Source organism: Quercus suber, unplaced genomic scaffold, assembly GCF_002906115.3.
Source record: "Quercus suber isolate HL8 unplaced genomic scaffold, Cork oak 2.0 scaffold_1182, whole genome shotgun sequence".
Classification (NCBI taxonomy): Eukaryota; Viridiplantae; Streptophyta; class Magnoliopsida; order Fagales; family Fagaceae; genus Quercus; species Quercus suber.
Genome location: NW_027070581.1, coordinates 1 through 69,492, shown reverse-complemented (window position 1 = coordinate 69,492; position 69,492 = coordinate 1). Strand labels below are relative to the sequence as shown.

Below are 69,492 nucleotides of genomic sequence, written 5' to 3'. Positions count from 1 at the left end.
GTGTCAAAGTAACTTTTTGTTTTTGTTTTTTTTTTTTTTTTTTTCGACACATCTTATGCCACCCCTCCTCTAATGACTTCCAGATGGCATGCACCCCAACAGAAGTGGTATCAATCAATACATTCATATTGTAATTTACCAAATTTTCTCCTAAAAAAAAAAGGAAAGTAATTTCTCAACTAAAATAAACTAGCGTAAAGGGGGAAATAAAATATAAAAATAATAACATAAAACCGAGAGGGACACAAAAACAAATTAAAATTTTGAGAATAAAAAATGAATGAGTTGATTATATCCAAAGAGTAATGGGGGTATTTACAAAGCATTGGACGGTGGTCTCCAATGTCAGATGAGATGCAGAGAGAGAAATGAGAAAAATGAAAAATGAAAAATCTCACTTCTTCTTCTAACTTCTAAAACCCACGTTTTGCTTTCACAGGTGAATGCTCGAAAATGTGTTAAAAATACAAGAGCTGTTTAGACTCCCAAATTAAAGTTACGGCTCGATAGATTTTACTCTAACTTAATACTAAGTGCGGAATAGAGTAACTGCGAGCGGATAAACAAATAAGCTACTCTAACCCATAATCATTATAACACAGCAGTAAAATGAAAGGTAAAAGAGTAGAGAAGAAGAATGCAAACACAAGATAACACGCTGATGTGTTATCGAAGAGGAAACCAAAGAACTCGGTGAAAAACCTCTCCACCGCCCTCCAAGCGGTAATCGATCCACTAGACAATTAGTTGGTATACATGAGTTAGCAAGAGACACTCCAAGCCTAATCTACCAGATGTACCTAAGCCCTCCAAGCTTCTACTCCAACAAGGTTTCTCGGAACCGTGTCTTGTCTAACTTTCCGGATTCCGCAATACACCAGATTGCATCCGCCAAAGCCTGGCTTCTTCCAATATTTCCTAGCAGCACCAAAACCTCACTTGACACTCTAAAAGAATGCGGTAAGTGTTTGAACTATCAACCTCTAAATGGTATGGAAATTGAGAGGTAGAAGTTGAGGAAAATCCACAAGCAATTATGTAGAGAAATGTGGGTATAACAATCTCTAACTCTCAAGATTTGTGGTTAGGGTTTTCTCTCAAAAACACTCCTCAACATCTGTGGGTAATAATGATATATAGATAGTGTAGGTACAAAAAGTGTGTATTAGATAGGACAATCTAGCAAAACAGAATGTTTTACAGGTGTCTTGCTAGAAGGCCTTACCCGTGAGTTACTTGCGAAACACAGCTGTCTCCATCTTGTTTTAACTCTTCGCATTCTAGCATGTACAAGTCATATGCATTACTTCGCGGGATGCTTAGTCACGAGTTATTCGTAAAAACTCTTTAGTCTTCAATTTGCTTGAGTCTTCACATTCTCTCTCTCTTACACACAACCCTTACAATGAAATCCCACAACAAATATAGGGTACAAAAATTGAACATAATTACAATAAAATTTAACACGGAATAAAAGCCAACAAAACATATAGTTGTAAATTACAACTTTACAACAGACAAACAAGGCACATGGCGTTATCTCTGTCGATTATGGAGAGTATACACAACTTCTCTCCCTTTTTTATTTATTTTTTTTCTAAATTCTCCTTCTTACTATTACTAATACTCTAATACTATAGTACATGCACTAAGGTTTACTATAATGTCTATGTTGAAACGAAATAAATATATTATTATTATTATTATTTATAATATGCGAAAAAGATAAAATTTCTTCTGCGGGTCGGGTCTACGTTACAATCAAGAATATTGCAACATATCTGAAGCAAATGCAGATCTGGATGAATATGGAACTATTAGTGGATTAAATACATTCACAATTTCACATAGTAAAGAAATAATAATCATCTTTATTTTAGTATTTCTTTTTCTGCTTTCCCATACCTAGCTCAGAAGAAGAATCAAGAAAGTATTTACTGACCAGAAACCACAAAAGCTACTATCTGCATTAAGATAAAGGATAAGATGGAGTTATATTATATATTCCCAATTATTAAAGTATATCTATGATTTAGATTGTACCACATTATTTAAAATTTAATTGTGGACTTTCTCGTCTTCAAAAAAAAAATTGTGGACTTTCTCCCTGTTCCACTACAAAATACTATAAATCTTAATCTTATCTCATAAACTTTCATAAGTCCTAAACTTGAAGATAAAAAGTTTTGACTCTTCCTTGGTCATTTGTAATTGTGGATATTACTAGATAATTTAAATATCTTGACAATTGGATTAAACAAAATAAGAGAAGTCTCTTATTTTCTGCCTTGTTCATAAAAAAAGTCTTGTCTCTCATCAGAAAAGATAAGCTTCATATGTTTGAAATTTCGAGGAAATTAATCATGGATGTCATAAATTTAAGTCTCAAAATAACAAAAGATAATTTTTTTTTTTTAAATTGGGATTAAACTCTAAATCTCTTATTCAAATATAAGAAAATTTATCAATTAAACAAACTAGCAGGCTGAAACCCACATTCTATATGTTAAAATAACAACAAAGATAACAAAATGAACCTTCATATAAAATATTATGTACTATTTTTAAATTTTATTACAACATTACCACGTTTGGTAGTGATTATGGACTGTAAATACAAAGTGTAATGATAAGTCTAAAAATTTCAATAAGAGGAAGAGAATTTGAGTCACAAAATGTATTCGATTGTAGGAATTGATTAGGTCAAACTGTAAACAAAAACAATGTATTGGCGATAATGCTGAAAGTTGAAAGTGCACACACAAACGACAAAACTAAATGTTCCAAAATAGGGGGAGGAGAAGTTAAGGTATTAAGGATAAGACCCATTTCTTAATACGAATCAAAATTTTATATATATATATATATCAAAATTATATATATATATATATAAATGATTGATGTGATTTTTTTTTATTAATGCAAAATAAAAATAGTAGATTCATTATATTAGCTTTTATTTTAGGCAAGACTTAGGTACAGTATTTAGGTACTGTTCTTTAGGTTCTGCTCTTAAGAATATATCATGCGGATTTTTTCTTATAGGATGAAAGTGTATTTTTTAGTTAAGCGGCCACATGATTGAATCTTAAGAGGAAAACTTAAAGAACAACATCTTCCTAAGGTACTATATCTAAATTTTATCCAATGCTTCTAATGCATCAAATCACATACAAAGCTAAAGAAACCGAAGTCCATGCAATCACGCACACCAAAGCGACCAAAAAGAAAGAAAAGAGAAAACAAAGAAAAGAGAATTAAGAAAAGCAAAGGTTTTAAATAGTGGATACCTTTGAGAAGGTCAAGGACGAAGAACAAAAGGAAAAAGGGGAGGAAAGAAAGGAAGCTCCATTGCTTGCCAAAGAACCCAACAGGAACCTCCATTTCCTCTGTACGAAAAGGTTGGATTGCAAAGTGGATGTGGCTGGCTTCTCTCATTACTTTGGCATCCTATCCTCTGTACGAACAAAGTAAAAGTAAAGAAACAAAAGCTAGACTAGTCTACCAAAGTTTAGGGCTGTTAACATTGTTCTACTAAAAACTGAATATATGTGTTAAAACTCCTATATCGGGCCCTTAATTTTTAGTTTTTATTTTTTTGTAGTTTTAAAAAGTTCCCACATTTCGGGTCAATTATTCGTGGATTTTGGTTACATTGCGCTCAAAGTGAGCATCCGATTGGTTCACTTTGAGAACAATATACTTTCCATATTCTTGGACTTACTTTGAGGTGTTCCCGAGATTAATGGCGTGAATGAGGTGTTTTTGGAAATCTTTCAACATCAAGTTTCTTGTTGTGCTTTAACTTGACCATAATCACTTCAATTTCACGGAGGTCCTTTTCCTCGGAGTTTTACTTTTACCTCTTGTTTATCCCATCAAAACCAAATTTATAATTTTGATTTATGGGGTGCAAGCTGCATCCTATTAGTTCTGTAATGTTGTATTTTCTCATGTTCGTAGGAATGACAATAAGTGTGTGTTTGGAAAAATATTTTTGCCAACTTATTTTATTATTTAGCTTATTTTACTACTATTTAGCTTATTTTTGTTACTATTTATGGTCTCATTGCACTTTTTGATACTATTTATGAGTCTTATTGTACTATTTTAGTTAACTTTTACTTTTATTTATAGTACTTTTAGTAAAAAAATTTTGTTTCAACAAAATAAGTGAATCTCAAACAGACCTTAAGTTTGCTTACATGTTAGCTAAACATGCTTAAGGCATTTGTGATTTTTTTTTTTTTTTGCATGGATTGAAGAGAGTCCTTATTTCCTAGAATAGGCTTTTCTCCAAGTAGTAACAGAGCCAAAATTTATCTTTGGGAGGGCTATATATATATTTGTATTAAGTCTAAAGTAGTAATGTACAATCAAAGGAGTTAATTTTGTATATGAGGCTATTTCGATTTAATTAAGGGAACCATATGTTTCAGTACCGGTCAATACTGGTGTACCCTTTTGAAATTATCACTATATATATATATATATTCAATTAGAAAATCATAATAACTTATTAAGAGTTTTTAAAAATGTAAACCCTTCATTACTTTTTTTAATGTGGATAAAACTTAAATACTTCTTCATTAAATCTTAATCATATTTATTTAAAAAAACTGTTTACATTGAGCCATTAGAGCATCCACATTGGTGGTGCTATATAGCTATATTGCTATTTTTAACACTATCAAATACCAAAATGTACCTTATAATGGTGGAGCCAAAGTTATATTTTTTGGCTCCACAACTACAATGCACAACTACTTTTGCTATGCATGATTAGTTGAAAGATATATTTTTTTCTTTTGCACGTTCACACTACTTTTGATGATTTTACTTATTTTTATTCTTTCTTCTTTTATTCTTATTTCTTTTATTCTGCATTTACACTACTATCGTTTGTGTTTACACTTCTCTAACTCATTTTTTTTATAGCGTTCACACTACTATATATTGTTTGTGTTACGCTATTGTTCTTTAATTCTTATATTTTTTTCTTTTCTTATATATTATTTTTTTATTTGTGCGTTAACATTATTATTGTAGTAGATATATTATTTTATTACGTTAAAAGTTAAAATAAATCTACTAATGCTAAATGTTTTGTAAAGTAAATAAATAAAATAGAAAAAATAACTTTTTATAATTTCAAATATCTAAAAAAATAGCTTTATATCGTGAATGCTCTTAATCTAACAAATAAAAATAATAATAATACATATAGTTTAGAAACATCACCAAAACAAACATGCATTAGAGAATAAAATATTACACGTATTGGTGTAACCACCCAAAAAAAAAAAAAAAGGTTAAAAAAAAGAATTTGTACTAAAAAAAAATCTTCACGCCTAGTAATTACTTACACCTATGACCTGACCTACCGTCTTATCTGGTTGACACAAGCAAAAAAAAGATGCAAAGTGGCATAAAAAAAAGTAAGGAATGTCATTCAAAGGTGCTGGAACCAACCCAAGGTTTGGAAGCAAAAGTCTTAAAAGTTAAAGCTTGACAAAAGGAAAATGAAGTAGCAGCAGCAGCACTAGCAGCTCACGAGAAGATGATATGCAGTTAAAGAAGAAAAGGTGGTTGACCAAGAAGACACAGTAAAGGCCAACCAAGAAGAAACAACCATGGTCGACGAATAAGACACAGCAGTGATACACGAGAGAGAATACAATGAGTCAATGAGGTGAGGTGTGTCTTCTTCTTTCTAATCATACTTGACACATAGAAATACAACATTATTTTTTACCACTGTCAATCTTTCCAATACTTCGGAGGGGAAAAAAAGTTTCAAGCTGTGAAATTTTTTCATATATTCGTGATATCCCACTTTGATTTAGACCTAGTCTTTGCAAATGAACACACATTTTAAAGTAAATCGAAGAATCTATGCATTGATCCAACATTTTCTTCGATCGGATGGTTGGAATTTATGGTCAAACTTGTCAAACCTTATATATAGTAATCCAACTTCTAGATCTTGCCTGATTTGATTAATTTTCATCGAGTCGTGAACTTTTAGAATATATTTTCCTGAATATTTAAAATGTGCTGTCACTTTAACTAAAGCTATTAAAAGTATTATTTTTTCACAAAAGGCTTTATCTGTCTAGAAAGCATACCTGACAATACAGTGATAAAAGTGTTAAATTTGTCTTAAAAAAACATTGAATGACATAATTAAGATGCTATAAAATGACCATAATCTTCTATACGAAAAAAGATAAAAGGGAAAAAAAAAAAAAAAAGACTAATAAACTAGTAAAGTCTATTCTCGTTGAATAGAGATCTTAGGATCAAATTTGACGCATACTAAAAAATTAATTGATTATTAATGTCTTAGTCTAATGAGAAGAATAATCATTTTATATGTAAAGAATCATATAAATTCAAATTTTACCATATTTAACAAAATAATAGTAATAAAAACTTTACTTTAAAGGTAGCTTCGTGCAATTCAATCGCTGTAAACCAAGCAATTCAGGAAGGTCCGTACTTGGAGTTGGGGGTTTCCGTAATTCAAGCACTTAAAACTTTATTAAATTGATGCATTGTGTGCCACACAAGTTGTACTTGAACGCTGCTTGTGCTGCTATAACGTAATACACTAACAAAAAATGTTGTGTACAACGCTAATGAGAAATGTTATGTTTACCATATCTTTACAATAAATTTTAAGTTGCTAGGTTGTTACTTGCTATTATTGAGGAAAAAAAGTAATTCGGTGGTAGATGCAAATTTGAACCAATAACAACTAACCACTTATTTGTTGTGAAATTTTTTTGGATAGAACACTTCTTGTACACTAATCCAAGTTCAAATACACCTATGCTCGTTGTGTGGAGTACTGTATTAGTATAGTAGTAATTAATTACTCTCCAATTACTATAATAAATATCAAAATTGAACGTCTAATTGACTCTTCATATTCCATCCTTGATATCTGGTTTTGCACAGGATTCTGTACCATTTTCATCGGTAATGGGCACATACGCATTATCCATGGATTATAAGTATAAGCAAATTTGCAGAGGGAGGGAGAGATTGATATAAGTATACAATGGGTAGGAAAAAAGAGAAAAAGATACAGCACTACTCCAGCTCTCAGAAAGTATTGTTGGTTGGTGAAGGAAACTTTTCATTTTCTGCTTGTTTAGCTAAAGCGTTTGGCTCTGCCACAAACATGGTTGCAACTTGTCTTCATTCTAAAGGTAAAACCGACATTAGTTTTAATTTGAATCCTGAGAAAGCATGTTGATGGATGAAGATTAAGTCCACTTAATCTGCCTCATAGTACTGATCATAAATAATACTAATTTATTTGTTTTAATTTGAATCTTTCAGATGCTTTAAGGAGAAAGCATCAGAGCTCTGGACCACACTTGGCGGAATTGAAGAGAAGAGGGTGTTTGGTGCTGTATGAAATTAATGTATGTGACATGAACCAAAATCCCAGCTTAATGTCCATGAAATTTGATGTGATCATCTTCAACTTTCCTCATGCAGGCCATTGTGGGCTAAATGAAACAGACCGTTTGCTTATAGAGTAAGTGTGAAAATACAACGTACTTTTTTCTATATGCACCCAATTTCTTCTCTTACACATGTTAGTTGTACATCTTCAATTCTTCATCCATCAGGAATTAAATTTGCAATGTACATAATCTTATTAGATGTCACTCTTTTATTCAAGACTTCTTAAATCTGCAAAGTTTTTGAGTTATTGTTCCACTTTATTTCTAACAGATGAACCAAAATGGTGCAGTGGCATTTGGGATTTAATTTAATTTAAATAAATCATTTTCTTATTTTTGTGGTGACCATAGAGTGAAATATTCATATTCTACCATTGATAAATTTGATAAGTTGTCTTTGGGATTTTGGGTTTCGATTGATGTAGAATGCACAGAAATCTGTTACAAGCATTTTTCAACAGCGCCCGTTATATGCTAACCAGAGGTGGGGAAGTGCATGTTGCGCACAGAGATGATTGTCCATATAATAGGTGGAAGCTCGAGGAGCTTGCAGAGAGAGCAGATTTATATTTGAAAGAGAAGGTGGATTTTAATGCGACTGACTACCCGGGCTACGTCAATAAGAGAGGTGGTGCCGTTCGTTGCGACGGAAAATTCCCTCTCAAAAGCTGCTTCACATTCAAGTTCTGTCTCAAGGAAAATACTTCTCAAATGCCTGATAACTTGCTGGAAAAAAAATTTAAGGGCATGACACTTTGGCATGTCGTGAATTCGGGTTTGTAGTTGGGTTTGTCTCTAACATTATTCAACGACAATCAAATAATTGCCTCTCATTGATGATGTGAGGATTTCAAAGGATTTCACACTTGCTAGTTGTTATAAGGTGTCCAACATAATGTATAAGCTATATATATATTTTAAAAAAAAAAAAGTTTATTTCTCTGGTTGCCTGGTAATGATAATCAAACAAGTGACACTGTCATTGATCTCGTGAGAGGTGAAAGGGTTTGAGAGGTGCTAATTGTTTTGAGGTGTCCAAGATAATGTCGGATATATCTATATTATTTACAATAGTTTTCACATATGTTGGTATAACTTGTTATAGTTGGTACATGGGGATGTCCATTAACTTAGGCGGTAGACCAAGGTGAAAGTCCGAATCACAACAGACAATTTAGACATTAGTTTTAATTTGAATCCTGAGAAAGCATGTTGATGGATGAAGATTAAGTCCACTTAATCTGCCTCATAGTACTGATCATAAATAATACTAATTTATTTGTTTTAATTTGAATCTTTCAGATGCTTTAAGGAGAAAGCATCAGAGCTCTGGACCACACTTGGCGGAATTGAAGAGAAGAGGGTGTTTGGTGCTGTATGAAATTAATGTATGTGACATGAACCAAAATCCCAGCTTAATGTCCATGAAATTTGATGTGATCATCTTCAACTTTCCTCATGCAGGCCATTGTGGGCTAAATGAAACAGACCGTTTGCTTATAGAGTAAGTGTGAAAATACAACGTACTTTTTTCTATATGCACCCAATTTCTTCTCTTACACATGTTAGTTGTACATCTTCAATTCTTCATCCATCAGGAATTAAATTTGCAATGTACATAAATCTTATTAGATGTCACTCTTTTATTCAAGACTTCTTAAATCTGCAAAGTTTTTGAGTTATTGTTCCACTTTATTTCTAACAGATGAACCAAAATGGTGCAGTGGCATTTGGGATTTAATTTAATTTAAATAAATCATTTTCTTATTTTTGTGGTGACCATAGAGTGAAATATTCATATTCTACCATTGATAAATTTGATAAGTTGTCTTTGGGATTTTGGGTTTCGATTGATGTAGAATGCACAGAAATCTGTTACAAGCATTTTTCAACAGCGCCCGTTATATGCTAACCAGAGGTGGGGAAGTGCATGTTGCGCACAGAGATGATTGTCCATATAATAGGTGGAAGATCGAGGAGCTTGCAGAGAGAGCAGATTTATATTTGAAAGAGAAGGTGGATTTTAATGCGACTGACTACCCGGGCTACGTCAATAAGAGAGGTGGTGCCGTTCGTTGCGACGGAAAATTCCCTCTCAAAAGCTGCTTCACATTCAAGTTCTGTCTCAAGGAAAATACTTATCAAATGCCTGATAACTTGCTGGAAAAAAAATATAAGGGCATGACACTTCGGCATGTCGTGAATTCGGGTTTGTAGTTGGGTTTGTCTCTAACATTATTCAACGACAATCAAATAATTGCCTCTCATTGATGATGTGAGGATTTCAAAGGATTTCACACTTGCTAGTTGTTATAAGGTGTCCAACATAATGTATAAGCTATATATATATTTAAAAAAAAAAACAAGTTTATTTCTCTGGTTGCCTGGTAATGATAATCAAACAAGTGACACTGTCATTGATCTCGTGAGAGGTGAAAGGGTTTGAGAGGTGCTAATTGTTTTGAGGTGTCCAAGATAATGTCGGATATATCTATATTATTTACAATAGTTTTCACATATGTTGGTATAACTTGTTATAGTTGGTACATGGGGATGTCCATTAACTTAGGCGGTAGACCAAGGTGAAAGTCCGAATCACAACAGACAATTTCAGCAGTTGTGAAAAAAAAGGACATTACTATAGTATTATATGAAGTCTAATGTATATTTTGCTTTCCATATTATTAGGAAATTCAAAATCGTATTACCTCCCTCCCATCCCATAGTATTCGTTATATTTAGAAAATTAAACTTTTTAAAAGAATACCATTTAATGTATTGATTTTTAGTTAGAAAGATACAAGTTTCTCCCATAAAAATAAAGTACAAGTTTCCAAAATTACCCTCATTAATTTCAGAAATTTTGCCGTCCTACTCTTACCTTAAGTGTAAGCAAAATAATTAAAGAATAAGTTAGGAAATTTTGTTGTCCTACTCTCACCATGAATGTAAGCAAAATAAACCTGCAAGTAAAATTATCCTTATTTTACTTGGGAGTACAAGCAGGACAATCTTGATCCTACTTTTAGTTTAAGTATTTTGTTGTATTTAATCTTTAAATTGATGTACTGTAATAAAGCTAGAGTCGAGGAGATTCCACTGTGCACTAGGGATCAAGTTAGTTCTATGTCTTCTCTATTTTAACCATTCTAATATAGTCTCAGGGCTATGTTATATCTTTTCTAATAATACTCGTGTGTGTGTTCGGATATGCATGTTTTAGCAGAGAAGGTTCTTTTGTATATATAATTATGTGGTAATTAATTCTGTTTATTTATATCAGTTACATTTTTTTTTTTTGGAGAGGAAGCGATAGTATACTTTATTAATTGGAAAAAAAAAAAATACAGACAATGGGGAAGAGAAATAGGGACATATGCCCTTCATTTTTCTCTTTTGCATCACTAGCATATGCTAGAGAAACACGGTTACATCGGGGAAAAAAAAAAAATCGAATGCCTAGAAAACCGGAAAAAATGCCAAACGACACCTTCTTGATTTACATGGACCTCAAAATGATAAGTTTTTTTGTTTTTGTTTTTGTTTTTGTTTTGTTTTTGTTTTGTTTTTTTTTTTTTTTGTTTTTGTTTTTGTTTTTTTTTTTCCAGAAGTGTCTTCACACTAGGCATGGTTGCCTTGCAACCTCCATCGATCCCGTGGTTGACACTATACCTTGCTCATTCTCCACAGTTCTATGTTTCTTTTCTCCCTTAAAACCCGTAGCCTCCTTATTCATATTTTTTGCATGCTTCCTTTTATGCCCAAGCTCCATGTCAGCAATTGAAGAATTGATAAAAGTCTGAGGTCTTGTGGTAATCCTCTTCCAATTCATCATTGGGCTATCAATTGTAGACTTCTTCACCGACTCAACTTTTTTTGGGCTAAGCAAGGATTGACTCACACCTTTATCTCTATCTCCATGACCACTTCTTTTGGACCGGCCCTTATTGTTATTCTTGTTTCCTTCCACGTTACCACAACCAACCGTGAAAATTGATGGAGATATTTTGATCCCTCAAAAACTGGTGGAGATATTTTCTCACTTTGTTTCCCCATTAAGTCATGATTAAGGATGATAGTGTCCTCATCCATAACTGCCACCTCAATCAAGCTAGAGGAAATCACGCTATTATCTGGCATACAGCCAATTGAAAACGTTTTTAAATTTGAAAATTGTGAATCGGTTTGGATGGCACGATCAGTCTCCGTAACCACCTTCTCAAAACCTGGGACGGGATTCTTCATAGCCATGTTTGCATCCTTCTCGACTGTGACACCATCATCTGCCGGAGCAACGTCGAGTTTACCTCCTTTAGGTAACTTGTCCGCTTGTGTTGAACCATTTTCACATCCAATTGTTAGATAATCCTGCACATTTTCCTTCCTTTGTGAAGAACTCTGATACCCTTGATCAGCTTGGTCATCCTCATTCCACTACCTCGGGCTACGACGCGCTTTGTTTGTATAACCATAATTTCTATGATGCCCTGCCTTTAACCACTCCCCATAAGGAAGACTCCCTGTTTTCGGTCCCTTTGAACAGAGCAGTCCCTTACCTCATGACCAATCCGACCACACTGATAACAAAGCCCCACTAAAAGTTTGTACTTGAAGCCAATACAACCCTTATCTCCTTTAGGACTTGCGATAACCCTTCCTTGACGTAATGGTTTATCCAACGGCAGCTCCACCCTTACTTTGATAAAGTGAGCTTGGTCAGACGAAAATGCCTTCAAATCGACGTCTAGTACTTCACCCAAGCCACTATCAATATCCCTCCCCACCTCTTCCAATAGTAAATCAAAAGGTAAACCCCATACTTGAACCCACATCACCATTGAAGTGAAACTTACCGACGTGGCTGTCATACCTCTCTCCCATCTTCGTAATGCCAAAGGGTGATCCTCAAAACTCCACGGACCATTTGCTAGCACCCACTTCAATTGACTTTCCATCGAAAATTTGAATTGAAAAAGATCATCCCCCACATCAACAATGCGTAAATCCAAGCCCATCTTCCACATAGACCTTAGCAAATCCTTGGCCACACGGTGGTTAAAAGTTGATGTAGTTAGAAACCTTCCTAACAAACTTAGTGAACATTCTTCCAACACTCTTTCCCTCTATGAGACCCCAACCTTAATGACTTCTCCCTCCTCTTCCATCAAAGTTATCCTTTGCAACTTGTTTATAAAATCCGAATCCACCATGTGAAAAAAAAAAACACTAAAAAGACCCCACTGATCTTGAACCAAGTTGCAGAAAAACACTGAGAAGAACCTAGTCCTCACCCACAGTGTGAGAAGAAAATCTCTCCCTAGAGAGAAGAATACTCACCTAGCGTGAGAAAAAAAAAGTTAATCTGATATTGATTCGTTTATATCTGTTACATTAAAATGATTAAATTCAGCCAAAATCTTTGCAACTTAAATGGTTAGCACCTCCTACTTTTTGCATAGATTACATTTAGGGTTCAAGTCTCCATTTCCCACATTAAATAAATTTAAAAAAAAAAAAGATTAAATTCACATTTTTCTAACACTTTATACCTTTTGAAAAAATTCTCACATTTTTTACCCCACTTAATAAAGGCATTTTTTTTCCCCTAAACCAAACTAGACTACACCTAATCCTACATAGACATACTAGTATAAGCTTCTATTGCATCAGTTCACAACTTCACATACAAAACTATTGGGTATGTGAATTACTACTGAACCAAAGCAACCAAAAAGATAGAGAAATTAAGAAAATCAAAGGTTTTAAATGATAGACACCTTTGCAGAGGCCAAGATGAAGAGCAAAAAGAAAAATGGTAGGAAGGAGACGAAGCTCCATAGCTTGGCCAAGAAGCCAATGGGATCCTCCATGACAAACAAGGAATTTTGAGTAATACTTGAAGGGAAAAAATGGAATGTTAGAGTTATAAACAAATATGAAAATCATGAAAACCACAGAAATCCTTGGGTAGCGGGAACTCATCTTTAGAGCAAGTTTTGTTAAGATCTCTGAAGTCCACACAAATCCTTATCTGCCCACCTTTATTCTTCATAGGAACTATATCGGCTAACCATTTCGGGCATTTGATTTCTTCTATAAACCCTACTTTTAAAAGCTTGCCCACTTCGACCTTGATCTTTTCTTCAAAATCTAAGCGATACTTCCTAGCTGGTTGTTTCACAGGCTTGGCTTTGGGATCAACATTTAGCTCATGTGTTACCAGCTTGGGGTCCAAACTTGGCATTTCTTCATACTTCCAAGCAAAAAAATATTTGTATTCCTTTAACAAAGCTATCAACCTTCTATTTTCTTCCTCTGGTAGAATTTTGCTTATCTTAACCATCCTATCTTCTCCTTCATTGTTGAGACTGACCTCAACGAGTTCTTCTTGAACATTCTTGACAACGTTGTTCATACATTCAGGGGCTTCTCTCAAGGGTTCTTCAACCACATGCACCCTTTCTGGTTGTTGAGTATGGTTAAAGGGGTTAGGCCCACCATTCTCCCAACCCCTTTCCTATAACCTTCATAACTTGTAGACCACCTTGCCATTAGACCTGGTGATCTTTCTTATATTAGAAGGCCTGTCAGGTTCCACTACTTCACCATCATCTTCCTCCTCCCTCTCTAATACAGTGGCATTGAAAGGGAGGATCATGTTCTTTTCCTTATGTTTGAACTCCTGGTACAGGGTTACCTCTGCATGGTGAAGTTTTGCTCTATCATAAGGCATTCTGGTAGCCTCGATGGTCATAGGCCTACCTCTCTAGACAACCTTCACACATTGATGATATGTGGATGCTATAGCTTTATGTGCCTTGAGCCAAGGGCAGCCCAAAATGAGATGGTATGAAGTATCATTATTCATCACATGCATAAGAGTACGTGCCCTGATAGGCTCTACCCTTAAATCTAAGGATGCATGCCCAAAGGTGTGCTGCTGTGATGCTTTTATCCCTGACACCTAGAGCGGCTCTGGGATGATCCTCTCTTGTGGAATACCCAGGGCATCTAGCATTGGGAGGGGCAAAATGTTGGTTGAAGCATTTGTATTCACTAAGGCCATTTTGATTTGGGAGGCTCCTAGAAAGCCAATAACTATAAGGGTTTGTCGCCATTAATAGCTCGGTTGGCAAAGCCCTTTAAGGAGAAAGTCACTGACTTCTTGGTTTCTTGATAAGCTATCTACAATACACTTCCTTCAGAAGCAGCCACTTCCTGGCTTCTCTCTACCACCCCGGGCAAAGTTTGTGTTGCTTCTCTCTTAGCTTATGGTCTGAGGCCTATCCCTTCAAGAAAGGAATGAACTTGATCATTTTGCTAGATTCTCAATGCCATCTCTTCATCCTGCATAGGTGGAGGTGTAGAACTACTATTGGTTGTGCTCACAGCTTCATCTTTCATAAGGTCTTCATAGCCTATGAAAGATTTCATAGTTATCTCAAGTATGTGCATCCTTTGGTCTACACGCTTTCCATTTTTGATGACTAAATCACCTTTAGCCACCTTCTCATGGAATATATTTCTTAGAGTGTAGCAATTCATGGTGTGGTGGTCACTCCTTCTATGATACCTACAGTAAAGCACACCTCGCTTTTCATCCTTTATGGCTCACGTTTGCATTCAAGCAAGACCACTACACCATCCTTCACCCAGGCATCTAGGATGCTATACAGCTCTTCTGTTGAGATAGAAAAAGGAGGAGGAATACCGCTTCTCTCCCTTTTCCTGCCTTTGGTAACCTTCTTTGTCTCTTCTACCACAACTGCCTTTATCTTTTTGCTCTCTTGCTTCCAAGATTGTTTAGGAGCAACTATGGTTTGTGAAGTCGAGCTCTTGGAAAGTTTCTTCACTGACATACTGATTATTCTAGCATCCTTCACTAGTCTTGTGAAGCTAGGGATTTGCAAGTTATCCAAATAAGGGTGGTATTCAAGCGATATACGAGCAATACAAATATCCACCAATCTTTCTTCCTCCATAGGATTATAACATATCAATGAGAGTTCTCTGAATCTACGAATGTTGTCCAGTAACCCCTTGAAGACTTTCTACCTCTCTTGCTGCAGATCTGGTAAAGTAAGCATTTCATCCAAAGCAGAGAACTTTTTCATAAACTGAGTAGCCATATCATTCCAATACTAAGAAATGACCTTGGTAAAAGGTTGGTATACCAAGTAAAACCTCGACCATCCAAGGACTTAAAAAATTCCCTGAGTCTCAACTCTTAGTCATGAGAGTGAGCGGTTAAAGCATCTATATACCTCCTGATATGCTCTTTGGCATTCCCAATCATGCCATCATATTTTGGAAAAATGGGAGGGTATAGTTAATGGGATAAGGCTTTCTAGCCATCTTCTCAGCATAGGGAGATCTCGTATCAAAGTAAGCAGAACTCTTCGCCATCTGGCCTCAAGCAAAACCTGGCTAAGAAGAGAGGTCCAACCGTGGATAGGTGTAACCTTTGGCATGTGATTTATCAATTAAGCCAGGCTATTTGCTGTAACACCCCAACCTAATTGCATAATTAATTTTATGGGTTTATATGCTTATTATTATTATAATTAATTTAAGTGCATAAAGCTTTGATATTGTGATATTATAAAACATATATACTCTTTTTAATGTTATGGAAATGAATTTATAAAGGTAAGGGTTTATATGTAAAGTCATATTGTTGTTTGGGCCTTTCTAGAATATAAGCTTATAAGGGGGTGGGAGGGGGGGGGGGGGGGGGGGGGGGGGGGAATAAATTTTTAAAAGTTAAAGGTTTACTCACCAACCCTTTTCTCTTAGCATTACACGTGCCCCACCACAAAGTCTATTTCTCTTATCTTCTCTTGGCTGCACCAGAAAGTTCATCTCCTTTTCTTCTTTCTCTATTCCTGTTTGTTGTTCTTATTTCTTTCTTCTTCCCTTGTTCTTACACGGCAGCACCATCTCACAACAGCTCTCTTTTTCTTTCACCGAAAATCATAGATATCTCTCTATAAGAAGAAATCAAACTCTTATTAAAGTTCAACTTCAAAAGTTATGGGTAAGTAGATAAAACTACATCTTATTTTGGGTATTTTGGTAGTATAATTGTTTTGTTTATTTTCCCTTCTTTATTCTCTATTTTGATTTTAGAAGCTGAATTTGTGATTCTGTTTTAGTAATTTGAAAGATTGATGATATTATGGTCATTTGGATGCTAATTAATGTATTTTAATATGTATAGTATAGGTATAAAAATACTCAAATGAAATGAAGGCCTAATGCTATTAGTTGATGATTTTGTAAGAACATGTGCTAAAGTTGTCACTGTGACAGATTTGATGTCTACAACAAGAACAATCTATATTAAATCTTTTTCTATGAATTAGGATGCTAGGGGTAGCTTTATGAATTTTAAGACACACATGGTTGTTATGGAAGTGGTCTCACATCATTTGGATGAATACAAAAATAATGGTTTAATTTCTAAGTTGCAAGAAATTCTGTTTGGACAGATTTGAGCATACTGCCTTGTATTCTTTTTAATATATCATAGTTTTATGCTTTGACTCTGAAATTGTTATGGTATATACTAGACATCCAGTGGAGTATTTTCGTAAAATTACATGACATTTGGATGTGTATGGACAGCCCATTTGTATTTTACAAATGGGTTATATGCTGCTGAAATGAACGGTGAACAACATATGATACATCTAACTTTGTGGATTTAATTTTGAAGTTAGGGTGAATGTTTTGAGCTATAATTTAATACGCTTATCTTTTGGTATGTCTAGATCATAGATGAATTTTTATGCCTTGGTTTCTTTATGTTTTGGTATGTAATGTGTTTAATGAATGTACCTTGTTTGTTTAGGGAAACTTTGTGCGATAGGAATTAAGATTTTCTTGAGTTTGAGAGTTAGGTTATGATTTATGTATAAGTTTAAATACTTAGGAAGAGTTTGTCAATAATAAGTTTTGGTCTTTTATTTAGGTGACGAGAACGAGAACATGGACACTTGAGCTCCTCTTGTACAAATCTCCCACGTGTTCCATTTTCAGGTAAGGGATATGTGACATGGGCTGTCACGCCTCAAACCCAAAAGGGTTTAAAGCATGAGAAAAACATCTCAAAGTTGCCTGTAGATTTTGATCCTTTTGGCAATTCAATCCAAATAAAATCTTATCAAGTACTAACATCAAGAATTATCATAATAATTCCATTAAATATACTCCCAAAGTAAGTCAGAGCTCTATGCAATAAATACAATGACCATTAGTCACAAAATAATGGAGGTCTAAATAAATAATTACATATCATCAACTTGTCACAATAGTGGAAATAAAGGCATAACCATTATTAGATACAAAAGAATTGGGTCAAGCCTATTCTAAGTTATACATCATCAATTATCTCTATCACAAAGGTCGGCCTCCATCAGTAGTTAGTCTAACTACTACTAGTCACCAAACAGCTGTCTCAAAACGATAGTTGCCTACTTTGAAAAGTTTGTAAAATAATGGAATGAGACAGCCCAGTAAGTAGCATAATTAATGGGGGTGGGGAAATGCAAGTTTCATGATAATGAACATTTTAAAAACATGCTAAAATTTGGGAATTTCTATTTAAATTCTGCAAAATAAATTTCCTTAACATCATGACAAGAATGATAGGCATATTGGAGCACCAAGCTTTCCAAAGTAACCATGAAACTACATATTATTCATTGTGAGCCATAAAATATTCAATACCATTTCAAATCTAGAAACCCTACCCAAGGCCACATGACAAGGTTTCACAGAGACGGGGTCATCACATAGACGAGTCGTCACACAGATGGGGTAATCACTAATATCATGGCACAATGACAAAACCATGTCAAAAGCTCACAAGTTAATGTATTTGAAATACATAGTTCACTTCCAAATAGTTTCATAAAATATTTCAATAACCAAATAGCCAAAATATTCTCAAAGTCCTCTAAACTATTTCTTGCCATAAATATTTTGTGTAAATTTCCCAAATAATAAAAGCTAAGATAAAGCATCTTTAGAATTTGCAAAAAATGCAATAAATTCATAAAATATATTCCCAAGAATTTTATAAAAGATACTTATCTTTTCCATGCCAACAAATCATGCATTTCTCCATATACATCACCAAATATGATGCTCTTTTCACAACATAAAGCTTTCTAGGAAAATAAAGTTTCCATAAACAATTTCCCAAAATGTGTTTAACCCAAAAACAATGCTTTATGCAACATGGGTATTTTCAAAAATATCCCATTAAAAAGCTACTTACCTTACAACCCTCAAAAAGCTTAACTCTCCAAGCTCCAAAGGAGATTAGTTAGAACCTAAACAATATTAGGCATACCTATCATAATAAGCTTAAAGCTTGAAATTGTATCTAGCTACAAAATAGAAATTGTCAAATAAGCACCTTGATTAGGCAAGCCTAGTATTTAAGCCTCACAAAAATATTTTCCAGCTTCAAAGTTTTTCAACCAATTCATTCACAAGGCATAGACTCCAATTTAAAAAATTAACCCATTCAAGATATTATCTCTAACATCGAAACCTCAACACCTTCTAAATACTTCTCACAAGATTTACACCACATCAACAAGAGACCTATGATACCAAATATCATAATATCCTCCAAGACAAATGATTTGAATAGTTAATTAGCTCCAAATAATCAATAAAAATTTTATTCACCATTTATTTCACATTAAAAATCCAAAACCCCCAAATCTTCACCACTTAGCTAACCACCATTGTAAAAACTATAAACCCACTCATCAAATAAATCTACCGAGACAAAATCCATACATAAAAATGCATAAATATCACTTCTAATGCTTATGAATCGCATGGGTATTATTGTTAAAGCTTAGATAAACTTAACCTCAAGCAAAAGCATATAAACGCACCAAAAATATTATAATTTATTTTTACTCAAATAGTAGAGGTGAGTGAGTCTTACCATTTTCCTATGGAGTTTTCTGGTGATCTAGCTAGAAAAATGGTGGAGGTGATGTGGAGTGTACCGGTGGGAGAGGATGAGAGTGAAAGAAGAGTGTTGTGTGAAAAGAAAATAAAAGAGAGCAAAGTGAGAGGTAGAGTCGGCCAAAGTGTGAGGGAGATATTTGTAAGGATGTGGTGGGGAGCAAATGGTTAGGTGGGGCATGTGTGACCATAAAGTCTGATCCCCTTTTTTTTTTTTTTTTTTTTTTTTTTTTTTTTTTTTTTTTTTTTTTTTTAACCTTGACTGGGATGTTACATTCTCCCCCTTTTATAAAAATTCCGTCCCCAGAATTGTACATAGTAACCTTAGATCTCTTTACATTATGCACCTTATCTATATCAAATAATAGTCACTGCCTTGCAACAATTTAATTTTCTTTACTAGAGTTGGTTGAACTCTCAACTAGCCAAGTAGGCCTCTAAATGGCCTATAACACCTCAATTCTCAACCTTTCTAGATCAATAATATTTTCCTTTAGGTTGTATGCAAAGCAACTAAAAAAAATAACCGGAGACTTTCTACTAAGCACACCAACAATGACATAGCCTTACGAAGGTGACAATTAATAAAGCAATCATAGTCCTTAAACAATTTAAGCCATCTTTGTTGTCCCATATTTAGCTCATTCTGGTTAAAAAGATACTTTAAAATTTTATGATCCATACAAATATCATATCTTTCATACAAATCATGGCTCCAAATTTTGAAACAAACACAACTGCAACTAACTCCAAGTCATGTGGGGAAATCTTTCTCATGATTCTTACATCCCACTAAGATCCAATGTAATTCCATCCTTAGAGATCACATAACTTAACAACACTACTTGATCCAATCAAAATTCACACTTGCTCAATTTAACCAACCACTTACTTTCTCTTAGTATTATTATTTTCGATTAATAATCCTCAAGTGTTCCTCTTCTCTTCTAGACTCTCAGAATAAGTCAAAATATTATCAATGAACACAATGATAAAATTATCCAGTTAATCATGAAATGCCACATTCATCAAATCCTTAGAGGTAGTAGGGGCATTAATTAATCAAAAATAGCACCATTAAGAACTCATAATGACCATACCTAGCCTAAAAGGCTATCTTTGGTATTTCCCAAATTTTTGAATAGCGGTAGCCAAAACAAGATCAATCTTAGAAAATACTTGTGTTCTTTGCAACTAGCCCAACAAGTCATCAACGCAAAGCAAGGGATATGCACTCTTAATGGTAACTCAATTTAGATCACGGTAGTTGGTACATAACCTCATAGACCTATCATTCTCCCTAAATATTCATACAAGCATAACGAGAAGCCAACTGATCCATGCCTAGGATAACATAAAAATCATGATTATCTAGCAACACCATTTAGCTAATAACTCTCTACCCCCGATAAAAGAGACAAGACTTGAGCATGAAACTATTCCATATAATATCACCAATTGGGGTAGAAGCTAATAACTTAAAATCAAGTAGTTCCAAGCTCTTGTCACAACTTTTAGTAAAGCACTAGGAACAAAATAATGCATGGAACCAATATTAAAAGAACTCTAATATCTTTGGAGAACAAAGGAAGTATACCTGTCACCACTGTATTCCTGGCCTGAGCATCTTGAGCAGTCAATGCATACACTCTACCTTGCACCATTTTCCCATTGTTATTACCCTTAATAGTTTGAGGCAAAGAAGAAGAACCCAAGCCCCTAGCAATTGGACATTCTTTAGCAAAGTGACCTGGTTTCTTACAATTGTAGCACAACTTAACTCCACCACAAGCATAACCATTATGAAATCTATCACAACGGGAGCAAGGCTTCTTTCCACTTGACTGAAGAGAGGCACCTTTGTCTTTCCCATTAGAATGATCCCCATTACCCGACTTCTTAAAGAACCCCTTCATGAAATTTTTCCCTTGACCCTCTCCATGTTGAAAACCAGAGGGTTCTTGCTTCTTTTCATCATTCTTGGAGCCAAGGTTGCACTTAAAGTCTTCTTCAAGACTCATTGCTCGCTTCACAATCTTAGTAAAAGTGCCCACTCCAGAAGCTATAATGTGGGGGCGAATCCTATCATTAAGACCTTTATGAAATTTACTTACTTTCTTGGGCTCATCCAGAATCAAGTAAGGAGCAAAGCGAGAAAGCTCAACAAATTTAGTAGCATACTCCTCCATCGTCATAGCCCCCTGAACCAAATCAGAAAACTCTCTTGCCTTACGGTCCCTTACTACATCAGGAAAGTATGTCCTATTGAAAACTTCCTTAAACTTCTCCCAAGTAATGGGAGTGTCCCCTCCCAACTCCATCCTCAACAATTGCTCAGTGCTTGACCACCGTCTCTCAGTAGAACCCTGAAGGGCAAAAGTGGCATACACCACCTTTTGAGCATTAGTGCATTCAAGGGCTCTCAGTAATTTTTCCATCTTTAGCAGCCAATTCTCTGCCCATAGGATCAAGCTCCCCATCAAAATTTGGAGGGTTTTGCTTATGGAACTCCCCAAAAGAGCAACCCTCCTTCAAACATTCACCACCTTGGATTGCTCTAGCAATCCTAGCATATATCTTGTCTGCCATTGCCACCTCATCAATTTCACCACCATCAGAAGTGACAGATCTCTCGCGCTCCATGCTCAGGAGCTGTAACCTCATCCACATGCCTTACTTTACATGCTTTCTTTTTAGGAGGCTTAGTGTACCAAGGTACTTATACCTATACCCAAGAAACAAGCAAGTAAATCACAAGGCAACATAGAAGGTTAGCATAGAGAAGATAGATAAGGAAAAAGGAAAAGCAAGTGGAAGCTGAAACAAAGGTACAAAATAAAGAATTCATTGAACCCCTAACGCGCTGACTTAGATCAAAATCAATTCCTGTTTTCAAAAGTCTACAGAATCATAACCTAAGCTCTAATACCGTAACTGTCACGCCCAAACCCAAAAGGGTCTAAAGCATGAGAAAAATATCTCAAAGGTACCTGTAGATTTTGTTCCCTTTGGCAATTCAATCCAAATAAAATCGTATCAAGTACTAACATTAAGAATTATCATAATAATTCCATTAAATATACTCCCAAAGTAAGTCTAAGCTCTATGCAATAAATACAATGACCATTGGTCACAAAAGAATGGAGGTCTAAATAAATAATTACATATCCTCAACTTGTCCCAATAGTGGAAATAAAGGCATAAACACTATTAGATACAAAAGAATTGGGTCCCTATTCTAAGTTATACATCATCAATTATCTCCATCACAAAAGTCAGCCTCCATCAGTAGTTAGTCTAACTACTGCTAGTCACCAAACATTTTACAAACATACAACAATGATAGGCATATTGGAACACCAAGCTTCCCAAAGTAACCATGAAACTACATATTATTTATTGTGAGCCATAAAATATTCAATACCATTTCAAATATAGAAACCTCACCCAAGGCCACATGACAAGATCGTCACATAGACGGGGTTGTCACACAGACGGGTCATCACACAGACGGGGTCATCACGCAGACGGGTCATCACGCAGACGGGTCATCACTCAGACGAGGTCGTCATGCAGACGGGTCGTTACACAGACGGGGTAATCACCAATATCATGGCACAATGAAAAAACCATGTCAAAAGCTCACAAGTTAATTTATTTGAAATACACAGTTCACTTCCAAGTAGTTTCATAAAATATTTCAATAACCAAATAGCCACAATATTCTTAAAGTCCTCTAAACTATTTCTTGTCATAAATATTTTGCGTAAATTTCCCAAATAATACAAGCTAAGATAAAGCATCTTTAGAATTTGCAAATAATGCAATAAATTCATCAAATCCATTTACAAGAATTTTATAAAAGATGATTATCTTTTCCATGCCAACAAATCATGCATTTCCCCATATACACCACCAAATATGATGCTCTTTTCACAAATAATCACATACATTAAAAATTACAACATAAAGCTTTCTAGGAAAATATAGTTTCCATAAACAATTTCCCAAAATGTGTTTAACCCAAAAACAATGCTTTATGCAACATGGTTGTTTTCAAAAATATCCCATTAAAAAGCTACTTACCTTACATCCCTCAAAAAGTTTAACTCTCCAAGCTCCAAAGGAGATTAGCTAGAACCTAAAAAATATTAGGCAAACCTATCACAATAAGCATAAAGCTTGAAATTGTATCTAGCTACAAAATAGAAATTGTCAAATAAGCACCTTGATTAGGCAAGCCTAGTAATTAGCCTCACAAAAATATTTTACACTTCCAAAGTTTTTCAACCAATTCATTCACGAGGCATAGACTCCAATTTATAAAATTAACCCATTCAAGGTATTATCTCTAACATTGAAACCTCAACACCTACTAAGTACTTCCCACAAGATTTACACCACATCAACAAGAGACCTATGATGCCAAATATCATAATATTCCTCCAAGACAAATGATTTGAATAGTTAATTAGCTCCAAATAATCAATAAAAATTATATTCACCATTTATTTCACATTAAAAATCCAAAACCCCCAAATCTTCACCACTTAGCTAACCACCATTGTAAAAACTATAAACGCACTCATCAAATAAATCTACCGAGACAAAATCCATACATAAAAATGCATAAATATCACTTCTAATGCTTATAAATCGCATGGGTATTATTGTTAAAGCTTAGATAAACTTAACCTCAAGCAAAAGCATATAAACGCACCAAAAATATTATAATTTATTTTTACTCAAATAGTAGAGGTGAGTGAGTCTTACCATTTTCCTATGGAGTTTTCTGGTGATCTAGCTAGAAAAATGGTGGAGGTGATGTGGAATGTACCGGTGGGAGAGGATGAGAGTGAAAGAAGAGTGTTGTGTGAAAAGAAAATAAAAGAGAGTGATAGGCCACAAACTGAATGACCCCTTGTGATTAAACCAATTAATTAATTAGCCAAGTTATTAATTAATCAATTTGTCATGCAATTGCTTGGAAGCACAAACAAATTACCAAATAACTAAATATGCAGCGGAAATTAAATGACACGGTGATTTGTTTACGAATGGGGAAAACCCTTACGGCAAAAACTCCACTGGGTGATTTTCAGGTCACCACTCTTGAAACTCCACTATTATCAAATCAAGTGGTTACAAGTAAAGGAATCCCAAGTACCTTACCAACCTACAGTTGAACCCTTACCCTAATACCCAATTGGACTTGATCTGTAGTGACAATTTATCTTTTGATGCATGGCTCCCAAGTACGTGACTAACCAATGCGCGGATCCCAGTACGTGACTTCAAACACCAACTTAAGAAGGAGATGTTGGCTGCAAAGTTCTTCAGTTCATCCTATACGATGAAGATTAGGAAGATGCTTGGTCACAAAACCCTTTGGTGCAAAATACACAGCAACTTCTTCAAAGAAGATGAGCTAGGTCAAGAACTTCGTCTTTGATCACAATTTGCTTGAACAGAGATTGCTCAATACTTTTGCAACTTGTGTACAACTTGACGGCTCTTAAAACAATCCTTTTATATGTTTAGGGTTAGAAAAAAAGAAGGCCCAAAAGCATATTCACGGATCCTAAGGAAATTAGATCAGAAAATCTGAAATTATAAATCTTGACAGATAGTAGGTGTCAAGGTAGTTATCGAGCAGGTGTCGAGATTTAATGAATTTGTACTTCAGCTTGATTTTTCTTGGACAGACTTGATGACTTCAACACTTGATCTTGAAACCTTGTTTCTTGAAGTATTAAAAACACCTAGAACTACCCAATTACAAGTAGAGTGCGTTTTATCAAAGGATTAGCCAATTTACATAAATAAGTGACATATGTTCTTGACAAGTGAGAACACATATGTTCTAACAATCTCCCCCTTTGGCAATCCGTGAAAAAACCACAAAAAACAAATGAACATATGAGAGAAGTCATAAATCACTCAACTCATACTCACTTGTTGAATACAATAAAATCTATCCTAACACAAACTCTTGAAAAACTTTGCAAGAAGAGAGTTTATGGCAAGTAGACTTTGACAACTTGTATTTCTGAAACACTTTAAACAAAACTCATCAAGACATCTTGTGTGAAACAGAAATAATAGATTGCATACAAGTATAATGAATATGTATATAAAGATAGAAAAGAAACAACACATGAAGAGAGAGGTGAAAGAAACATACATCCACATATAGAGAAAATAAGTACAATGTATGTAAAACTAGTCAAAAGACCTCATATACAAGATCAATGTATCTATAAAGAATAGAAAAGAAAAGATACAACAAAACCTCACTACATCCCTCAAAATATCAACACTCCCCCCATCAAAAATGTCCTATACTAACTTTCCCCCTAAGATGACTACTCTCATAACCCAAAACTACTCCCCCTTTTGTCACGAGTGACAAAGGGTAGAGTGTCATGTAGACATTTCATTAGTAGAGCTAGCATCTCCATCATCATCATCCGAAGCGTCATCATCATCACCATCATCATCATCATCCTCAGAGTCTGAAGCCACTGGAGAAAGTGGTGAAGGAGTAGCCTCTAGAGCAAAACTACCCATGGTCGCTTGCCGTCGTGCAATACGACCAACACGAACATTCACCTGATACAACTCAGAGGAGAGTGAATCAAGGCGAGCATCCATGCGTTGCAGCTGTGCCATGATGTCTCCAAGAGATACATCGCTCATAGAGGAAGAAGGTGCAGATGTAGATGGAGCAAATCTGGATGGAGCTGAAGGGGAGGGAGGAGTGGAATCTATCTGTCGCGACCTAAACTGAGCCTCACTACGTTTTACGGTAGCGGCATCTATGGCACAGATATGTGTGAAGTGGTCGGACACCGGAAAAGGGATAGAAAAATGGCGTAAGATCGTCGTGATAGCGGAAGGAAAGATGAGCTTATCATGGGACGCCGAATCTAGATGAACATCTATGATAGAAAGGATAAAATGATAAGGAAAATCTATAGTAAGATGCTTAAGAAAAGATAACATAAATCGAGCATGAGGCTCTGTGATGGAGTTGTAGTGAGAGAGTGGATGGAGTACAAACGTTATCACCATGTTTAGGAATCTAGGACCTTTAGCAAAAGGTCTACATGATGTGTATTGATGCTCACCCCAATCATCTGGGCGCTGACAAAAAGCGGAAATGAGCTCATTTTTGGACACAGTCCTCAGATGCTTACAGGAAGGATAGTTAGGAAACTCTATCCGAGGAACCTTAAGCACATTCGCAACGAGCTGCGGTGTGACAGGGATGCGCGTATCTCCAATGCGAGTGAAAAAGAGAGGTATTGAATGATCGATCCCGTGCATGTTGGAGTAAAACTCCTGAATAAGCACGAGAGGACATGTGACCGGGATGTCACACAGTGACTCCCATCCCCTGCTGTGAATGACAGAGGGAAGGTCAGTGTCGGTGAAGTCTGCCAAAATGACTTGGCATTCCGAATGAACACCTCGTCTAGAAAAGTTCTTCGAAAATGCCTTGTGGGCATCTCCATCACGGAACCGAAGATTTAGAGGAGCAGAATCAGAAGAAGAGGAAGCTCCAGAACGCAGAAGGTTCCAAGCCAGAGTGGATTTATGTTTGGGTGCCATAGACACTACTAACGTAAACGGAATGAGAAAGAGATAGAGAGGGAGACAATAAAAAAAGTCCCAAAACAGTTCACTTATATCAAATATATTGAACAAAGAGTACATATGCATGGGAATACATGAACATGTGACATGCAAATTGAAAAACATCATGGGCTCAGCCCACTCCAATCCTAACAGCACACAAACATAGAGCACAAATCTAAATGCATGTAAATATCATTCTAATGCACATAGAATGCAATGTATGACATTTTGAATACATTTAAGTGAAAACCCAACCCAAAATTTCAAGAAAAACTTATTAATTTTGAAAAACCCCAAAAATTTTCAAAAGCCCTAAAACCTAAGCTTCAAAACATAAAATGTATGAAAATGGGAGTAAAAAGAGGTCTTACCAAGTGATTAGAACCAAGGAATGGCCGAAAATCAAGTGGGTTTGAAGTTTTGAGTGAGAAAAAGGTGTTTGGGAGAGGAACCGCTATGGACAGATCAAGAGAGATCGAGAAAATGAAGTCTAAATCGTGATTGAAGCTTAAATAGGCACCTCAGTAATTCTCGACAGCTGAGGTGTCGAGAGGTATCGAGGAAGCTGTCGAGGTAGGTGTCGAGAAAAATCACGTCGACAGTTGAAGGTGTTGAGGAATGAACACCAGAACCAAGAACAGAAGCTCGATCAATCGACAAGCTATCGAGAAGGTATCGAGGATGATAGGTCACAATCTGAATGACCCCTAGTGATTAACCCTAATTAATTAATTTAGCCAAGTAATTAATTAATCAATTAATCATGCAATTTTATGGAAGCACAAACAAATCACCAACAACTAAATATGCAGGGGAAAATAAATAACATGGTGATTTGTTTACGAATGGGGAAAACCCTAACGGCAAAAACCCCACTTGGTGATTTTCAGGTCACCACTCCCGAAACTCCACTATTATCAAATCAAGCGGTTACAAGTAAAGGAATCCCAAGTACCTTACCAACCTACAGTTGAACCCTTACCCCAATACCCAATTGGACTTGATCTGTAGTGACAGTCTCCACCTTTGATGCACGGCTCCCAAGTACGTGACTAACCAATGCGCGGATCCAAGTACGCGACTTCAGAACACCAACTAAGGAAGAATGGTTGGCTGCAAAGTTCTTCAGTTCATCCTTTATGATGAATAGCAGGAAGATGCTTGGTTACAAAATTTTTTTTTTTTTTTTTTTTTTTTTTTTTTAATTTTTTTTTAACCTTGACTGGGATGTTACATTCTCCCCCTTTTATAAAAATTCTGTCCCCAGAATTGTACATAGTAACCTTAGATCTCTTTACATTATGCACCTTATCTATATCAAATAATAGTCACTGCCTTGCAACAATTTAATTTTCTTTACTAGAGTTTGTTGAACTCTCAACTAGCCAAGTAGGCCTCTAAACAGCCTATAACACCTCAATTCTCAACCTTTCTAGATCAATAATATTTTCCTTCAGGTTGTATGCAAAGCAACTAAAAAAAATAACCGGAGACTTTCTGCTAAGCACACCAACAATGACATAGCCTTACGAAGGTGACAATTAATTTAAGCCATCTCTATTGTCCCATATTTAGCTCATTCCGGTTAAATAGATACTTTAAAATTTTATGATCCATACAAATATTATATCTTTCATACAAATCATGGCTTCAAATTTTGAAACAAACACAACTGCAACTAACTCCAAGTCATGTGGGGAAATCTTTCTCATGATTCTTACATCCTACTAAGATCCAATGTAATTCCATCCTTAGAGATCACATAACTTAACAACACTACTTGATCCAATCAAAATTCACACTTCCTCAATTTAACCAACCACTTACTTTCTCTTAGTATTATTATTTTCGATTAATAATCCTTAAGTGTTCCTCATCTCTTCTAGACTCTCAGAATAAGTCAAAATATTATCAATGAACACAATGATAAAATTATCCAGTTAATCATGAAATGCCACATTCATCAAATCCTTAGAGGTAGTAGGGGCATTAATTAATCAAAAATAGCATCATTAAGAACTCATAATGACCATACCTAGCCCAAAAGGCTATCTTTGGTATTTCCCAAATTTTTGAATAGCGGTAACCAAAACAAGATCAATCTTAGAAAATACTTGTGTTCTTTGCAACTAGCCCAACAAGTCATCAACGCAAAGCAAAGGATATGTACTCTTAATGGTAACTTAATTTAGATCACGATAGTTGGTACATAACCTCATAGACCCATCATTCTCCCTAAATATTCATACAAGCATAATGAGAAGCCAACCGATCCATGCCTAGGATAACATAAAAATCATGATTATCTAGCAACACCATTTAGCTAATAATTCTCTACCCCCGATAAAAGAGACAAGACTTGAGCATGAAACTATTCCATATAATATCACCAATTGGGGTAGAAGCTAATAACTTAAAATCAAGTAGTTCCAAGCTCTTGTCACAACTTTTAGTAAAGCACTAGAAACAAAATAATGCATGGAACCAATATTAAAAGAACTCTAATATCTATGGAGAACAAAGGAAGTATACTTGTCACCATTGTATTCGTGGCCTAAACATCTTGAGCAGTCAATGCATACACTCTACCTTGCACCATTTTCCCATTATTATTACCCTTAATAGTTTGAGGCAAAGAAGAAGAACTCGAGCCCCTAGCAATAGGACATTCTTTAGCAAAGTGACCTAGTTTCTTACAATTGTAGCACAACTTAACTCCACCACAAGCATAACCATTATGAAATCTATCACAACGGGAGCAAGGCTTCTTTCCACTTGACTGAAGAGAGGCACCTTTGTCTTTCCCATTAGAAGGATCCCTATTACCCGACTTCTCAAAGAACCCCTTCATGAAATTTTTCCCTTGACCCTCTCCATGTTGAAAACCAGAGGGTTCTTGCTTCTTTTCATCATTCTTGGAGCCAAGGTTGCACTTAAAGTCTTCTTCAAGACTCACTGCTCGCTTCACAATCTTAGTAAAAGTGCCCACTCTAGAAGCTATAATATGGGGGCGAATCCTATCATTAAGACCTTTATGAAATTTACTTACTTTCTTGGGCTCATCCGGAATCAAGTAAGGAGCAAAGCAAGAAAGCTCAACAAACTTAGTAGCATACTCCTCCATCGTCATAGCCCCCTGAACCAAATCAGAAAACTCTCTTGCCTTACGGTCCCTTACTACATCAGGAAAGTATGTCCCATTAAAAACTTCCTTAAACTTCTCCCAAGTAATGGGAGTGTCCCCTCCCAACTCCATCCTCAACAATTGCTCAGTGCTTGACCACCATCTCTCAGTAGAACCCTGAAGGGAAAAAGTGGCATACACCACCTTTTGAGCATCAGTGCATTCAAGGGCTCTCAGTAATTTTTCTATCTTTAGCAGCCAATTCTCTGCTACCATAGGATTAGGCTCCCCATCAAAATTTGGAGGGTTTTGCTTATGGAACTCCCCAAAAGAGCAACCTTCCTTCCTACATTCACCACCTTGGACTGCTTTAGCAATCTTAGCATAGATCTTGTCTGCCATTGCCACCTCATCAATCTCACCACCATCAGAAGTGACAGATCTCTCACGCTCCATGCTCAGGAGCTGTAGCCTCATCCACATGCCTTATTTTACATGCTTTCTTTTTAGGAGGCTTAGTGTACCAAGGTACTTATACCTATACCCAAGAAACAAGCAAGTAAATCACAAGGCAACATAGAAGGTTAGCATACAGAAGATAGATAAGGAAAAAGGAATAGCAAGTGGAAGCTGAAACAAAGGTACAAAATAAAGAATTCATTGAACCCCTAACGCGTTGACTTAGATCAAAATCAATTCCTATTTTCAAAAGTCTACAGAATCATAACCTAAGCTCTAATACCGTAACTGTCACGCCCGAACCCAAAAGGGTCTAAAGCATGAGAAAAACATCTCAAAGGTACCTGTAGATTTTGTTCCCTTTGGCAATTCAATCCAAATAAAATCGTATCAAGTACTAACATCAAGAATTATCATAATAATTCCATTAAATATACTCCCAAAGTAAGTCTAAGCTCTATGCAATAAATACAATGACCATTGGTCACAAAAGAATGGAGGTCTAAATAAATAATTACATATCATCAACTTGTCCCAATAGTGGAAATAAAGGCATAAACACTATTAGATACAAAAGAATTGGGCCCCTATTCTAAGTTATACATCATCAATTATCTCCATCACAAAAGTCAGCCTCCATCAGCAGTTAGTCTAACTACTGCTAGTCACCAAACAGTTGTTTCAAAACGATAGTTGCCTACTTTGAAAAGTTTGTAAAATAATGGAATGAGATAGAGCTCAGTAAGTAGTATAATTAATGGGGTTGTAGGAAATGCAAGTTTCATGATAATGAACATTTTACAAACATGCTAAAATTTGGGAATTTCCATTTGAATTCTGCAAAATAAATTTCCTTAACATCATGACAACAATGATAGGCATATTGGAACACCAAGCTTCCCAAAGTAACCATGAAACTACATATTATTTATTGTGAGCCATAAAATATTCAATACCATTTCAAATATAGAAACCTCACCCAAGGCCACATGACAAGATTGTCACATAGACGGGGTTGTCACACAGACGGGTCATCACACAGACAGGGTCATCACGCAGACGGGTCATCACACAGACAGGGTTGTCATGCAGACGGGTCGTTACACAGACGAGGTAATCACCAATATCATGGTACAATGAAAAAACTATGTCAAAAGCTCACAAGTTAATTTATTTGAAATACACAGTTCACTTCCAAGTAGTTTCATAAAATATTTCAATAACCAAATAGCCACAATATTCTCAAAGTCCTCTAAACTATTTCTTGTCATAAATATTTTGCGTAAATTTCCCAAATAATACAAGCTAAGATAAAGCATCTTTAGAATTTGCAAATAATGCAATAAATTCATCAAATCCATTCACAAGAATTTTAAAAAAGATGCTTAACTTTTCCATGCCAACAAATCATGCATTTCCCCATATACACCACCAAATATGATGCTCTTTTCACAAATAATCACATACATTAAAAATTACAACATAAAGCTTTCTAGGAAAATATAGTTTCCATAAACAATTTCCCAAAATGTTTTTAACCCAAAAACAATGCTTTATGCAACATGGTTATTTTCAAAAATATCCCTTTAAAAAGTTACTTACCTTACATCCCTCAAAAAGCTTAACTCTCCAAGCTCCAAAGGAGATTAGCTAGAACCTAAAAAATATTAGGCAAACCTATCACAATAAGCATAAAGCTTGAAATTTTATCTAGCTACAAAATAGAAATTGTCAAATAAGCACCTTGATTAGGCAAGCCTAGTATTTAGTCTCACAAAAATATTTTACACTTCCAAAGTTTTTCAACCAATTCATTCACGAGGCATAGACTCCAATTTATAAAATTAACCCATTCAAGGTATTATCTCTAACATTGAAACCACAACACCTCCTAAGTACTTCCCACAAGATTTACACCACATCAACAAGAGGCCTATGATACCAAATATCATAATATCCTCCAAGACAAATGATTTGAATAGTTAATTAGCTCCAAATAATCAATAAAAATTATATTCACCATTTATTTCACATTAAAAATCCAAAACCCCCAAATCTTCACCACTTAGCTAACCACCACTGTAAAAACTATAAACGCACTCATCAAATAAATCTACCAAGACAAAATCCATACATAAAAACACATAAATATCACTTCTAATGCTTATAAATCACGTGGGTGTTATTGTTAAAACTTAGATAAACTTAACCTCAAGCAAAAGCATATAAACGCACCAAAAATATTAGAATTTATTTTTACCTCAAATAGTAGAGGTGAGTGAGTCTTACCATTTTCCTGTGAAGTTTTTTGGTGATCTAGCTGGAAAAATGGTGGAGGTGATGTGGAGTGTACCGGTGGGAGAGGATGAGAGTGAAAGAAGAGTGTTGTGTGAAAAGAAAATAAAAGAGAGTGATAGGCCACAAACTGAATGACCCTTTGTGATTAAACCAATTAATTAATTAGCCAAGTTATTAATTAATCAATTTATCATGCAATTGCGTGGAAGCACAAATAAATCACCAAATAACTAAATATGCAGTGAAAATTAAATGACACAGTGATTAAACCCTTATGGCAAAAACCCCACCGGGTGATTTTCAGGTCACCACTCTCGAAACTCCACTATTATCAAATCAAGCAGTTACAAGTAAAGGAATCCTAAGTACCTTACTAACCTACAGTTGAACCCTTACCCCAATACCCAATTGGACTTGATCTGTAGTGACAATTTCCCTTTTGATGCATGGCTCCCAAGTACGTGACTAACCAATGCGCGAATCCAGTACGCGACTTCAAACACCAACTTAAGAAGGAGTGGTTGGCTGCAAAATTCTTCAGTTCATCCTATACGATAAAGATCATGAAGATGCTTGGTCACAAAACCCTTTGGTGCAAAATACACAACAAGTTCTTCAGAGAAGATGAACTAGGTCAAGAATTTCATCTTTGATCACAATTTGCTTAAATAGAGATTGCTCAATGCTTTTGCAACTTGTGTACAACTTGACGGCTCTTAAAACAATCCTTTTATATGTTTAGGGTTAGAAAAAAATAAGGTCCAAAAGCATATTCACGGATCCCAAGGAAATTAGATCAGAAAATCTAAAATTATAAATCTCGACAGATAGTAGGTGTCGAGGTAGCTATTGAGCAGGTGTCGAGATTTAATGAATTTGTACTTCAGCTTGATTTTTCTTGGACAGATTTGATAACTTCAACACTTGATCTTAAAACCTTGTTTCTTGAAATATTAAAAACACCTAGAACTACCCAATTACAAGTAGAGTGTGTTTTGTCAAAAGATTAGCCAATGTACATAAATAAGTGACATATGTTCTTGACAAGTGAGAACACATATTTCCTAACAATCTCTCCCTTTGGCAATCCGTGACAAAACCACAACAAACAAATAAACATATGAGAGAAGTCATAAATCACTCAACTCATACTCACTTGTTGAATACAATAAAATCTATCCTAACATAAACTCTTGAAAAACTTTGCAAGAAGAGAGTTTATGACAAGTAGACTTTGACAACTTGTATTTCTAAAACACTTTAAATAAAACTCATCAAGACATCTTGTGTGAAACAGAAATAATAGATTACATACAAGTATAATGAACATGTGTATAAAGATAGAAAAGAAATAAAACATAAAGAGAGAGGTGAAAGAAACATACATCCACATATAGAGAAAATAAGTACAAGTTGTTAATAAAGAACAATTTACTACTACTCAGTTGTTAATAGTCACGTAACGAGTTATGTGACAAAAGTTGTTAAGAAATGGAAGCTTTACCTATGATGCAGCTCCACCACTTGTTGACTCCGCATTTTGAGTAGGACATGTTTTACGGTTGTGCCCCTCTTGGCGACACAACCACATCTTGATTTTGGTCCATTCTTAATCCATAAGGAGCCCAGCAACTACCTATCATTATCATCCTCGTCCATCTCATTATGGATACGCGTGGATTTTGGCTGACCTTTGTTCCAGATCAATCGTGGGTTGGGCATCACTACTCTAGTTTCTTTCGGATTCGGCCATGCTAATCGGTCTTTCAATGGTTGGAATACCAGTTTGTAGGTGTGGTACCTATGAGTCACGCTATAGCAAGGATCAATAAACTGCTATGCATCGTGCTTATACTTAGCACAAATTGCTATTACGTGTGAACACGGGATCTTGAGCGCTTCCCATTTCCCGCACGTGCATGTCATACTCTGAAGATCAACCCTATGCGTGTGTTGTCTGCCCCCACCACTCAGAGGATTACCCGATGTGTCAACTTGATATATCCGCACTTGTGTGGACATCCGTGTGACCATATGGTCTTTTGCCTTCGCTTGATTTTTTTCAAACTTGTCCATGGCATACTTGCACCATTCTTGACCTGCTTCCAACTGATATGGAGTAAGATTACGATGAGCGTCAAAGTACGAGTTCACTTTGAAAAAGGTGAACCTCACCATTGGCATTATTGGCAATCTACACGCACCTTTTAGTACTCCATTAAAGCACTCCGATAGGTTGGTTGTCATGCTCTGTATCGACGCCCTCCGTCGTGTGCAAGTGTCCACTTTTGTTTGTTTTTAGCTTCAAGGTACCTGTGTGCAACTGGCTTGACATTGCCAATTAATTCAAGTGTGGCATCAAACTTTCTGACTTGATTTGCACTTGCTGCCCTCCATACCAAGTTCTTCAACTCTGAATTTTTCCATTTTGTGATCACATTACTGACTACATAGCGGAGGCAGTACCGGTGATGGACCTTGGGAGGCTGCAACCAAGTTATACTTGTGTCATCAAAGCAGGATTTTATCCTTGAATGTCAGTCAGAGATGATGCAAAGATTGGCCCGGTTCGTAATAGTGGTCAACCATGCCAAGAACCATCCCCATGTCTCCTTACTATCACTCTCAACAACAGAAAACGCGAGTGGATAAGCCTCGTTGTTAGCATCCATTGCCATTGCTATCAACAACTTCCCCTTATACTTGCCATAGAGGTGTGTTGCATCAATGATTATCACTGGCCTGCAATGCTTGAACCCTTCAATACACAGACCAAAAGCCCAAAAGGCACAGTTAAACGTGCAAGTTCCTAGCACATTATGGTTGTCGCACTTCAACTATGTCACTGTGGTTGGATCTGCATTCGCCAGAAACCGAGGCAATTCTGTATATGACTCATCGAAATCCCCGTAGACGGCCGCAACTGCCTTATGTTTTGCATCCCAAACCTTATAGTGAGATGCCCAATGGTTGTGCTTCGCATGCAGAAGACTACGCAGGGTTGCTATTGTTCTTGAAATGTCTTCCCGTACGTATGACTCAAGTGTGATGGCAATGAACTTTGAATCCATCATCCTTCCATCGTGATCTACTTGGAGTGACGAGCAAGTGTGGGGACCCTTACATGTTGTGATCTCCCACAACTTATGCCTTTTGCTATTGATAGCTTGAACTAACCACGGACATGCATCGTGTACACTTGTTACAACCAGTCTCCCAGGGTCTGACTTCATGTACTTAAATTTCTTATTGAGCCCCACAGAGAACATGGTTAACGCATGCTGAACCGCAGCTTTATTCATGAATAGCATTCCCTTGCTTGGTTCGTCCCCCAGCCGCCAACTCATCAGACCTGTTTCCAGTGAAGGTGATGGGTCATGAATGTTATCTCATGTGTTTTATGTGAACCAGTCAGGGTTAGGGTTTGGATTAGGGCAAGCATTCACATTGTTTTCAACTTGTAGTTCATCTACGAATTCTGGATTGTCCTCTGGTCCTTCATTATCAATGAACTCCTCATACATGTCTTGAGTGTCATCTATTTCGATTGCATCGTCGAAGTCGGTTTGGATATCTTCATTTTTTTTGATTATACACTTCGGCATTTTCAATATTGTCCATAGCAACCGCATTGCATGGTCCAACATTGTAGGCCAAAGACGTCTCGGCTATAACACTCTGGTACACGGTGCTTACAGGAATTGATTCTTGCTGTTCAACTCTGCTGGCATACTACGAACCCCCATCAACATTAAACCCATCAGTGTCAAAAGTGACATACAAGTCAGAACCTATGAATTGCGGCTTGCTTTATCACTCCCCACATTACGTCCACATCATTGTCTCATTGTAACAGACTTGAATTGTAGAAAACTTGGGTACTCACCAGTTGTCTTCCGTTTCAGTTTTCTCATGTGTATCCCACGTTTCACTTCAATAAGCACTTGCTTTTGGTTCGGACCTTGGTATGATAGCTCATGCAAATCATTAATATATGCCTCCCTTTCGCAGTAAACGTAGAAGCAATACGGACTCATAATGGACCTGAACCACAAATAGTAATAAGAGTTGTATCATACAATGTGAAATTTTGTGAAACCATAGGCTAACTATATATGCCCTATGTTTAGGTGTGCATGCAGCTAAACAAACCAAAGCAAATTGTGCTAAAAAAACCCCTCTTTTGTTGTCATAGATTTTAGTCGTGTCATAAAATTTTACATGGTAAAAATTACTATTGAATAGTTGTGTCATCTAGTCCATCAGACACCTAAATTCAAAAACAAAAATGTGAACACAATCGACTATTGAATTTCATGTAGGATATTGTTAAACAAATGAGAATTTTGAAAGCATTGCAAATAAGGGAAATAATTCCTACCATGCAACATGTACCACATTATTATGTTCATATACCCCTCATTGAAGACCCACAACATTCAAAGAATTTGTGTTATCATTTAAATGTACCACAGCATTATTCACAATGACCCCCCACTAAAGACCCAATTCAGTCAAAGAATATCCTACTTGAGTTGTTATAAATTGTTATCAGTTGTTTACCTATTAGGTGAGATGTTGACAGAATGGAGAAGAAGTAGCCAACAAATAATGCACGTTTTGCAAGAGGTCAATTGAACTTTGAATTGGCAATATCAAAATTTGACATAATGGTAGAACGCTCAGATCGGTCCGCGCTTAGAAGGGAACCCACAGCTCAGCTCTTGCATGAATTCTAGTCAGTGGTCCCAAAAGGTCATGGAGTGCTTGACATACACTGCACAATACTCGATTTTAAGTAAATCGAGCACTATAACTCATTTATATAGAGACTGAGTATTATTAAAACCCAGTACAGTTGGCAGTACAGTCTTAATTATACTCGGCCTTGAGGAAAATGAGTAATATTTACTTCACCAATTTTCAGTTGGGTAGCAGTTATACATACTCGGGTTTTCTAAAAGTGAGTTATTATTGTACTCAATAGTAGGATAATTGAGTATTGTACCATTTATATCTACAGATAGCTTCTTGTTTACATTCTGGTTGAGGGGTATAAGCAGAAGAAAACAATCAGAAATGGAGAAGAGAAGCCTCCTTTGCTTATAAAGGTAACATTTAAAAACCATGTTTGATAGTTATGATTATTTTACCTAGTTCCAACAATTATAGATTATGCAACTGTTTGTCAGATCTTCGAACAAGCAACGTCAAGGCTGTTGTAGTCCACCAGCACCTGCTGGTAAAGCGACATGGTACATGTTTATCTAATAGCTCAGATTCGATACTTGGTAAGTTCTAACCCTAGAAACAGCCTATGCAATTTTCACATACAATGCTGTTGTATGTTCCTCTTGTAGGGTGGCAGATACTATGTTGTTTTCATTGGTCGTGCTCCTGACATATACGACAATTGGGCAGAAGCAAGTAGACAAGTTCATAAATTCGCAAACGCCGAACACAGGTCATACAAAGATCGACGGGAAGCAGAATGTGCATACATGGAGTTCTTGCAACGTAATGGTAGGAACGTCCAGTATGGTGCTTCCCCATCGTGGATATCTCCAAACATGTCGACACCAAGCCCAGGGGGGACATCTCAAAGCGAAGGAACCAGCTATTGTGATGGAGACGTGAGGAACAGATTGTTGAGGTATCAGTTAGACGTTGCCATTGAGGAGCGTGACCATGCAAGGAGAATTGCAACCTTGAGTACTAACATGCTCAGTGAAGTGGTAGCCCATGTTATGGGGGATGATAAAGTTCATGATTTGACACGACAAGAAAGTGCAAAATGATGGCCAAACTATGCCCCGTATGCCTCAAGTTGCACTACCGATGAAGTTTTCCATGTTGTTGAATAGAATTTTCATTTCCCTTTTGAACTTGAATTTGGAGTTTGTATTGGCCTTTTGAAATATGTAATTGCTTGTTTTGTTGTTTGCTTTTGGCTAGGTTGTTTTTGTAATTGTACTTGGCTTTGGGCAAAATCTGATCCGGCCACTTGCAACAATATTTACATAGTTATATAGTTCCAACAAAACAATCGTGTCTACTTTTAGTCTTCCAAAAACACACATCTACAAGTGGTTAAACATTCATCTTGGCTAGTTTTAACTTTTCATATAATTTTACATTTAAATATGAAGTACTATTTTGGGTTATAGAATTGTTTTTGAAAAAAAATTAATTAATTTATACATTTAGAAACAATGAAATTATGATTCATGAATTAAAAAATACGAGTTCAAAAAAGGCCAATTAACTATGCATATCTATACCACTTTGTAAAGGTTAAAATATCCAAAAATTTACCATTTTGTAAAGCATAAATAGTAGGGTTAACCCACGTATTCTAACACATGTTTCTAATAATTATATTCTTAAAAAAACCTCACATTGAGTAAAAAAAGAGGAAAACACAACTAAATAGTAAAGTTGCTAATATTTTATTCTTAGAGAAAACCTCACGTTGGGAAAAAAAAAAAAAAAAAAAAAAAAAAAAAAAAAGCTAATGAAATACCCTTAAGTTAATAAACGTATCTTTGTCTCTAAATCAATCGAAATGGTTTAAGGAGCTTAAATTGAAATACCCTACCGTTTTTATTTTATTTTATTTAGTAATTCTTTCATTTTAGAATTCTTTTCATTTTTTATGTTGCATTATATGCTTGATTTTTTTTTTTAATATTTCAGTTTTTATTTTTTGTCATTTGATAGTGCAAGTTAGGATATAGATAATTCTGAGTAAATTTTAGTAACCATTAAATTTGATTATCCAAACATTTTAGTATGGAGACAGTGAAATGTTATTGTAAAACATTTGGAAGGGTTAATAAAAGATGGTGAATCATAATCTTCTTTGTCATACACTATGATATATATATATATATATAAATGGTTCATGGATGAAAATTAGAAAACATTTGTATTATTTTGACATTCTTTACTTTATGAGATCCTTATATATTGTGGTCATGACATTGACAAAAATATAAGTTTCAAATGTGACTAAAAATAACCTATTAACAACCTGGTTGATTATGACCCGTACAACTTGTTTCATTAAACATTAAACTTAAGTCAAAATAACATGTTATCAACTCCCATATATAAATTCATAATTGGACCATAAATCAAGTAATAAAAATTCAAATAATAACAAAAGGAATAATTATTTCATTCAACCATAAAGAGTTAAGTTACTAGTCCAACAGCTTCCACCCTCCATACTATCAAATTCAATAAAATGTCACAGTTCCATCATACCCCAAAGATTATTACATGCCATCCAAGTTCCATATCAAAAACTAAAAGGCATTATGGATTTTTAGAATAACAAAACTAAAGTGAATACATGGCATATCAAAATATCCTTGATGGCAAAATCCAAGTCCAACCATCCAAGTGCCATATCAAAAAGTAAAACACATCACTGATTAAGAGGCTGGATTAGAAGAGATTGAGGTTCTATTGAAGACCCAACACCTTCCTTGTGCTCATTGTTCTTGATATTCATGCTCATTTTATCTTCAGTGATTGCTTCCAATTGTGATTGTGCAAGTTCTACATCAAATAAATTGTTTCTCACCTCATTAAAAACTTATCTGTGCATTATAAATAAGAAAATTAAAAACTGTGGGTAATCAAGCACTTAGTATCAAAGTAAATCGTTTAAATAAATAAGTCATTTGCATAGTAGTAAGAACAAAAATTATTGGTAATAAAATTGTAGTGTCTACTGTCTACCAAGTCTGCCAACAAAATCTATAAACTATTATATTTTGAATATGCATGAATCTAAGTATTACATTGGTCAACCATGCCATCATGCATCATTCAACTGAATTTATTCCATTTAAAGTCTCAAAAATATTGTGCATATTCTATACGTTCTATTTTGATAACGTGGGAATCCTTTGTCCATAGAGCAGCTTTTCTGCCATTTAAAGTTTTATCTACACCTTTTCATGATTGTAACGACAAATAAATATTGACAGTTTATGGGAAATCCAAAACCTGTTTGACATATATGTTATTTTCTTTTTAAAAATTCATCATAAAACTTAGAACTCATGCAGTCAACATATAGATAAAAATACATTACCTGTATCTGCCATTGTAGAAACAAGAATGCTCAATGGCACATCAAATTTTCTTGGACAAGCCCAGTCCAAATGGTGATTCAAATTTTCAGTAACATCTGCTCTGACATCAATATACTCCTTTCCACACTTCTTGCATTTGCATGTACGGTTTCCTTCATCTTTTGTCAGAATAATCTCAAAGTAACACCAAATAGTTGAAGTCCTCATCCTTTTGTAGACTTTGAGCTCAGTCTTAGCCTTCTTTGGCGGGAGGAGTTCAGCCACTTCATCAAGTTGGGCATCCAAGTCAATGTTTTTTCCTTCACACTTAATGTCAGTAGGAATCTTCTCATCACTTTCCATCTAGACCAATTTAAAGAAAAATTATTGATATGGAATTTAGTAATTCTACGAACAGCTTTAAAGAATGACAAATGAATTTAAAATCAACAAACCAAACAAACAAATCTACTATTATTATGCCCTAGCCAACGTTACAGTGATTATGGATCTTAAATTATTTTATTTTAAGGTATGTATGAAGCAGAAAAACTAGACAAGGCATGACAGATAATTTTAAAATCAGTAAGAACATACCATTTATTTTATACAACTAATAAGAATTCTTATCCCAAAATAATATCTCACCTCACCATAAAGTACATTACAATTTTTAAATCTACTCCATATCAGACTCCATTACCAAAGTTCTATGGGTTTGTTAGTTATATTACTACTTTAATTAACATAATGCTACTAAAGAACTTAACACAGTGGAGTTTCAGTATTTATTTTAATCGTCTAACATAATGTTTTTTAATACTCTATTTATTGATATTGATGAATTCTATTTCTATTTTATATAGATCACAGTGTTATATTCATACAGTAAACAATTTAAGAAAACTTATATGTCAATCAACAAATTATATTACTAATATAATCAAAGTTATATTATCTTGATCATTAGTGTGCCACTTGAAAATGACACAACATGGCATAGAATTTCACATATATAATATCTTTACACCAACAATCTGGATGTGTAATAATTCACATGGCAAAAGTATATTAATTTACAACGTATAATGTGTATGTTAATTACTTGACAATGACACAATATAATATATAAGATTAACTTTGATTATATTAAATGCAACATATGATAGATTATCAAAATTATTTAAAATAAATTATAAAATTTTTTTTTCTTCAAATTATTTGTAATAGAATTTTAGTTGATGTCAAATTAGTAAATTATTTTTGAAATTGAGTTAATAAAGTCCTACCTAAACTACTAGTCTTATAAGTGTAAGCCCCAAGCTCACTCCAAAATGAGCACTCTAATTAATAAGTCATTTGTTATTTTAGTACCCGTGCCTTCGGAACTGATAATTTATTTAAATTTTTACAAGTGACAAAAGGTCTCCAGCAATTACAAAAAGTGACAAGGAACAAAATCTAATAAAACATTATGTAATAAAACCTCCATCTTTTATCTAAAAAAAAAAATGGCAGTATCAACATCATAGCGATTAACAACATAAACGAATGGATCTACAATTTTTTTGTTTTAAGATGACAGAAAACAAAATCTACAATTTTTTTAAAATTTCATTAGTAAGTAAACAAAACAAAAATATATAACAAATATTACATTGCTAGTGGATTCGGTGGTTGAAAGCTGAATACAAAGAACAGAGGGCAACCACAGTATTTAGGAGAGGCTAAATTAGAGGGGTTGGCTAGGGATTTGAGGGGAAGACGGAGTAGACGGATGAGAGACATGTTCTAATAATTTATAGTGTCGAATCAATCTTGGGTGTAGTGTAGATGAAAAAGGGGCGGTTAGGGTTTTCAGGAGAAGAATAAGAGTCACAGATAGAGTGAAGGCTGAAGAAAACAAAGAGACTCTATTCAGATTTGAGAAAGACACAGTTAATAATTCTGAGGGGAAGAGGAAGACCAATTAGTTTTATGTTATCAGATGTAATACTCGACTATAAAGATGTCAAGTTATATAATTATACAATAGTACTCGCTAGTTACAAAACTGAGTTCAATATTTTGACCAATCAAGGACCAATCGAATATCAATCGTTTTGTACAAAGAAGTCTAGCTGGATTCATGCATGTTCCTCGATGGGTTGAGCCCCAGGTTTGATTGATCCAATATTTTGCATCAATGCTCGATTATGTTGGGGGCAAGTTGTACTTATAACTCGTTCCCTCTTACGGACCGAGTACTATACATTGGTTATGGCAGTAAAGGCCAATACTCGATGATTTTAAATTCGAGTACCTTAATACTTGCTATCTATAAAGCCGAGTTTATTATGGCTGGCCAGTCCAATACCGACCACGCAGCAATCATCTTTTATAGAGAAGTCTGGTTGGACTCATCCATGTTCCTCGATGGGTCGAACCCCACTTCCGCTGAGGAAAAGGGAGGGAAATTCCTCATCAATAGTCGATGACTCTAGAATTGAGTTATATAATTATTGAAATTATGCAATTTCTAATAATTTATTCACACCAATTTACTTTCATATACATGTATTGGTGGCGAGTTGCAAAGATAAAACTGTTTGCAGTATTTCAACAATTTGAAATAGACCCATACAACATTTGACTACTAATTTTATTAATTTAAGATGCAATTTAGTTGGGTGTTTCTGAAGAAAAAAAAGAAAAGAAAAATGGAAAAAAGAAGGTAAAATTCACCTGGATAGTTAGTTGGTCAAAACAAAAGCATAAAATGGAACAAGGATTATATATATATATATATATAAGTTTGTAAACAACCTAGGTTGTAGGTGTTTTTATGCAACCCACTGTGTGGCTATTAAAAGAACCATCCTCATGCATTATTTAACTCGGTCACGCCATGTAGTCAAGTATAAAAATTCCTATTATCCAAATTCCACTATGTGCCTTGCTTCTATATATAATGCAGTGAATAACAAATACAATAAATTTAAAATTACAGAATTTAAAATTCCATCAACAAAATTAAGATTATTTAAATGTTTAATTGCCAGAACACTATATTGCATTCAACTAAGGGATGGACACTATAGCTAAATTTGCACTAGAGTCATTTTTCTTATAAAAGGGATGGACATCAACAAATCTATTCCTAAAATTAAATTTCTTGAAATCAAATTTCCATCCATCGTCACTATATTGCATTTGTCTAAAGCTACCTTTGTTCATATATGCAGATACATAGATACAAAAATATAGAAATGAAGTTTTACATTTCACATGAAAATATCCACCCTTTGCAATTATGATTGGTACCTAACTCGAAGCTTACTCAGACATGCACATATAGGACCTAAGATGTGTAAGTAGCTTCTTACAAAATATGTTTAAAAAGATTCAATAAGCTAAAATCTGCTGTCCAAAAATCTGTCAAAGTCTTCTATGTCCAAAAAATCTTGTCCAAGTTGTGTCTAGTAGCTGTTACATCAACAAAAAGACATTGTCCAACTACCGTGCAAAAAACAAGGACATCAACCAAAATGGTGGTTTTCAAAGTTTATCAATGTTAGGATCTATTGAAGCCTGCAAAATATGCCACCAAATATGAATCAATGAATGAAAAACAAAAAATAAAAAACTGTCTGCAGAAGGAAAATATAAGTTTAAGTTATAGACAAAACATAATGTCTATGCACACCTAACTCAAGCCATATATCCCAGTGTGATCTTGTCCAACTAAAAATCCACAATCAGAAGATTGTAGTACACTATGTTCATCCCTGTGGGTTTTGGTTCAATTCATTGAGGGTTTAGTGTTCAGGCATATTGTGGGCGGATTTAGTTTATGTTTCGTCTTACTCATACACAATCCTACATCGTCTTTTTCTCTTCCCTGTTAAAACCCTGGTCATTATTGAATCGTAAAGCAAGGAAGTTATTTATTCTCTAATTGAAGAACAAGTTCTGTACAGAAAATGGTTTACCTGCATGCATCTCATCCTCACTCAACATGCTCTTGTCCCCTAAAACCATAGACAAGACCAAAAGAAATTGACCCAGCAATGCCTTTCTCTTTGTACCAAGACTAGAAGGTTTTTTTTTTATTTTTATTTTTATTTTTTTTTTATTTTTATAACTAATGTAGAACAAATGCCTTTTCTATTTTTCACTTACCAATCAACAAAAAGAAATGCCTTCACTTTGTACCAAGTATGCTGGTCCTGCGACATATGTATTTCCTAGTGTAATTTAACAAGTTGCTATCTCTAACGTGCTATGTCCAAACTCAAACATAACACTTGTGTTATGTCTGTGTCCAAATTTCATACATCTCAATAATAATAATAATAATAATAATAATTTGATGTGCAAGGCCGATTTTAATAATAATAATTGGATATGCAAGGCACCTTTTTTCATTGTCTTGCAAATCAAACAAAGCTTAAAGCAAGGAAGGAAATTTATAAACAGAACTAAGCAAATTCAATTTCTATCCCATGCGAAACTTATGTATATCTAGAGAGAGGAGAGAGAATTTCAGTTGCTTCAAAGTAACCACTTCCTTTTATAGCCAAGGAAAATCCCAATTGTCTAATATTGGTTTTGATTTTTCTCTTTTTTTTGGTTGTGAATTGTAATAATCGAAAAATGAATATCAAAAACTAAAATAAATTAACAAGTCAAGATATTGGGCAAAGTTTTATCCCCATATGATCGACATCATCAACAGCTCAACGCTGTTTTCGTTTCCTCACAGCTGCCTTCACCGGTCTTGTCTTACCTGAAATTCAAAGCAAAGCACATTACTTGAATGCACACATTCCCTAACAACCAAAGTAGAGTTTAAAGGAGCTATATAGCTTCTCTTTTACTCATCCACTAAATAGGGGTAAAAGGTCCTAATAGGCTACATCATTGGGAGATTTTGTGTGGATTTTGTTAAATGAAAAAGGAAAAACTAAGTACAAAAACTCTATAGCAATGATTGATCACCCTTGACAGCACTAATAAGTTGGGTGATCATGCAGGGTACACCTCCAATGTCACACGACTACTACAAATTCTACAACCACAAATAATGATGCTGAATACATGAATAACTTCATTGCAACAATGGCAATAGTAGTTCAATACTATAGAGGATATACTTAAGACTCTTGGATTATGCGTTTGATGATGAAGCCTTTGAAATATCTACCAAGTGAAGTGAGTAATAGTTGACAAACCCTCTGCTTAATTTAATTATCATAAAATGTTTGAACCGAGTATGATCATCACTTAAAGCAAACAACATCATATGCAAGACATGTGACATTCTGTTAAGGTAAATGATAAATGGTTTACATAGCATGGAGGTGCACTGGCTAAATAAGAAAATCTAATGCAAACTGAGCACATGATTGTTAATCTGAACATTCTAATTAATAGATAGCAGTTAGGAAAGATGTCGTCCTAGTTGTGCAAATAATTACTTTATCATACTGAACATAGAAGACTGGGACATATAATAGTGGTGGTAGACATAGGAATAATTCCTTTACGAGTTTTATATATCCTTTATAATTATGCATAGTCTGTGGACTTCATAAATGTTTCCATAAATCATGGTATTTACCGTCACTGGTCCCACAACTAGGGGGGTTGTACGTCAGTGGGGAGTGATCTTCGCAACCCATGTACTGGCTCAATATTCTCACTTTGTATCTGTTCGATCTGTGTAGTTGGTTCGTCGGGGTTAGGAAGTGAATGGTCCAGGGTGGGCTTAGCCTGAACTACAGGTGGGGTCGGCCAGCCAAGTGTGGGTACAAATATATAGCCACCGTCGTGGGCAAAGCCGCTAAACAATGGGGGAGACAGCTGAGTGGGTGGTGGGGATCGAGGGCCGGCTTGAGCACAGGATGTGTGTTCTGCACTATCGACATGGCCAGGGGTGGGATGGCTAGGCAGCATCGTCAAACGCACATCGCGATGACCTGGCACCATCCATGTACATGCCCCAGTCACCCTCCAACACCTCATCATCTGCACAAAAGCAGCTGTATTTATTACGATGACACCAAGGGATTGATTTAGAAAATGTCTTACTATTTGCAGCCTAGATATGAATCAATGGCATTTGACCCTTTACAGGGGATTTAATGTGGGGAATGAAACCTCTCATTTACACACTCACATGCACAAAATCTCGTCCCAGTTGCAGCCTTATGGTTGCTTTATTTTTCGGTGTTATTCCTTTTTATACCTGATTGCATATTTTCCCATTTGCAATGAAAGTATCATATTTTGCCCCCAACAAAAATGTCTACTATTTGTTGTAATTTTTTTATTTTTATTTTTATGGACCTATTATTTCAACTTTAACAATAAAATTTAAGAAAATTATTGATGGTGAGTGATAAAATTTGATGTTTTAGGATGGATAAAATGTTATGACCGAGAGTGGAGAAAGATTACTTACACTATCAGTTAATGCATTACTCATAAAAATCCAAAAAAACTCTATTTGTTTTTTTATTGGAATAGTCTGCATTCATTTAGCTGAAAATGTAAGAAAACAAAGTCCAAGAACAAAGCAAGAACAGAGGTACGAAGTTAGAGAGTAGCTACAAAGCTAATACAATAACAATAAAACATTGTTTTCAACACAAGATTCAACATGTATAATTACCCTAGAAACTAGACAGTATAAAGGAGAGGTTCATTTGTAAGTTTGTTCGTAGAAACTCAGTTTGAGTGGGATCATAGAATCCAATAACTATTGTAAAGTGTAAACCCTACCCAATAAAACTAATGCTTAGGACACCTAGACTACCCTATATAAACCTTGTTTTGTTGATAAAATCTAATAAAACTTTGTTTTTAATTCATTATTGGCATATTTAATTAACTTTAAAAAAAAATTGAAAAGAAACCTTTGAATTACGAAGTCCAGCTTTGGTTACCTGTATGTAATCTATCATTGTTATTACCAGTATTTTGTGAACTTCATAATGTGATCACAACTTTGAATTTTCCTCATATACTTCTAAGTTTATTTCCATGGCCGCGTAGAAATATTATTAAAAGGAATTACATTAGCAAACAGATTATTGTGCTTTATACTCNGAAGTCCAGCTTTGGTTACCTGTATGTAATCTATCATTGTTATTACCAGTATTTTGTGAACTTCATAATGTGATCACAACTTTGAATTTTCCTCATATACTTCTAAGTTTATTTCCATGGCCGCGTAGAAATATTATTAAAAGGAATTACATTAGCAAACAGATTATTGTGCTTTATACTCGATGGAAAAATGAATAGACTTGCTGTTTTTTCATCAATGTCTTAAATATATTAGCATTGATGTGTATATGTTAGAAGTGGATAATAGTATTGTGATTGTAGTTTATAAGGAATGAATGAAACAGGTTTGCATGTCTTACAATTCAATACATATATATTTTGGTTGGAAGAACTTAAAAAGCCGTACCTGCTGTTTGATATTTAAAGTGCTTAGTTTTAATATTTCAAGTTTGGGAGAACATTGTAACTAATTATACCATAATAAAGAGAAGGAAGTGGGCTTTAACCCCAAAAACTACTTACCAAACAATATATACTTCCCTATTATAATACGTCCTCTAAATAAATTACAACTCAAAGTAGTAGAAGTGGAAGACAGTAAGAATTAGAGGTATTAGAGTTGGAAGTTACCCAAGTCATCCTCATCCTCATGACCACCTCCAGGGCCTCCACTGCGTCCACGCCCTCTAGACCCACGACCTCCCCCACCACAGCCTGTAGCCTGTGTGCTCGCCCCAGTTGTCGTGGCATGCACGTTCTCCAATGCCACTCAGCTGAGCTCTTCGACAAGATCCAAAGTACTCTTCAGGTGGTTGTACACTTAGGAGTTTGGTTCGCATTACGACATTAATTCCACATTGGACTGAACCTGCGTAATAAAAGAGTCCCATTATAACTTTTCTGGTTACTTTTGTGTTGTGCATGACCGATTTGGAAACAAATTATTCATGTTGAGCTTATTCATATATATATGAACATTGAAATGGCACACCAGTACATATTGCTTGTGACAAATGCATATCTAGTGTGAAGAAATGAAATGTTCTCTAAAATGAATGTCAAAATATTGATTCAATGGCTTGTGGTCGCACTTTAATTTTCAGAATGCATGCAGCAACACACATATATTGTCAATCCATCAAAGAAGCATTGAATTGTTGCCTTACCAGGATTTCCTAATATGCCAACTCACGCGTAATGTACTGTCTGGTCATCCTTCGGTATGACTCCATGTAAGCAATAAGGTATGTCGTGTCCCCATCCAATGTCGGTGCATTGGCAAGATGTTCCTCTCTATGGGCCCATCGGTCAATGTAGACAGCATGCTCTCACACCCAATCCCTATCTAATTTACCTTGGAGGGAGATTTTGTGGAGATCAACTGATGTATCCACAATATCTGGTGGCGCTTGCTTCATCCCGAACTGACGAAAGACACGTTCGAGATGATGATGCTCTACTATCCAAAAATAGATCAATAACACAATGACCCTCCATATATGTCGGCTAGCAGTGCAATATGGGGCCAACGAGTCTAGGACATCCCTGTATGGCTCCCAGACAACCTGCATAAATGGTCAACAAAAAAACAAATCAAATACGTACTTATCTGTGTCAATCCTCAATGTGAGAAAATATGTAGAAGACCATTGAAGAACCACTTCACTAAAAATCCTAAGACATTCTTGACCTATTTCCCTCTCTTATTGGATTTGACATGGTAAGATGCACCCGGATACTACTAGTTGCACTAGCTAAAATTGAGGGAAAAATTTTAAGGGTACATTGATAAATATGTGTGGAATCAAGACGACATGCTTATTGGTGTAAAATTACTAATGAAGGTACTTTATGTTGACTGCCCAACTTTTGAAATGTTCCTAACTAATTCCTTGTATATCTATGGTTTAATCGACCAAATTTACATTATTAACTATACACATGCAGTAGTTGACAACCCTACCAAGTGAAAAACAAAAATATGGAGAATTATATCCTTGTGACATGAAGTGGTAAAATACCTGGTGTGCCCGTATACTTGATAGTGACACCTGATACGCAGCTAGCACATGTGTGGCATGCTCTGTTGTGCTCTTCGGCCCCTTCCATCTAGTAAACATGCAATTTCAGACAATGCTCATTAGTTAATATCAAACAACAGTTAAGTACTGCATTAGCATCTAAGTGTGGCCGAGTACATATTAAGTACTAAATGACGTGTGTGACTATGATTCCCATTGCACTAATAGATGCATCTATGTGTATTGCATTAGCATTGTCTATTAAAACAAAGTATTTTGTATTTGTAATTTTCTTCTGCACTCAGAACAGTGTATATTGGCATGCTATCTTGTTTAGTAATCCGTTAAACCTCACATTAATTACACTTTTGGTTTGAAACAGGGGTTACTTCTTGACAGTAGTGCCCTTAGTGAATGTATTACAAGTGGCATACATGCAGGGATCATCACAACTATAGACACATGCACGGTGAATGACAAATGGCATGACAATTGTATCAAACTAATCAAATAATATACCAACTAGCAAGGGGATCTGCCTCCGCTGGCGGTTGCGGCGGCCTCGCAACAGGGCATATCACTGGGAACCTTGAATACGCTAGAGCTGCACCAAAATCAATGCTCCTTCCATCTGCATTGCCTTCGTCTCCGATGCCTTACATAAGTGCCTGTACAGCCATGCTAATGCTCCACTACCCCAACTATACCTCTTGACGTTGCTAATTGGGTTCAGGAACTGTAGAGGCATCACCGACACCTGGTCTAACAACTTGTCCATAAATAGAATGGTCCCCAATCTGAGAAGTATGTGGTAACGCGCATGTTGTTGCACTACCTCGTTAGTAGCATTCGCAGCTAGGGGAACTCTAAATTGTTCCTCCAGCCAAGTGAATCTTAGCCTCACCCTAGCAAGGATAGACTTATTTTCATGGGGATGCAGTATCAGGTCTGGAGGACGATGACCTAGTAACTTAAGACACAACGTTGACCACCCCAGCTTGGCACTCCTAGTTACTGGCGACCCAACAACAAGAACCCCTAGCATCACCCCAATATCTTGTAAGGTGATGCCCATCTCTCCATGTGAAAGGTGGAATGTGTGCATCTTCGGTTGCCAATGCTCGACTAGTGCTGCGATCAACGCGTGATCCACTTCCAAGTTTGGAACCTTGAATAACCATTCAAAACCCGCCTCAGTTATGTAGCGAGAAATTCGTGGGTTTAGCCCATTCCGGGGTAACTTGCAAGATCGGCGTCTACACTTTAGCATGCCTGGCACTACTTGCACATGAAAGTGCACTGTCTTAGGATATGCAAGAGACAGTAGGCTAACTAGTTAGTTACGAACATTTTGCAGTATGTTAATTATGATGTTACAGGTTATTCACTCTTGCTCAATAGCAGATAGGATCAATTCAAGATCAATGACATTTTTTAAAATTAGCACTGAGGTGATGGTATGTTTTGAAATGAATGAACAAAGTGCCTCACTATGTCAAATGGAGTAGGGAATTAGGAATCAAATTCAGTTGTCTTATGTGTAGCCACGCCTAATTGCGTGTGCACAGTTGGGAAAATAATGGCAGCGGATTAATTTTAATTGATTAGTATAGATTCTAAATGAGACCTACTGACTTTGAATATTTCTGCTCCATACCATTTTCTTTATGCTGTTCATGACAAAGTGTTTTTAAATTCACGATTATTTCTACTTCATACCATTTTCTCTTTGGATTAAATAAAATTCTGCCTAAACCAAAAGAGAAATGCTACTATGTCCAACATCTATTTACAAATAATCAAAGAACCCTACAGAAATAAAAAGAAATGATTTCGGCATTTTTGAAGTTAAGTACAACTACGTACTTAACCGGCAAGCGTCGCCCACAGCGTCATGGATTGATGACCCGACTACTGTGTCAACTGTGTATTTACCGTGGGTCCGGGATCCACATTTTGCAGTTGTTGCATATCTGACATGCATGCAATCATGTTAGACACGTAGGTCTATGTTTAATACTGAAGAAAATCTTGGCTTTTGCAAGTAAACACAAGCAAGTAATTGAATGTTCTAGAACAAACTAACATAAACAAATATATATATATAGAGAGAGAGAGAGAGAGAGTGAAAGAGACAGCGTGACAGAGAGATTTGACAGAAAATTGAAAACATATAATTGCTCAACTGAATTATACATCTTGCATCTATATATAAACTGGTTTTCAATCTATTTAATCATATCAAGGAAGAGTTAAGGTAAAACACTAAAATATAAAACAGCTAGCTTGAGCATATATGCCTAACTTGATCATACTGTTCATGGCTAAAAGGCATAAACAAAAAGGACACATAGTTGCAAAATGTATAAGCAAACTAACCAACCAACCAACGTGCGAATCAATGTCTAAATCAAACAAAGTAAACCAACAAATGAACACAGCAAAATGCAAACCAATGAATCAATTAAACACCATTGGAAAATACTAAAACATAGTTGTAAAAGGTACACAATTACCCCTAAACAAGCCCTGCCTAGAACGTCCCTTCTTTAAACAAAGTGTAAAGTTCTTTCCTTTTACTTGTTCCCCTAATCTTTAAGTTTTTCCGTACTTGCCGTCACACTCTAAACAAAATTTTATCTCATAAAACAAGAAGTGAAAAGGGTTCATTGTAACTTAGTGGCTAGTGAGGTGTGTTTTCAACAAAAAAGGGGGAGACAAACATGGAAGTAGGTAAAGGTGCCATTAGAGACTTTAGTGCAATGGACATCTCACTCAGAAGCATAGATTTGGAGGCAACTAATAATAATCAAATTAATTTTGAGCTTAATTAAATGAATTAAACAACTGTGAGACCTATACCATCAAATGATGGTGTGTGCATAGTTATGTGTCAAATGAACACTGAATTGGTGACCATAACAGTCCAACAGCTTTGCTTTCTTTTCTTTTGTTTTTTTTTTTTCTTAATTTGTTTTTATGAACCCCACAATCCAAGAGTAAACAATGTTGATTATCTATCATTTTCCTATAAAAGCCACAAGCCTTACAAAAAGAAGTCAAATATTCTTTTACCCTGCAACTGCAAAGTCAATTATGTACATAAAATTTATGAAACCTACAAATTAAATATTTTTATTGGTCAAGTCTTGGTTGTAAATTAGGTTTTTACTAATTCATTTCTTTTCTTCGAATCAAGCACATTTTTGTAAATCAATACTTGGCTTTCCTAAGTCAACTAGAAGTAGGGTCAAGGTAGTTAAACGTGAAAGGCAACCTTAAGGTGCCAAGGTCTTATATTGCCCAATGCCCTAAGGTGTGAGGTGACAAGGCCTTTGGTGCAGCCAAGGTCAGCCCATTCCAGAAGACCTAGAATTTACCAAATTGTTTTTATTCTGGGATAACTTAATTAAGAGCAATCCAACAGGGAAAAACAAAAACAAACAATCAAATACGAGTCAATTCGACTTTAGATTGACCAAGGAAGGTCCCAACCCAAGAAAACTCTTCATCGTTTGAAATTCCCAAATTAAAAAGTCTTTAAAGGAAACTGCAATCAAATAAGAGTAAATTTAACTTTAGACTAAGGAAGGTCCTATAGAACTCTTCATCATCTGAAACATCCCAAATTATGGAACTCGTCCTAGGTTTTTAATTTTTTTTTTATCATTTTTTGTCTTTATTTCTTTATTGCAATCTTACATTTACGTCAAATTTTAATATTCCATTCTACATCATTCACACAAAATAAACAGCAATTCATATTCCATTCTTTTCCATTAATTACATTATATATCAATTCCCATTCAAAAGCCTAAACCTTTATACCCACAAAAATTATTTTCGACACAGAGAAATCAATAACTCCACCAATACCCTTGGGAAATAAGTATAGGAGGCCAAAATAAATAAGTATAGGAGGCCAAAATAAATAAATAAACAAAGCCTTAGATCCGTCAGAAGCACCCTAGAGGCACTGACACCTGAAAGTATTTGGCTTTTCAGAGGATTTACTATTTCCATACCCAAAGCCACCACAAATCTTAATGCTCCCCCAACCTAACCCAACCTATTAAGAAAGGATTGGTGACCCTAATATTAATGCCACTAAGTTCCCTTTTCAACCCCACATGTAGTAGATGATAATAAAAATAAATTTATGTACTTAGTCAACAAACATAACCCACAAATGACTGCTACTTTGACACAAGACAGAAGCTTGAACAGGCTTTAATACCAAATTTGATGTAGGATTTTTAGGAATTTCAGCACTAAACTAGATTCTTGATGAGATATTGAATGTATTGATGGTTGTTTGGTATTAAAACAATAAAAAGAACATCAAATAAACAAAGATAAAACACTGGGCAATCACACCTAGGCTTTCCTAAGCAGTCACACTTACGTAGGAGATAGCAATCGCACTTGACAAAAGCTGGAATTTTATTGAAATCTATCAATATTATTGACTACAATAAAGCCATTATATAGGCTATTTCTAAATCCTTTCTTAGAAAGACTAGGAATTCTAATAACAAAAAAAAAAAAAAAAAGTACTTTAAGAACTTCTAAGACAATTCTAGTCTCTTAAGACAATTAATTCTGTATCTATACACAAAATGTAATAGACTTTCAATTGATGTGGTAAGTTTAAATGTTCCCATTTGTTATTACAAGGATAATGACATGAAACCAACAAAAAAAAAAAAAAAAAAAAAAACAAAAAAACACCTAACATGTTGAATAAAAACCAAGGTTTTAGGAACCCAAAATAGTAGATATACAAGGCATTTATGAGTTCAATTTAGTTCAGTGATAGTGGATGTCCATGATGTACAATTTTGGGTCTCTGTGTACATATATGCGTGCATATCCATTATACATACATTATATCTATTCTATTAATAACTTAATAGAGTGGAAGCTTGTAAAAGCCAGTAAGCTTGAAGCTTGTAAAACCAATAGCTTCACAATTCAAGATCATTCAACATTGAATTAAAAAGCAATTTCCCCTAATTCAAAATTATGACATAATTTATGACATAATTTGTTGAAATTATAGAGTTTGATTTGATTTCAAACTATATGAATTGAAAACAATTTCCCCTAACAATGAGCATTGTTGTCACGCTAACTGTATATTACAATAATTTCTGCCCTATATGTGCATCAAAACCTAGTTCAAAACCAAACCCAACAAAGCTAAAACATCAACAATAATAATGAATAGAGATAGAGAAAAATTTAATAGAGAAAAACTTAAGAAGCCACACTCAAATCAGAGTACATGCATAAGCAACACTTAACTCAGATTACATGCAAAGGGAAAAAAAAGAAAATTTGAACTTAGCATTTAGAAATTACCTTAATACGTTTCCACTCCTTTAACTCTGAAGATGGATTGGGTTAAGCTTCGGCTATGGTGAGAGTGAAAAGGTGTGGGTTTGGGTTTGGGTTTGGATTGAGATTCGGAAAGGGTCTACTGTACGGTTTGGTTTGGGTACAGGTAGAAATAGGAGAACTAGAAGATTCGATGAACTTGGGAAGCCTCTACTGAATGGACTAACGATGGCTACTGATCAGACTGAGGAAGGGAGAGAAACTATTGAAGTAAGGAAGACAAACTGTTTTAGAGGCGTTACATTCAAAATAGGATGATATTCTACACATAACTCGGTTTCCCCGTTGCCAAGTTACAAATAGTAACGCGGGTATATTTTATTGCCCAAAAGCCACGCTGGAGTGCCAGTGTGGGAAGAACTTGCCTAGAACTTGGCCTTTGGATAATCAAGTAATTTAAGTAACTCGATTTTAGGGTAATCGAGTATGGAAACAGGGGCGCGCACTTATATAGTTTCAAAACAAGGGCATAATGCTAATTATTTTTCCCCAAAGGGGCAAAAGGCCAGATATTCTTGGCAATGTGTATGAACGTGTGAAAGCTAGCACACAAATATGGAAGAACATGAATCCTAGCACATAAGCATGTACTAATGTGGATCTAAGCATAAAACATGGAAAAAAGCACATGAACACATAGATCTGAGCAAAGTATAACCATAGAAATGATATCAAGCATGTGAGCAAGTAACCCTAACATCAAAATAAAGCGAAAAGAGGAAAGAAACAAAGGAAAGCACGGCATAAAACCTAATCATGTAGATCTAAACATGTAAGCATGTAAACAAGTGTAGAAACATGTAGATCTAGCCAAACAACACATAGAAACAATAGATCTGGGCATAAACATGTAGCACAAAGCACGTAGAATGGGACCAAAAAAAAAAAAAAACATGTGAACAAGCATAAAAGAACACAAATCTAAGCTAAAACATGCTAGAAACTAGATAAAGCAAGAAACATGTCAAAGAAGGCAATAAAACATATTATTATGACAAAAAAAGCAAGAACATGCTAGGAGAAAGATTTAGAATGTTAGGGGTGTCGATGATAGCTAACAAAGCTACATCCACACCCCTAAATTCAAAATCCAAGATGTAGAATCAAGGAGGAGAAGATTGGGTACAAGAACACTACCTTGTGTTGTTGGTGAAGATGCAAGAATCAAGTAGCTTTGATGAGTTTTTTGGGTGTTTTTTTTTTTTTTTTTGGTGTTTGGAAGAAAGAAAAAATGTGTATAGAGGCTGGGTAGAAGGAAAATTTTAGAAAAATAGAAGTCTCCTTGTTCTAGGGCGTGCCTGGGGCTATTTTAAGGCAATGGCTCTTGAAGGGTTGCCGGCGACTCTTCAAGGGTCACTGGCCTCAAAAGCCCTAAAAAGTGTGGAACTGGGTACCTCTAGAAAGATCTTGGCTTCAAGATTCTAAAAAGGTGTGGGACTTGAAAATCCAATGGTTGGATCAAAAGTTATGGCCCTCTGAAATTTGTAGTGCATCGATTGGTGCGTCATCTTGGTGTTCATGATATCTCTGTTAGGATTAATGCCCTTAAATCCTATTGTATGATGCTATGTATGACATTATGTATGACTTAATGTTGTGATTAATAAAGTTGTTTTATTATTATCTGAAAATAATGGTAACAAGAATATTTGGACATTATCATATAGTCCATGAGATGCATAGTATGTGATTTATGTGATTTAGTCACAGAAGATATAAGTCACAAGTTCTTTGTAAACTCAGAATTTTAGTTCATCGTCGGTGATGAAATTGGGCATTTCATCTGCGAAGACTATAACATATCAACTAAGATGATTTGTCTTGATCATGGAAGTGGAGACTTCTAGTTGATGTGTTAATATGTTTTAAGAGTTAAGATATATTGAACTGGACCGCTGTGAGATTTATTATTCTCCTAACGACTGTCAATTGAATAATAAATCTCACAACTTATATTTGCATGAACTCTTAATCCTGAGAGAATAATGGACCTAATCATGAAGTGTAGGTTGCTTTGATATATCAGGAGTGAGATCTAAAGTAACGGTCAAAACCTCAGTATGTTGGGCAACCACATTTTGTGTTGATGGAACATATATTCTCAAGATGGAATTCATAGTCTCTTAACAGAGATTTAAAATATTCCCTTGAGATAAGTTTAATGGGTTTAGTTATTCAGAGAGTTAGGCCTAACCACTTTGTAAAAAAAAAAAAAAAAAAAAAAAAAAAAGGTACTTTAAGAACTTCTAAGACAATTCTAGTCTCTTAAGACAATCAATTCTGTATCTATACACAAAATGTAACAGACTTTCAATTGATGTGGCAAGTTTAAATGTTCCCATTTGATATTACAAGGATAATGACATGAAACCAACAAAAAAAAAAAACAAAAAACAAAAAACAAAAAATCACCTAACGTGTTGAATAAAAACAAAGGTTTTAAGAACCCGAAACAGTAGATATACAAGGCATTTATGAGTTCAATTTAGTTCAGTGATAGTGGATGTCCATGATGTACAATTTTGGGTCTCTGTGTACATATATGCATGCATATCCATTATACATACATTATATCTATTCTATTAATAACTTAACAGAGTGGAAGCTTGTAAAAGCCAGTAAGCTTGAAGCTTGTAAAACCAATAGCTTCACAATTCAAGATCATTCAACATTGAATTAAAAAGCAATTTCCCCTAATTCAAAATTATGACATAACTTATGACATAATTTGTTGAAATTATAGAGTTTGATTTGATATCAAACTATATGAATTAAAAAGCAATTTCCCCTAACAATGAGCATCGTTGTCAATCTAACTGTATTTTACAATAATTTCTGCCCTATATGTGCATCAAAACCTAGTTCAAAACCAAACCCAACAAGGCTAAAACAACAACAATAATAATGAATAGAGATAGAGAAAAATTTAACAGAGAAAAACTTAAGAAGCCACACTCAAATCAGAGTACATGCACAAGCAACACTTAACTCAGATTACATGCAAAGGGAAAAAAAAGAAAATTTGAACTCAGCATTTAGAAATTACCTTAATAGGTTTCCACTCTTTTAACTCTGAAGATGGATTGGGTTAAGCTTTGGCTATGGTGAGAGTGAAAAGGTGTGGGTTTGGGTCTGGGTTTGGATTGAGATTCGGAAAGGGTCTACTGAACGGTTTGGTTTGGGAACAGGTAGAAATAGGAGAACTAGAAGATTCGATGAACTTGGGAAGCCTCTACTGAATGGACTAACGATGGCCACTGATCAGACTGAGGAAGGGAGAGAAACTATTGAAGTAAGGAAGACAAACTGTTTTAGAGATGTTACATTCAAAACAGGATGATATTCTGCACATAACTCGGTTTCCCCATTACCGAGTTACAAATAGTAAGGCGGGTATATTTTATTGCCCAAAAGCCACACTGGAGTGCCAGCGTGGGAAGCACTTGCCTAGAACTTGGCCTTTGGATAATCAAGTAATTTAAGTAACTCGATTTTAGGGTAATCGAGTATCGAAACAGGGGCACGCACTTATATAGTTTCAAAACAAGGGCATAATGCTAATTATTTTTCCCCAAAGGGGCAAAAGGCCAGATATTCTTGGCAACGTGTATAAACGTGTGAAAGCTAGCACACAAATATGGAAGAACATGAATCCTAGCACATAAGCATGTACGAATGTGGATCTAAGCATAAAACATGGAAAAAAGCACACGAACACATAGATCTGAGCAAAGCATAACCATAGAAATGATATCAAGCATGTGAGCAAATAACCCTAACATCAAAATAAAGCGAAAAGAGGAAAGAAACAAAGGAAAGCATGGCATAAAACCCTAAGCATGTAGATCTAAACATGTAAGCATGTAAACAAGTGCAGAAACATGTAGATCTAGCCAAACAACACATAGAAACAATAGATCTGGGCATAAACATGTAGCACAAAGCACGTAGAAGGGGACCAAAAAACAAACATGTGAACAAGCATAAAAGAACATAGATCTAAGCTAAAACATGCTAGAAACAAGATAAAGCAAGAAACATGTCAAAGAAGGCAATAAAACATATTATTATAACAAAAAATGCAAGAACATGCTAGGAGAAAGATTTAGAATGTTAGGGGTGTGGATGATAGCTAACAAAGCTACATCCACACCCCTAAATTCCAAATCCAAGATGTAGAATCAAGGAGGAGAAGATTGGGTACAAGAACACTACCTTGTGTTGTTAGTGAAGATGCAAGAATCAAGTAGCTTTGATGTGTTTTTTGGGTGTTTTTTTTTTTTTTTGGTGTTTGGAAGAAAGAAAAAATGTGTATAGTGGCTGGGTAGAAGGAAAATTTTAGAAAAATAGAAGTCTCCTTGTTCTAGGGCGTGCCTAGGGCTATTTTAAGGCAATGGCTCTTGAAGGGTCGCCGGCGACTCTTCAAGGGTCACTGGCCTCAAAGGCCCTCAAAAAGTGTGGAACTGGGTACCTCTAGAAAGATCTTGGCTTCAAGATTCTAAAAAGGTGTGGGACTTGAAAATCCAATGGTTGGATCAAAAGTTATGGCCCTCTGAAATTTGTGGTGCATCGATTGGTGCGTCATCTTGGTGTTCATGATATCTCGGCCTTTCTAACTCCAATTTTGACCCATGAATAGTCATTGGAATGAGAATTTGATAATATTTGTAATGGAATTGGTTTCAACCCATTTTGATAACTGGATCAAAATTAGGGTTTTTGGGCCTACCTTAGGTCGACTTCGAGTCAAACTTGGTCAAAGTTGCTAAAAATCTTCGAGGAGCTCGGGTTTGATGTAAAATTGTGAAAAATGTTATTTTTTGAGAGTTCGGACCACGTTCGACGTTTGGTCAATCCTAGGGCTAACTAGGGGCATTTTTTTTCATTCTAGCGAAAAAAGGCACTTCAGGTGCTCTGGTGCCTGAACGGGTTGCACCACATCGTTCTAGATGTTCTCATGGCCCCATAAAAAGAAAATAATATTTTTGGATTTTCAGGGTTCGGCACACAAATCGAAGGCAGACAAAATATGGTATCAACAATCTCCATTAAACGGTTATGATTGTGTGTGAATGTTCTTGATTTTCTTATCTCATTTTTTTCATATGATGAGACACTTGTGCTTTCTTGCAAAGGTTTCACACACAATAGGCAATTCTATGTTACTCTTGATACTATTGTACTGGTACAATGTGATTTGGTTATTATAAGGAATACATGTGGTAGTATAAGCTCACTAAATTGTCTTAACTTGTTTTTTTTTTTAAAAAAATTAGTTAGACTTGTTTTGTGTTTTGGATCTAGGATTGCTTAGCATCTAGAGTTTTTGGTGTGTTTGAGTACTTAATATGCTTCTTTGATGTTTGGTATGGTGTTTATCGTGTTTGCATTCATATCATGTCTTTTCTCCCTTGAAAATTCATGTGTTTGTGCTGCTCGATACTAGCTTGACACAAGCTTCTTCTTTCTAGGTTTTTCTTGATAGCTCTCGACACATAGCCCAATCCATCGAGCTAAATTTTTGAACTCTCTATCTACTTGACACCTCCTTGACACCTACCTTGATACATTGAAGTTTTTAGCCATTAATACCTCCTCCATACTTCTCAATCTATCGCGATTTTATTCTCGATACCTCCTCAGTACTTGCTTGATCTATCATGAAGCCTGATTCTATATATACTCGAGGGGTCAACCTGGCTTCATTCTCACTTAAACACTTCAACACCTCTTCATTTTCTCTCGATCCAAACGCTTCTTTTTCACAAAAATCCTTCTTCCAATCAATTCATTGGTATGTGGTTTTAATCCCACTTTTTGTTTATTCTTCAAGCATTTTCATGCATTTAGACCTAGGTTTTCGATAGTTTTCGGAAATTTTGGGGGGTTTTATGATTTTGTAAAAAATTTTAGGTTTGGCTTTGTTGTTTTGTTATCACATACTCATGCATTGCATTTTCTAGCATTATAATCATGTTTCATGCATTCTAAGTTGTGTGCTTGATTATGAACTGTGAGTGATGTAGTTTGAATTGAGTTTTTTGCCCATGATGCAATCTAGTTTTGCATATAACCTGCTTATGTATTGCTCCTTTCCTTTTTCTATTCCTGAGCATATCTTTTGGTTGTGTCTTGTTTCTTTCTTTTCTTTAGTTTCCTGCTATGGCACCCAAGAAGTCTATTCCTTCAAAGAACTCAATATCTCATCATCGTTCCTCCTTTTCTTCTTCTTTTCCTTCTAGAGATAGGTTCTTTGATTCAGAATCCCAAAAGGATATTGAGGAGAACTTTTGTGATAGGGAGATTCATTGGGAATGCCTTATTGTTCTGTCTGATTTTCCAGACACTCTTCTACCTGGTGCATTTAGCTCTCGGTGTTGGGAATCACTTTGTGAGAAACCCTCTAGATGTTCCAGCGTGTTTATATAGGAGTTCTACTCCAACATACACGCTATTGATACCTCTATTCCCCAGTTTACTATAGTAGTCTAAGGAACATGTATCGCAGTTACTCCATAGCTCATTTTTGATGTACTACATGTCCCTAAGGTAGCTCGTCCATACTATCCTAGTGCACCTCATCTTCATTCTATCTCTCGAGTCACGTTTTTATGAGCACCCTATGTTATGGGTTATTCTCTTAATTTCACTAGTCATGACTTTGCTAAGGGTCCAAGGATCCTTAATATGGTAATGATCTTTGTTATCACACCATGGTCACACTATAACACTATCACTAAGCCTCGTCCTTATTTTCTTTTCTCTTTCTTAGAGGGTCTCTTTATAGACTTTCCTTCACATATGATAGTATCTATGATAGATATCTACCGAGGCACTGCTACACATGATAAGCTAATCTTTCATTTAGCTATCACACACATTCTGACACATGCGCACGTTCCTATTCCTTCTTCTCCTCTCTTTAAGATCATGGGTGCTATTAGGAAGGAATTCATACAGAGAAGTGCTGCACAACTGGTGGCCAAGGCCAAGTGACCTCGTCAGGAGTCTACTCTCACTCAGCAAGTGAAGGCTACTTTCTGAGCTGCAAAGGATGCTGCCTATGCCTCTCGTCCTTCTTCCTCGTCTGCTCCACCTTATTCTTCTGAAGTAGAGGCATCTCTTGTTGCCATCTTGGATTAGCTTCAGGTCATGCGTACTGTTTTTGGTAGTCGTTTGGACCATCTTACTAATGAGATGTGTCAGATGAACACTAAGATTAGTTGTATAGCTTGCCGACAATTTCTCCTCGGTAGCTTCGTTCCTTCTCCTAAGCGTGATCATTCTGTGGAGGCATCTAATAGCGGAGATAATGATGGTGGTGATGCTTCTGGCATTGGGTTTAATGATGAGATGGTTCTCTCTTAGTGATTTACCCACTGTCACTCGTAACAAAAATGAGGAGTAGTTTTGGTTATGAGAGACTAGTCTTGTTGATAAAGGGAGAGCTAGACTAGTGATAGGAGCAGAGTGTTTTTAAGATATGTAATGAGGTTTTATTGTATAGTTCTCATTACATGTACCTTGGTCTTGTAACCTCTTACATACATTGTACTTCCTTGATATATATATATGATGATGATGATGTATGTTTTTCACCTTTATCTCACGTGTTGTTTCTTTTCTCTCTTTATACACATGTTTCTTACTTTATATAACTTGGCTATATTTCATACTAGATGCCTTGATGGATCTTGTTTAATGTTTCAGCTAAGTCAGGTTGCAAGTCTTTCATATTGTGATCTCTTTTCTTGCAAAGTTTTTCAAGAGTTCATTGTTTAAGTTAGACTTATGTTATGTTCTGTGTAATAATTAGGGAGATTGTTGTTTTATACTTCTCTCATAATTATGATTGTGGGTTTTTCATGGATTGCCAAAGTGAGAGATTATTAGGGTCATATTTTCTATGTAATTGGCTAATCCTTTGACAAAACCCACTTTACTTGTAATTTGGTAGATCAAAGTTGGGTTTAATGTATCAAGAAGTATGTTGTTCAAACATATGAAGTGGTATCATTATAGACATGAAGTTTGATCTAAGAAACAAGTGAAGAAAAGCTATTTCATTAAAGCTTGACACAAGTTGGACATTAGCTGCTATCAAGGATTAATGAAGAAGCTTGACATAAGCTCGATCTATCAAGAATTAAATTACAGAATTCTTAGATTTGAAATTCGGCCCATGATGACTTGAATGATTAGGGTTTCTCTTTCTACAACCCTAGTCGTATATAAGGCTTATTTTAAAAGTCATCAAATGTGGAAAAAAAGACCTAGAACTCATATACTCTGTGAAAAGCTATTGAGTTTGTATGCCTTAGGGTTTCGTAACCAACTGCTTCATAATCTTCATCATCTATGAAATGAAGAACTTTGCAGCTAATAACAATCAATCAAGTTGCTAGAGTTAGTCACGTACTGGGATCCGTGCAAAGGAGTTAGTCATAGATTGGAAATTTGTGCAAAGTCAAGTGCAATTGGGCATTGAAGTGAATGTTCAACTATAAGTTGGTATTTTGGGATAGGCCAGAGTAGTGGTAAGATTTCTTATACTTGATTATTGATTAGTGGATTCTTGGGAGTGGTGACCTAAAATTCCCCTGGTGGGGTTTTGGCCTTGCGAGAGGTTTTCTCCATTCATCAACAAATCACTTTGTCAATTTAATTTCCTTTGCATTTAGTTTATTTGGTAATTTGTTTGTACCTCAACGATTTGCATGTTATTTGACCTAATTAATCAACTTGGGTAATTGAATTAATTGATTGGAGTCAATCTATTTTAACCCAAAATTTCTCAATGGATGCCACAAGATCTCGGTTGCTGGGTTGTTTGACCTCCTTAGAGGACTCTGTACCCTTAGTGTGCCTGGAAACATGGTCCACACTTGCTTCGACCTGTTGTTCCTCAGCTAAACTTGTTTGAACCATTATGTTCTTCTTTCTTGGAGGCATTGAATAGCCAAAGAGAAAGATAACTAGATATATAACAAAGAGAGAATAACCAAAATGTAACAAAGGGAGAATAACCAGAGATTCCCAAGTGTAGTCACCAAAAATGTACGTGCAAGTTAGACTAACAAGCTTGTAAAGAAAAATAAGCTATAGATCTAATGGTACATTTAAGTGAAAATGCTCAAGAACAATAAAAAGGAGAACTTTAACACTTCAATATCCAAAGAAACATAAAAGCAGAATAATGTATGTAGAAAACATTTTGGAATGGATGAAAAACCACAGGTGAGTGAAAGGATAATGTTCCTCACTATGTAGAGCTCTCTATTGAGTGAAAGTTAAGGTTTTTACATAATGATGATGTTCTTCCCAAAGAAAGCCTCTTTTTCCCTCATTTCCCTACCTAGACTTCTGCCTTTCATGCATTTTCTCTTTGTCTTTCTTGTCTTTTACCCTAATTGCTCAGTAACATGTTTCTCTTATTGTACGAGAAATGTTTCTAGGTACATATGGATAGGTGTCAAGCCATGATTACCCCATTTCAAACCCTAATACAGCTATTGTACTATACTACGGCTGGAGGAGAGAGAAGACATGCAAATGTCAAGGTAGTGGGATGGAAGGCAGCTCTGCTACAACATAGGGAGCAAGCCATAAACAAGGAAAGGGACATCTGGGATGCTAGGAGTGATGCACGTGTCCTCAGCAGTGGTCCTGCAAAGCCAATAAGGAGTGTTCTGGTATGTTTTTAAACCCCTTAAACACAAACAGATTAACTTAGTTATTTAGCCAAGTGATTAACTTAGGTAAATTATTCAGATCTAAGTTAACACAAATAAATCATATCATTGAAATAGTGCGGAAAATAAATAACACAACGATATGATAACCCAAGAAAACCAAACTGGTAAAAAACCTGGGGAGGATTTAACCTAGCTATTCTCAAGCTAAAATAAATCCACTATGAAAGAATTGAAGTTTACACAATAGTGACTTAGACCACTAACATCCTATTGCTACCTCGAGTAGGAAACTTACTACCATGACCACGTGACAACTCCGAGTCCACAGACTACTTCTTTCTTGGATTCACAGCAACCACAAGTACTCCCACTTGTGTTTTTCTTTAAGATCTTTATACAGCAACTGAAGTGATCACCAAGCTCTCGACATCAATCTTGAGATTGGAAACCCTAAGTATGTATGAAGGCAAACAACTCTAGATCTCACAAGAGATTCATACACACAATATAAACAACAACAACAAAGCGTGGCTAGGGTTTTATACTTAAGGCAAAACATAAAACCCTACATGTCATACGAGCTTGGGTTGATTGGAAAATTCTGCAGAAAAATAATTTGCACGAGCTTCGATTGATCGAGTCTAATTTTCGATCGATTAAGCCTTGCCAATTTACATAATAAATGCTACAGTACACTCGATTCCAACTTTACACATAAACACACTTTGAGCAGCCTAATTCTAGACTTTAAGTTTTGATCATGGTTTGCCAACATTACACATTGAAGTTCTAATACATTTAGATCCTAAATCCTTAGAACCTAACAAACTCCCCCTTTGGCAACCGTGACAAAACACATAATAAACAAAATGCTCAAAGTTACAAAAATAGCCCATTACAATAAAAATTTCCCAACACAAATAATTCACCCCAACTACTATCTATCAGTTGCAAGTGTAGACAGCAGCATGACTGAATCAACCTGTATATTCCTGTTACACTTAACAAACACATAAACGCATGTGTGGAACATAAGAGTAAAACAAAATAAATTCTTGATTTTACATAATACAAAATAAAAGACATATATCATGAATAACCTCATAAATATAAATCAATAATCAATGTAGCACAATGTGAAACAAGAAATAGAAATAAAGCAATAATGTCTCCCCCTATCATGTACAACACATAAAAAAAATAGAGACATAAAAAATAAATACATCATGAGCCAAAAAATAAATACAATGTGAAGCACCTAGATACAATCTAAAGCTCCAAAACAACAAAAATCTCTCCCTATCTCCATCCATATGTACTCCCCATTTTTCTGACGAATTGCCAAAGGGCAATCAAGACTCATTATCAAAAGGAGGTGGCGGAGGTGACCATCTAAAACTCATCAACTCTACACGCAAAGTCCGAAGCTCCGTGAGAACGTCCACAAAAGTTGACCATGAGCTGCCTGAACGATCATAACAGTGTCCAGCATATGACGAATGTTGGAATCATCCGAAGTAGAAGGTGGAGGAGCAGCAGTAGCAGTAGGATTAACAAACGCATTAGCAGCCGGATCACCTGTAGAAGGAGGAGGACGAGGTGCAACACCTGAAGAAGACTCAACTCTAGAGTGTTTAGAACTAGCTCGCATTTGAGCAGTCCTCTGTCTAAGGAAGGTGGCACCTATAGGAGCTATGATATGAACAGGTTCAAAAGCAGGAAACTCATCTAATCCTAGATGCAACAAAATCCAATGAATAAAAATTGAAAAGAAAAGAGCATGAGCAAAAGAACTACTCCTATGAAACTCAACCAAAGAATGAATGAAAAGATGAAGAAAACTCATAGGAGCATCTGTGACAAGAGCATACAAAAATGAACATCTCTCGATAGGAATAGTATGAAAATCAGAGATGGGCTAGATAGAATGGCAAGAAATTCAGAAAAAGAGATAATGAATCTTGGTCAATTCGTGAGAGGTGATCTGAGGATCTGAACCCCATTGGATAGAAGATCTAGTAAGATATGACATAATGTCATCAAGGGGAGGAGACTCATCATAAGGATAGATGGGATGTTGGACCTTATGCACCCCAAGAGTAGAGACCACTACCGTAGAAGTAATAGTATACTCTTCACCCCTTATCCAACTCTTCACAAATTAAATGTTGGAATCATTGAAGTGGACAGAGAGGTTCGAATAGAACTCTATTATCAAGGTAGCTGGAGGAGGATGGTCTACATCCAGCAAAGGCAACCAGCCCCTACGCTCGAAGTTTCTCCTATTCTCTGGATCAAGCTCATCTAAAACTACCTTTCTCTCAGCCCACACATTCTTAAGAATGTTCAGCTTCTCATACGTTGCTTGGCTTTTCTCACTCAGAAACCTCTCGCTATCCAAAGAAGGAGCAAAAGAAGAGGTGGATGTCCTATGGGATCTAGTCTTCCTAACCATGATTCTAAATATTAGAAAGGATAGACAAAAATCAATAAAAGTCCAAGGGCAGATTGCATCAGACATAGTTAGAGCAAAAACAATATATAAAATAAAAATCTATATGATGCATGAACAGTATTACCACATAATGCATGCTCTAATGCAGTGAGAATAGTTCAATTATACTTGAAAAATCACAAAATTGGCTTGAACATAGAGTTTATATCCAAAACCCCAAATTTTGAAACCCACTTTCAAAAATCCCAAAAAATTGTCCAATTTATCATTACACAAGTTAAATAACAGTATATAATGATAAGATTAATCAAGAACACAAGCCAATTTCATCAAATTATGCTTAATTGAACAAAATCCCCAATTCGGGTAGTTTCACACCCTAGAAATTTCAATTTTTCCGAATTCATCAAATTGATCAAATTAAACTACAAAGATTATGTTAATATCATTCAACAATAAAAAACCAGTGATCAATTTCGAAAGAAAACATTTAAACACCAAAAACCCCAAAATCTCATAAGTTAATTTTCCTAAAATGTAAGAAAAATGAAATTAAACCAAAAAAGAAAGGGCAAAATAGTCTTACTGGCATAAGAAGACAAAAACTTGAAGAAAATTTGAGGGAAAATGACAAAAAGTTACTTGAGCTAGATTGGTCGAAGGTAGAGAGCCAAAAAGCTTTTTGAAAAAGTTTGAAATAGTGAAGAACATGTGAAAAGCTTAAGATTTTAAAAAACCTTCTAAACGATGTTCGATCGGTCGAAAATTAGGTTTGATCAATTGAAAATTAATTTCTATCAATCCAAAATCAATCGAGCCAAGCAGATTTATAGCAAATTTTTAATCACAATTTTGATCGGTTAAGAGACAGGTTCGATCGATCGAAAATTTGGAAAAATCAAAATTTTGAAAAACAGAGCATTTTAATGCAGAAACTCCTCAAAGCAAAATATTTTATGAATAAAATGCATGAGTATGAGATGAAAAGTTTTCTAAAAACCCTTGAATTTAACCTAGATCTTCCAAAAAACAAAATTTTCACTCAAATTGTCCTCAAAACTCAAAGTTTAGACACATTTTGCATTAAATCAAGGAATATTCAATCTTGGATGGCCACAACAAAATCACACATAATACAATGTACCAAGTTTAGCAAAGAATAACTTGTGTAGTATGTGCAACTAGTAAAAGCTTGAGATACACGTGAGGTGATAAGTAAATAGTGATCAATCACAATTTTTACAAAATTCATCACATAAGTTTGAAAGAGACTATCACCTAAAGAGTTACATCATATAACTCTCACATCTCCTAGAATAAAAGCTTGTAATCATTTAAGTTTCTTAATTTGCCTCATAATGTACACACCAATTTTAGCATTTAATCCGAGGCTACACCTTATGTTCTTTTTGTGCATGTGCCATATTTTGTCGAGCACAAAATCTTATGATATGCACTAAGGTGTTCATGATTGGCTAGTAAACAGTGGTGAGATAGTTATTTATGCCTTTCTCATTAAGTTCAAGTCCAACAATCAAAGGCATGTGACTTCAACATTAAGATCATGTGATCAAAAACTGTAAACAACTTCCATACAACATGCACAAAGTGCAATAAGATAAGCTTATCCAAGCTAAAAAAGGTACATAAACATGTTACATAAAGATAATATGGCCAACCTTGATCTCAAATCCAAGAAATTATAATGCAAAACACATTTTTCTTCCCTTTTCCTCTTTTCCTCTTTTTTTTTTTTTTTTTTTTTTTAATTTTTTTAATTTTTT

At 35.4% G+C, this 69,492-nt stretch overlaps 3 protein-coding genes across 4 annotated transcripts; 2 read left to right on the top strand and 1 right to left on the bottom strand.

The window, feature by feature from the left end:
* Positions 1 to 5,406: 5,406 nt before the first annotated feature.
* On the top strand, positions 5,407 to 8,427 carry LOC112029570 (uncharacterized protein At4g26485). Of its 2 annotated transcripts, none has more exons than XM_065769501.1 (4): positions 5,407 to 5,692; positions 6,964 to 7,217; positions 7,351 to 7,552; positions 7,907 to 8,427. In XM_065769501.1, exons 2-4 carry the CDS (start codon positions 7,067 to 7,069, stop codon positions 8,262 to 8,264), a joined length of 711 nt encoding a protein of 236 aa, XP_065625573.1. In that variant the 5' UTR covers positions 5,407 to 5,692; positions 6,964 to 7,066; the 3' UTR covers positions 8,265 to 8,427. The 2 variants fall into 2 exon arrangements, with proteins under 2 accessions (XP_065625573.1, XP_065625574.1); XM_065769502.1 differs by having other exon boundaries at positions 5,407 to 5,697.
* A 337-nt stretch (positions 8,428 to 8,764) lies between these two features.
* Positions 8,765 to 9,755, top strand: LOC136065813 (heavy metal-associated isoprenylated plant protein 41-like; the record flags this gene model as incomplete). Its single annotated transcript, XM_065769500.1, has 2 exons — positions 8,765 to 8,985; positions 9,341 to 9,755. Coding segments are annotated over 2 exons (579 nt in total), but the record flags the coding sequence as incomplete, so codon positions are not given.
* Positions 9,756 to 29,670: 19,915 nt separating this feature from the next.
* On the bottom strand, positions 29,671 to 30,696 carry LOC112029576 (uncharacterized). The gene has a single exon (XM_024062264.1). It carries the CDS (start codon positions 30,694 to 30,696, stop codon positions 29,671 to 29,673), a length of 1,026 nt encoding a protein of 341 aa, XP_023918032.1.
* Positions 30,697 to 69,492: the final 38,796 nt, after the last annotated feature.

Bases quoted from the DNA above. Each gene is read 5' to 3' on its own strand.
- LOC112029570 (XM_065769501.1), top strand. From the start codon at position 7,067: ATGGGTAGGAAAAAAGAGAAAAAGATACAGCACTACTCCAGCTCTCAG. The intron at 7,218-7,350 runs GTAAAACCGACA...TGAATCTTTCAG, and splicing joins AACTTGTCTTCATTCTAAAG to ATGCTTTAAGGAGAAAGCAT. The intron at 7,553-7,906 runs GTAAGTGTGAAA...CGATTGATGTAG, and splicing joins ACAGACCGTTTGCTTATAGA to AATGCACAGAAATCTGTTAC.
- LOC112029576 (XM_024062264.1), bottom strand. From the start codon at position 30,696: ATGGAGCGTGAGAGATCTGTCACTTCTGATGGTGGTGAGATTGATGAG.